Source organism: Ixodes scapularis, unplaced genomic scaffold (assembly GCF_016920785.2).
Source record: "Ixodes scapularis isolate PalLabHiFi unplaced genomic scaffold, ASM1692078v2 PGA_scaffold1__304_contigs__length_218370807, whole genome shotgun sequence".
NCBI lineage: Eukaryota > Metazoa > Arthropoda > Arachnida > Ixodida > Ixodidae > Ixodes > Ixodes scapularis.
The window spans coordinates 196,417,180-196,488,604 of NW_024609846.1; the positions used below are offsets into that span (position 1 = coordinate 196,417,180).

General features: G+C 45.9%; 3 protein-coding genes across 5 annotated transcripts; all 3 read right to left on the reverse strand.

Annotated features, from left to right (window-relative positions):
• Positions 1-1,404: 1,404 nt before the first annotated feature.
• LOC120843847 lies at positions 1,405-3,306 on the reverse strand (the record flags this gene model as incomplete). The annotated part of the gene is made up of 1 exon (XM_042290444.1): positions 1,405-3,306. A coding segment is annotated over exon 1 (1,902 nt), but the record flags the coding sequence as incomplete, so codon positions are not given.
• Positions 3,307-17,681: 14,375 nt separating this feature from the next.
• LOC115326788 (monocarboxylate transporter 2) lies at positions 17,682-40,932 on the reverse strand. Of its 3 annotated transcripts, none has more exons than XM_042291022.1 (7): positions 40,804-40,932; positions 35,817-35,894; positions 32,773-32,932; positions 28,940-29,194; positions 23,553-23,696; positions 19,787-20,731; positions 17,682-18,059 (listed from the first exon to the last, which is right to left on the reverse strand). In XM_042291022.1, the coding sequence occupies exons 4-7, from the start codon at positions 29,157-29,159 to the stop codon at positions 17,815-17,817; spliced, it is 1,554 nt and encodes a 517-aa protein (XP_042146956.1). In that variant the 5' UTR covers positions 29,160-29,194; positions 32,773-32,932; positions 35,817-35,894; positions 40,804-40,932; the 3' UTR covers positions 17,682-17,814. The 3 variants fall into 3 exon arrangements, with proteins under 3 accessions (XP_042146956.1, XP_042146957.1, XP_040078141.2); XM_042291023.1 differs by having other exon boundaries at positions 28,940-29,190; positions 40,804-40,893; XM_040222207.3 differs by lacking the exons at positions 32,773-32,932; positions 35,817-35,894 and having other exon boundaries at positions 40,804-40,908.
• Positions 40,933-60,885: 19,953 nt separating this feature from the next.
• Positions 60,886-62,179, reverse strand: LOC121835900. The gene is made up of 2 exons (XM_042290445.1): positions 61,362-62,179; positions 60,886-61,046 (listed from the first exon to the last, which is right to left on the reverse strand). Exons 1-2 carry the CDS (start codon positions 61,999-62,001, stop codon positions 60,886-60,888), a joined length of 801 nt encoding a protein of 266 aa, XP_042146379.1. The 5' UTR covers positions 62,002-62,179.
• Positions 62,180-71,425: the final 9,246 nt, after the last annotated feature.

Consider the following 71,425-nt stretch of genomic DNA (forward strand, 5'->3'; position numbering starts at 1 on the left):
CAGGCAACTTGTGGCAATGAACCCACAGGAGGGGCCCCGGCAGTCTTGAAGAAAAGTTGCTCTGGTGCGTCTGAAGGCGCAGGGAGCCCTCCAAGAGTTCTCGAAGTTCCGAAAGAAGTGGAAAGAAACTTCGGTGCTTGTTTAGATTAATTTTTTTCCCCTTGTTAATATTACTATTTGTTGTCATAGGCCAAGATGGTTCTTTTTGAGGTGTAGCATGTCAGCATAATTTGTTGTGACATTTTTCTTAAATGTTACAAAGTACACAAAGTAAATGCTCACTTTGATATTTTTTTGATGGCTGAGCTGCCCCAAATATATTTGCGGCATGAAATGTTTTTTGTATTGTGTATGTGTTCTAGTCATTTAAAAGAAAAATAAATGTAAATATTTTTGAAGCAGCAAACTGTTCAGTCTTCTTCGCAATGGGTCAGTTGCTATGGTTTGGAACCAAAAGGACCAAGCGTGAACATAGTTTCATAAGGATGTTTACAAATGTTTCTATGCCTTTATCCCCGTTCCTACATGTAAAATGTTCTCTAAACTTGACGTAGCATGTGAGCACTTTCTCATAGCATTCCTGGCTGTTCTATTGAGTATATATATCGCAGATTCATCGTTTTGTTTTCAGGATAGTGCTCGCATTAGACACGACAGTTCAAATTTTCCATACAACGAGAAAAGAGTCAAAGTACAGGCTAGCTGGTGGAAGTCAACCATTTCGTCGTTTACCCTGAGACTGGGGGGTTTTTCGAAGAGCAGAAGTAGCAGAAAAAACAGACAGGTCTCAAACTCAGCTATACGTTTATTTCAACAACTTCCTCTTATATAGTTCGTTTTCGTCGTCAACAACCAATCACATACGACTTCTCCTTTGCACCGTGACTTTTCAGGTTCCACTCTATCACAAAAGAAGCGGACACTCCCAACGTTTCCAAGTGAAAAGGTTCTAGCAGAAGATATGCCTCACAAAGCCCCAAGCACTCTTTTGTGTCCTCACAATAAACAGGACAACAGCCCACAACAACATCCCACTCAAAACTGGTCACCTCCAAAATTGTAGAAAACAGACAATACACACCAGTACACACCACAGACAATACACACCAAAGAAGCCTTTCAAGATGATAAAAAAAAAATAACACACTTAAAATTGTAAAAATTGCTTGCAGCGGTTCCCTATTTGCATGGAAGGTTGACTAATACAATGGAAGGTGCAACTAATGCAAAAAAAAAAAAAAAAAAAAAAAAAAAAAAAACCTAAAATTGTAAAAATTGTTTGCAGCGGTTCCCTATTTGCATGGAAGGTTGACTAATGCAATTTCCTAACGATCTAATCCTAATTGTTTCTCTTACCACCCTTTTAACATCGTTCCTTTCCTTAACAACTACATCCGTTCCAGACCAATCCGTTGTGCATTTTCTACACTCCTCCAGATGCTTAGCCAACTCCGAATTTGCTGCATTATTTTTAACATTCCTTTTGTGTTCTGTTAAACGATCGTTTAAACACCGAGAAGTTTGGCCTACATACTTAAAACCACACGCCAAAGGAACCTCATATACCACGCCTACGCTACACGGCACCGACTTTTCCCTATGCGCCTTCTGACATCCCCTCTGAGCCGTTTCAAAAGGTGTCAATCTATCTAACCTAAAATCCGTGCTGAATACGACATCCACGCCATATTTTTTTGCACATGCTCTAAGATTGTGGGACACCTCGTGAAAATACGGAACCACAGCGTACCTATTCCTGATTTCTTGCGTCTTCCCCTTTTTCTCCCTGCTCTGTATGGCAATCTGTCTTTTGATGTACTCTTCCCCATATCCTGCCATTACCAGTCTTTCCCACTGGTTTTTTAGTGCCTCCGGTCCGAAATGCATGCATGATCTCACCAAAGCATTACTAATCAAAGATCTGACTACCCCGGCTTTTACATTTTTCGAGTGACAGCTACTCTTTGATAGAACCGGTTTTGGGTTTTCCTTCCCATACTCCCAACAAAGACCTCGTTCCAAATGTAAACGCAGGTCGAGAAATTGCAGGACCTCGCCCCTTGGCCTCTCTAACGTGAATCTCAACTCTGGCGCCGCTGACCTTACTACTAGTTCTAAAACTTGGTCCAATCCTTCCTGAACAGAGCAAACTAAGATATCATCCACAAATCTTTTCACAAAACACTTTGGAGACAACTCTTCTACCTTGTCATACACTTGCTGGTCCACCGTGTTTAAGTAAATTTCCGCTAACAAAGGCGCTACAGACGAACCTATACATACTCCCTCTTTTTGCACAAAATTGCGACCTTCGTATTCTAATACCGTTGACTGTAAATAAAGGTCTAGCACCGAAAGAAAACTATCCACCGCTATTCCTGTTCCTGATTGAAACTTAATAAGGTTCCCTTCCAAGGCGATCCTCACTCTATTCATTAGTCTGCTTTTCTCTAAAGAGTAATATAGGTCCTTGATGTCCATGGAGAATACCGCGCACTTCCTTCCGTGAAACTTTTCCATTACCTCAATCAACTCACTAGAGTTCTTTAAGGCAATTGATTTCTCCAAATTAGCTAACTTCAAACCCCGCTGTAAGAAGCATGAGACCACCTTCTGCCACGTCCCATTCTCGTTAACAACGGTACGTAGGGGCATTTCAATCTTATGATCCTTCAAAAAGAACTTAAGGGTGAGCGTTGAACGCAACGGTTTCAAAACGCTTTTCGCTACCTCTTCCATGCTTTCCTCCTGAAAAACTTTGCAAATGCTCTTCCTCAGCTTCCCGATATTGCCCTTCCATTCATTAAACAATGATCCCAACGCTTCCTCCGACTTCTTCTGAAAGGCCTGTACAGGCAAAACTGCAAACCTTCCTGTTTTATCTGTCTGCAACAGTTTTAACGAACTCCTTTCTAACTCTTGTTTCACCGCTCTCACATCCTTGAAATCCCTCCTATCGATAGGATACGCGTTTCCCATTAATTTTTCCATGCGCCCTACAGCATCTTCGACAAACGCAAGTTTCTCCTCACTATCCACAACCCTGGCGATTGACTGTATGTCAGAAAACACGTCGAGTCTAGACGGCTTAACGTTTACACAGTACTTCGGACCTCTACCCAGGAACTCCTCCAATTTCTTTGACACCACTACATTTTCCGGGTTAATTATACAATGCTGTTGTTTACGATTTCCTGTCCCCTGTACACACTTATTTACCTCTGCCCCCCAAGAGTTCCACAACTTGAAACTGTCCAAAACATGCCTCCTTTTGACATACCACGCACGGTCGAAATGTGTCCTCATGACGGCGCTCCAAAGAAACGTGACCTCATGACGGCACTCCTCATGACGGCGCTCCAAAGAAAAGTGTAAACGTTAAGCCGTCTAGACTCGACGTGTTTTCTGACATACAGTCAACCGCCAGGGTTGTGGATAGTGAGGAGAAACTTGCGTTTGTCGAAGATGCTGTAGGGCGCATGGAAAAATTAATGGGAAACGCGTATCCTATCGATAGGAGGGATTTCAAGGATGTGAGAGCGGTGAAACAAGAGTTAGAAAGGAGTTCGTTAAAACTGTTGCAGACAGATAAAACAGGAAGGTTTGCAGTTTTGCCTGTACAGGCCTTTCAGAAGAAGTCGGAGGAAGCGTTGGGATCATTGTTTAATGAATGGAAGGGCAATATCGGGAAGCTGAGGAAGAGCATTTGCAAAGTTTTTCAGGAGGAAAGCATGGAAGAGGTAGCGAAAAGCGTTTTGAAACCGTTGCGTTCAACGCTCACCCTTAAGTTCTTTTTGAAGGATCATAAGATTGAAATGCCCCTACGTACCGTTGTTAACGAGAATGGGACGTGGCAGAAGGTGGTCTCATGCTTCTTACAGCGGGGTTTGAAGTTAGCTAATTTGGAGAAATCAATTGCCTTAAAGAACTCTAGTGAGTTGATTGAGGTAATGGAAAAGTTTCACGGAAGGAAGTGCGCGGTATTCTCCATGGACATCAAGGACCTATATTACTCTTTAGAGAAAAGCAGACTAATGAATAGAGTGAGGATCGCCTTGGAAGGGAACCTTATTAAGTTTCAATCAGGAACAGGAATAGCGGTGGATAGTTTTCTTTCGGTGCTAGACCTTTATTTACAGTCAACGGTATTAGAATACGAAGGTCGCAATTTTGTGCAAAAAGAGGGAGTATGTATAGGTTCGTCTGTAGCGCCTTTGTTAGCGGAAATTTACTTAAACACGGTGGACCAGCAAGTGTATGACAAGGTAGAAGAGTTGTCTCCAAAGTGTTTTGTGAAAAGATTTGTGGATGATATCTTAGTTTGCTCTGTTCAGGAAGGATTGGACCAAGTTTTAGAACTAGTAGTAAGGTCAGCGGCGCCAGAGTTGAGATTCACGTTAGAGAGGCCAAGGGGCGAGGTCCTGCAATTTCTCGACCTGCGTTTACATTTGGAACGAGGTCTTTGTTGGGAGTATGGGAAGGAAAACCCAAAACCGGTTCTATCAAAGAGTAGCTGTCACTCGAAAAATGTAAAAGCCGGGGTAGTCAGATCTTTGATTAGTAATGCTTTGGTGAGATCATGCATGCATTTCGGACCGGAGGCACTAAAAAACCAGTGGGAAAGACTGGTAATGGCAGGATATGGGGAAGAGTACATCAAAAGACAGATTGCCATACAGAGCAGGGAGAAAAAAGGGGAAGACGCAAGAAATCAGGAATAGGTACGCTGTGGTTCCGTATTTTCACGAGGTGTCCCACAATCTTAGAGCATGTGCAAAAAAATATGGCGTGGATGTCGTATTCAGCACGGATTTTAGGTTAGATAGATTGACACCTTTTGAAACGGCTCAGAGGGGATGTCAGAAGGCGCATAGGGAAAAGTCGGTGCCGTGTAGCGTAGGCGTGGTATATGAGGTTCCTTTGGCGTGTGGTTTTAAGTATGTAGGCCAAACTTCTCGGTGTTTAAACGATCGTTTAACAGAACACAAAAGGAATGTTAAAAATAATGCAGCAAATTCGGAGTTGGCTAAGCATCTGGAGGAGTGTAGAAACTGCACAACGGATTGGTCTGGAACGGATGTAGTTGTTAAGGAAAGGAACGATGTTAAAAGGGTGGTAAGAGAAACAATTAGGATTAGATCGTTAGGAAATTGCATTAGTCAACCTTCCATGCAAATAGGGAACCGCTGCAAACAATTTTTACAATTTTAGGTTTTTTTTTTTTTTTTTTTTTTTTTTTGCATTAGTTGCACCTTCCATTGTATTAGTCAACCTTCCATGCAAATAGGGAACCGCTGCAAGCAATTTTTACAATTTTAAGTGTGTTATTTTTTTTTATCATCTTGAAAGGCTTCTTTGGTGTGTATTGTCTGTGGTGTGTACTGGTGTGTATTGTCTGTTTTCTACAATTTTGGAGGTGACCAGTTTTGAGTGGGATGTTGTTGTGGGCTGTTGTCCTGTTTATTGTGAGGACACAAAAGAGTGCTTGGGGCTTTGTGAGGCATATCTTCTGCTAGAACCTTTTCACTTGGAAACGTTGGGAGTGTCCGCTTCTTTTGTGATAGAGTGGAACCTGAAAAGTCACGGTGCAAAGGAGAAGTCGTATGTGATTGGTTGTTGACGACGAAAACGAACTATATAAGAGGAAGTTGTTGAAATAAACGTATAGCTGAGTTTGAGACCTGTCTGTTTTTTCTGCTACTTCTGCTCTTCGAAAAACCCCCCAGTCTCAGGGTAAACGACGAAATGGTTTCCATACAAGTTTGGGGAACATTTCCGCATTGCAGGTAATTTTATGTTGCAAAGACTTGCATCAAGTTGCGCCTGCAAACTGTCAGGACATCCCTGTTTTGCATGTCACATATCAACTTTTCAAGGAGAAGCTTGGCATGGGACATACAAAGCCCGGATGTACTAGCGAATAGCCGTAGTAACATAAAATGGGACGAGTACTATCCCAAACAAGACTGAACTTTTTCCGTAAGTACAAGAAATGTAACCTGTGTCATTTTGGACGTATTGGAACATGTGATGTACTTCGTAAAAATGGTACATGTTCTAGCATGGCTTGCAACCGAACATGTGCTGCTGTGTGCCATGATGGTACATTTCTTGTAGCATACACTACTTGTACCGTGATGATGGCGTATGGAACTTATTGTGGCTGCCCATACAACAACAACATGTCCCGTACCAAAGAAGTATGGAACATGTTCTGTAGTCCGGTAATACAATACATGTTGTGGCAACAAGGTTAGCATGTATGTGTCCCATACTTTGACAGGAGTTTTTCTAACAGTGTAGGGCCTAGGGGAATTTATTTCAGCTCTAGACAACTGCATAATTACTGCAACTTTTAACGAGGAAGCTCCTGCGATCTTTAACATTTTGTGCTGATCGACGATTCTACATTCGATCGCTTTTCTTCCTTTTTTTTTGAGTGCGAAGTCCAAACTTATTTTCAGCTACGAGGACGACGTTTTATTGAGTGTGGGGTGAATAAATTGTTGCAGGCACCTGCTTCAAAGCTATTCGACTTGCTATAAGAACAACTGTTTTGGTGTATGCATAGATTAGCTGCACCTTCTCTTTCGTGGGATTTATTACAGCAATACTTTTTTTCATCAAGAGCGTATTGTATTAGTCGGTCAATTATTTACTTGGCCTAATTACCTGAATAAGATGATTCACATTTGTGTTCATCCCTTGCCTGGAGAGCAGTCTTGTTGAAAAATGTTGACCATTCCTTTCGGTCTCTTCAATAGACTTTTTTGAAAAGTGTGAGCTGCCTATACTTCGTATCACCGTAACTTGGAAAAGGGCAACCGCCACATCCCCCTCGAGCCAATCAGAGAGACGGAGAGAAGGTGTGTGACAAATCTGTGCAGACGAGCACTCTGAATAACATGTTGTCATGTGCCTCTCTCCAACGTGCAAATCGGCTCACCGAGACTGTAGCCTTTGCCGTTTGCCAAGTTGTGATGAAACAAATTACAGTGGCTACTATTCTAATTACATAAGGCCTTCATACTTTGGTCATTTGTTCGACAAGAATGTTATGTCCGCCATCACTGTGAACTCGGCTCACCGCCCATTGGACTCGAACGCTGCATTAGCATTCGACGTGAACTGGGGACCATTCGTGTGTTTTACGCCGAAAAAAAATGGTGAGGGTTGTGTTGCTTGATGGCGTTCTGCAAAGGGTCTATTGTGTCATAAGTTTAGGAAGTGTCCTGCTATATAACAATGCATCAACACATACTATTAAAATATATATATGCTCGGAGGTGTGTTTGTCTTTGCAATTAACAAATTGCAGCAGTGTGCTTTAATGTTATTATCATGTGTGTAGTTTTAAGTATCCTCTCTGCAATGCCTACGATGGCCCCTGGAGGGAATAAATTAGTAAATAACATTTTCACATCACTGGAGTTGGTTTTCGGATGTACCACGTGTTCAGGAGAGGTGGAACGAGTGCAGCCCCATGCAACAAGTCTGCCAGTCTGGTATGTCCCATTAATTAATATTGAAGGGTCAGAGATGCGAGTGTCCTCAAAAGGACCTGCGCGTGCAGTGAACACAATTCTTGGTTCATAGACTCTCAAGGCATAAAGGCAAGCGGAAATTTGTTTATCTGGTTAGGGTATCAAATATGTTTATTTCCACTTGATTACAAAATTATTGGTTCTTCGTAAATGGTTCCATAACGAGTTCTTTCTGCGACAGCCTCCTGTCAGGCGTTCAGTCGTAGTAACTGTGGACCTTGTTGTCGGATGACACTCCTGGCACCTCTGTGTTCAGTTCGGTCGAGTAGCAACTTTGACCGACTGATGCCGTCTTGTAATCATACGTCATCTGCGGCCACTGACATCTGATGCACTGAAGCTGCAGGGCTGGCTTCTAATCCGCAAATTTTCTTGGTAGTCTTCTGCATCAATGCAGCAAGCTCGAGCATGCATTCGTTACGTGGCTGTGCCTTTTGGTGTACCGTTGACTTGATAGCTGGCAACAATGTTTGTTTGCTATCCAAACCATTTTACTTCCATTTCGTAATGGCGATTTATTCTACATCCCGGGACCACTGCAACTTGTGTAAGTCTCGTGTGGCAAAGTAAAGTCCGGTGATGCTTGCAGTCCCCTTTTGAGAGGAACCAACCATTCTATTTCTCTAAGTCACTCAGCGGCATTCTCCCTCAAAGTTGGAAATTGTGTGCTTCGTGGCATGGACACATATAATTAGTGTCAGCAAATTATTAGGTAATGTCCTTGGACGACAACCGACACCAGATCAACTGTCCTTGCATTGCCGCTCACCTGCTTTGTCGTGCTTACCTCCCATCCAGATGAAGTGGATCATGAGCTTCGGGGTAATGTGGGCACCAGGGACAAAGACCGCCGAAGATAATCCTCAATCTTTTGCGGACGCTCCTCGGAACGTGGTCGAGGGTCGTTCGGCACGAACCCTTGTAGGCCAATTCATTTGTATGGGCACCTCCAGTAGACATGGTCGGCCTCATGCTGTGGTAGCAGAGTGGTTTTCGGTCGCCAATTCACAGCACCTCCGTTTTCCTCGGTGTACTTTGTTCAGCGCGGACCTACACTGGTTCTTCCAGATGTCGGGAATGCTTCGACGTTGGGGTGTCTCGTTGAATTGGCATTGAATAGTAACAGGTAGCCGGTGGTGGTCGTTGTGACTTTGTGGCATGAGTCGCCCTCGGTTCGCCAGATGCCGCTTCGCTCGTACAAGTCTCCAGTTGAAATGCCTGTCGAACTTTTTCCGAAACAATCTCGGCAATCAAAATAAAAGCCGGGTAACTGATGGCAGGAACTAGCTTCCTTATCTCCTCCCGGACACCGTTGTGGATGATGTCGCCGATGCCTGAGAGTCTGGCGTCGAAGCTGCAGCTGGATGACTTGAGTGTCCAGACGCTAGGAAGTTGTTAATAGTGACAGGCTCGGGCCTGCAGTGTACATTCAATGTTGGAAGCCTCGGTGATGTGAACCCTTCGACTGTTGTCGTGGGGTTGCGGACAAGGCTGCCGAAGGTGCTCTCCCTCACATGAGGGGCATGGGATTCTTAGCTTCTCGCCTTCTGTAGCGCCAGGCTTGGCGTGGGTGCTCTATCAGGCGCAAAACATCCTACACGAAGGCAGCGACGTACATGTTGGGGCCATGTCCTGGACACAATCAGGTTTCGGCTCTCTCTCGTCAATGTTGGCTAATGAACGTGCACTTTAGCTCGATCTTGCAAACTTCCCATGACGTTGAGAAGGATTCGTGGTTCTCAAACCAGTGCCTGACAGTTTCTTCCACGAGAACTATAGGTTCTGCAGGAGCCGGTTGTCTGTCCACTCATTGTGGCGGGCAACACGGTCATATTGTTCAATCCAGCCCTCAACATCTTCATATACCATGCGTGAAAAAGCGTCGGAGTGCGGGGCGCGACGGGCGTACAAACAATGGTGGGAGTGGACGCGGTTCGCTGCTACGGGTTTGTCATTGTTGGCTTAGTGAGCTTCGGTTTTTCTGGCAAAAGTCCGAATTCCAGTGGTTTCTGCTGGTAGCAGCGACCGACTCGGATTTCAGGTTCCTCGTGGTGTATTTTCGAGGTTCGTCCTTGTGGTACTTGCTCGTCTTGCGGTCTTTCTGCTGGGCTCGGGATAGGACTTAGTTTACGGCTCGCCGGGGGTTTAAAGGAATACTTCAACGAAATTTGAAATATTCCCGTCGTGTTTCAAAAATAGGTTGAATATATCCACAACACCCGTAAATGACAATCGCACGTTGGTATTTTGAGCCTGGTGGCTCTATTTTTTGGCTCTGGCAAGGGCTCGGAGAAGGCCCAGCGGAGACCACGTGACATTTAACGCAATCGTGACGTAGGTCGTCTCAGGACGAGCAAAGCTACGGAGAGGCTGACGTCGAGAGGATGGCCTAGTCGTTCCAGCCACCGAAGCGGCTGCTTTGGTACGAATTTTGAGTGACGGGTTAATCTTCTGTAATCTTGTAGGGGGACAATAGCGACTTCTGCAACACACAAAAGGCATTCTCGGGAAGAGGGGAGTTCTTCCTGCCCCTCTTCTCTCGTCGTGGCCGGAGGCGAGACAACCTCCGTCACTAGCTCTCAAGGTTCCTAGACAGGCATTACGAGCGAGGCGTTAGCGACATCCACCAGGTGCTCTTTGCTAATCGTCTAATTCGTTTTAAAATTCCTTTTCGTGACTTTTTAACAAGATATTGGTATGTTCGATGTGATGCTGCTCCTTTGAACATATATAGACCAAAAAATGAGCGCCGAAATTTCGTGGTAGTATTCCTTTAAGACGCGGGATAGTCTGCCACCCGTGTCCCGTTATCGGGCAACTGAGCTGAGGAGCCGCCAGGGTAGACACAGAGTGAAGGGCTATGGGTAAAGTACTCAGCACCTACACCAGAACATACGATGACAGCTGAGCATTGCCTGGAACTTTCCAGAATAGTAAATATTGATAGAAGATAGGACTGGAGCAAGCATCCATGACAATATAACAAAACTGAATGAAGAGAGACTACCCTGACCACTAAAGAAGCTGCATTGCTTTAGTTGCATTCTGTCCGAATAAAGTCTCTCCCTCGGGGTTTAGCGACTGCCGTGGGCGAACTGAACTGAAATGGATGTGAAACCACTTTTATGGTAATGAGCCGCTGCAGACTGTCGTCACAAAGCGGCGTGAACGAGTGGACTGGGTAGGTAACACGCGCAATGAAATGTCCATACGTCTTGCAATTCACGTAACGAGTGTTGATGAAACTTTTGTGTCGACGAAGCGTGCGACAGACCAGCTGAATCAATACCAACTGCAACACCTGTGCTCCGTGAAAGTGCACGTCTACGCCGAAACAATGGACCTCTTGGCGAATATGTGCTGCCACCTAGACACGCGACTGGGTTCGAGGCTAAGTGGCGAAAAAACAACGCACGCGCAAGGCCTCTCACACCCAAAACGTCAGCTACATCCTGTTCACCCATTGAGGTACCGTGACCTAGATACGGCTCCCCCAAACTCGCCTTTGTCCCCATCGTGTGTAGTCTTCCGCCCCGAAGTCGACAGAACGAAACCATCTTCCCTCTCTGCTCGGCCAGAAGGAAGAGAGAGGGTAGTGGAACCATTTACTCTCGAACCAATGTTTCTACATAAGGTCCATTGGGGAGCAGCACAGCACCACCTAAAGCATGGCAAAGGAACTACCAGCTTGAAGGCAGCTCTTCGGTGCGCCGCACACCTGTCTTCGTGAAAGTGCACGCCTACGCCGGAACAATTTGAGAAGCAGCACAGCATCATTTAGCACGGCACGGGAACTACCAGCTTCAAGGCAGCTCTCCGGTGCGCCGCATGACCAAAGTGAGCCTTCGGTCATTTGAACGAAGCAGCACCACGATTGCACACTGCCAAGCACGACTCATGCAATTTCCGTCGCTAAACTGTGTATCCAAATATATTGCACACGCTTCATTGCAGACCTCGAAGATTCCGATGCTCAACGAGAGCACAGAAACGTCACCCTAAATTTTATCCCAGCGGTATCCGAATCAATCCGAGATCCGAGCAACGTAGGGCAGATTGTCTCTTGAGTGGCAATATCCCCGTCGGTCACCAGCGAAATGCACAACATTCCTACGTATTTTCACGTTATATCTACGTCAGACACCACACTAAATTCTGAAGTCGCTTTTGACCAGCCTCATATGACTGCTCCCGCGTCTGAAATCAACTCGCCGAGACAAACGACAACCAACAAAGAATCCGACAAGCTCCGGCCCAGCTGGGGCCAGCCGCTGCATGGGCGCTGCCATCCTTCCTGTGACGTCACGTATTTGGTTTGGTCATGTGACGAGTGGTCAAATTTGCGTACAACGGCAGCCGCCTTATGGGGGTCACTTTCGAGTGCAGACCGGAAAACCGGTTTATCGCTCTAAGCCCCCCTACCTCGTTGTAGAACCCACTGATCTCTATTGTAGTAGGCTGGATCGCGGATCGGGAGACGTGCCGCCACCGGCGGCCATCGCTTGATACCAGGCAATACACGCAAGTCTATGGGAGAAACGCAAAAAAAAGTAAGAACATTGAAGCATGCACGCTGTGCTCAGAGGCGAGTATTTTATGGTGTGCTGCGATCCTTATGTCGGGTGTTTGGAGATCGAATCGGTATTCGACAAACGTTCGAACACCGGTAACAAAAATTCAAACGTATCGGAGCACCTACACCTGAGCTGGCAAGCTTGCTCTCGTAGTGGAGTAAACAAAGGAACTTGCCGTCTATGAGACCGTCCTCGGGGAAGCCCAGAAGTTGATAAATGACAAAGTTTCATCTCGACAGAGGCTTTCCGCGAGTGAGCGAATTCCGCCTAGCAAAGCCTTCGAGCTTGTCGTCTGCTAAACCCAACACAACGAAACCGCCACTAACTCCGCAATAACCCTAGGTAACTCTCGCCTCATTGAGCTGCACTACAGCGGAGTCACTCTCGACCATAAAATATTTATTTATATAAGAACTGCGAGGGGGCTGTCAGTTTTAATCTGTGTACGCAAGCTATTTGACGGGCTTATCGAAAAGCAACCGTAAAGTTTCAGTGCCGGCAACAGCTTAGAAACGGGGGAAACGGCACGTTTTCTCGTTTTTCCCATAGAGTCCCATGCATTGGCTGGTGTCAATCAATGGCCGCCGGTGGAGACACTCGCCCCCAGCTGCCGAGGCTGCGGTCCGCTATCCAGCCTAATACGATAGAGATCAGAACCACTCAGTTGGGAAACTGCAATAGAGACTACTCTGAAAAAGTGGCACCGATCCGTACTCGAGAACCGAGCTAATGATGATTACACCACTGTCATTTCTTCCACAGCGGCCACTCGGGGAAATGCGCGCGACTTCTAAGTTCTATTCCGACTTTAATCGGCCATTTTGGCGCCGAAACAGATACGGTGGACGGGGTTTCAGGGGCGCCACCCCCATCTCCCAAGCGTACACGCTGCGGATTACTGCCGAGGTTAAATGCGCCTAGGTCGGGACGCGCTACCTGATATCACCGCTGAGGCATGGTTGTATAAAACAATATTAATTGTGCTGCAAAACCTTGCAAGCTAAAGATTTTAGAAAACATCACGCGCCCTTCATTTTATACTAAACTGCATTAAAAACTACAAGAAAAAATATTTTTCATTGTTTTTACGCAAAAACATGCTTTCTAAAAGCTCAAGGTGACCACAGTAAAAACAAATGATCCAGAGCGGCGCTGTTGTCGCATTTAGCTTGGTCTCGGTGGACGCCAGCGGCTCAGGTTTCAACAGTGAGTTTCCCAACTGCGGGTTCTAGTAGCGTTGGTTCCACTCATTCTTTGACGTGACTGACGTCACGGGCTTATGAACTATCTTTTTTTTCAAAATGGCGTGAGCTGTTTTCAATGTCGTTCTTGCCGAGGGTCAAAACCTCTCGAAAACACCCGGATTAACATTAGCAAAGCTGTGCTGGTATCCGCTTTTGTGCGTCGTACTTTCTGTGGAACGATGTGAGAATTCAGCGATCGTCTCGCTGTCCAACTTAGTCGCCGTCAACGTGCTAAGTTGCATCGCTTGGACGATCGCGTAAGCCTCGTTCAACGAGACCGACGAAAGCGGGGCCGGTGGCCTATCTTTATTTTAGTGTTCGCCATTGAGGCAAGTCGCGTTGCAAAATTGTGACGATGTGAACGTTTTTTCCTGGTAGTTATTTGTTTGGCAATGAGAGAATTGTACAGTCGTGTTCTGTGTGCTCTGTGTCTTCACTTGAAAAATCGACTCGAGATCAGCTCAAGCTTCCTCTACGCAGATGCCTTCCCTTCGCTCGTTCAACTTTCGCCCTTGTGAAAAAAAAAAATGCTGCAAAATCGTCGCGGTGTGCACGTTTTTTCGTGGTGGCGTGACAATGCTGTGGTCACACCGCTCTGCCGATGCGATACGCTGCGTGAAACGCTCGAGTGATGTCTTCTCCGTGCTACCTGACGGAACTCGGCCTGCTTCCCTACTCGCTTCAATAAATGAAGGATGCCCACTGGTATGGCGCCTTCACAGCCATACTTATTTATCCATGAAACTGGCGCCCTCGGCGAGTCTGGTCGTCGTGATCAGTAATAAGGTAGGCAGTAATTGCCTCGTCCTACCAATGTCACACTTGATTGTGCCGTCATTTGCGACGATATGAGGTGGAAAATCTACCAGCATCTCGCATCGTCCGAGATAACAGAGGTACCTTAGCCGCCTTGCGACGATGTCGTCCCGTTCAAAGAGCAGCTAGCTCGCGCCCGAAACCGACGTTGCCGATGTCGCCCTAATCTCGAAACGCACCACGCTCTTGGATAATATTAAACATATTTCTGAACGTGATAGGCATATTTCAAGTTTTGATTCAGTATCCGTTTACAGGCGCCTGCAGCGCCACGTATGCGCGATGGCAGTGTGGGCAAGAAATGCGGTTGCCGCAATCGTGGATACGGCATTCCAATAAAAACATTATCGCAAACTGCCCTGGAATATTGTTACTACGTGAAACGTTTTTAGTTTAGCTCTATAACCTGCAGGTGTTTCTCCTCGACTTGTGCCTCCAGGTATTTCCACACCTCTACACTTCACTGAATAAATTAATGTGTAGGTGACTTGACGTTAATTTTTCCCGCTAAAACTAGCGGGGAAACTGAGCTTGCGTATAGGTCACGTGACGTAAATGTTTACGCTAAATTAAGTGGGGAACTTGAATTTGTGCATAGGTTGAGCGACATGGTGCCATGTAACGCCATTTTTCCGCTAAGCGGTGACATTCGCTGTTACGCTTTTTGAGGCTGCACTTCACCTAAAAGCCCAGCCTACAAACGTCTCACGTTAAGAAATAACAATTGGGGAATTGGGGTAACAGCGTCGGTTTGAGTATAACCGTGGCTTCTTCTTGTTGAGATTGTTGATTCTACGTCCTATGAGTGTCTGATTGCTTCAGTGGTGTCGGGCTCTCAGCAAACTGGACAAATTTCGCTTGACAGCGAAACGTCGTGCGAATATGACGTACAGCGCCCCATACAAAAAATTTATATCAGGCCAGATCTGAAGATTTCAGATATGGCCATATCAGAAATTGGCCTCATATAACCTGATATGGTATAGCTGCCAGATATAGCCTCATAATGCCGGATATAGCCTGATACCCTGCCAGGTATGGAAATCCCCGATCTGGCTAAGTAAGGGAATTCCAGACCTGGCCAGGCATATCTAATGGACACAAGCCTGAAATAAGCACCTTATATCTTTTTATTGCCTACAATTCTCCCAAGTGCCCCGGCCCGCACTCGAGGAGTTATGAAAACGGTGATTCTTCAGCTCCCTAGTGATCGCTAGTTTTGAGCGATTCCATGGTTACACTGTTTCGAGTGTAATTCGTAGTTACCCTGAAGAAGCGTCCCATAGGGCTCAAAGACCTGTCACATCACTTTTAAATTTTCTCGTCAATTGCAGCGTTTATGATGCTTCGCATTCTGTCAAACCTTCAACCAGGCGGAGCCGCCAAAATCTCTTACCATGTTATCATTCTCGTGATTGTTGTTTTAACAGGAATTACTTAAAAGCCGAGAAATCACAACAACCAAAACCGCGATTTAGCTCGGATTCAGCGGAGCTGTTTATGACATTTTTCGCGTTCTAAATTAATATCAGCGTCTTTGAAGCTGTAAGAGAGTGATAATATTGTAAGAGATATGTCTGCAGCTCATCCAGGTTGAACGTTGGACGGAATGCAGAGTGCTGACATTGGCGGGACATGTTAAAAGTGGTATGACAGGTACTTGGGTTCTATACGACACTTGTTCAGGGTGACTCCAAGCTACACTCGAATCTGTGTAACCATAGAATTGGTCGAAATTTTCGATCACTAGGCAGCTGAAGAAACTCCGTCTGCATGATTCCTTGAGTACGGGCCGAGGCGCTTGGGGAATTTAGCACATTGTCTATTCGGGAGTAATGTTAACATTTTGAAATACCTAAGCTACATTGAAATCCTCGTGAAAACTAGCACAAATAATCTCAAAACTTAAGCTTGTCAAAGCTGAAGTTTGGGATTATTTGTGCTAGTTGAGTGAGTGAGTCATTCACAGTTTGCTAACACAGACATTTTTTAACTTTTTTATACTTTTTAATATATTGAAAGCCGGCCTCCAGATAAAGCTGTATATACGCCAGATAAAGCTGTATATACACCAGATAAGGCCGTATAAATGGCAGATAAGTCTGTATATACACCAGATAAGTCTGTATATACGCCTGATCAGGCTGTATATGCGCCAGATAAGTCCGTATATACACCAGATAAGGCGGTATATAAGGCGTATATAATCAAATAATGTTTGATATGGCCAGATATGGCCCTGATATAAGATTTCCGTACGGTGCAATCCACCCACGTGAAGGCCCATAGAATGAGGGCTAAAGCCTGATCCAAATGGCGTCGTTCCGCTCAAAATTTTCATTCGCGACGTCGCTCTTACCACAAATAAAGCTTGGGCAAAACCGGCCGTGGTGCTTGGCGTCGCAAACTGAAAATCGCAAGCAAAATCGTACCATGTGAATCGGGAATACAACAACTCGGATATTGCTACCGGTTACAATATTCAACACCACGTGCTATGGTTTATACACCGAGGTAATTTACGTCAGACACTGTTCAAGTTAACCAATCTTTAGGGACCAACAATTAGTTTGTTTTGCATCGGCCGTATTGACTCTACGTAGACAGTCGGCATGGTCTTCAAGCCGTCGACGTTTCAACGTGGAAACGCCCGGAACGTGGCCTTAAGGATCCAGACACTTTGACGTTGCTCCCGCGTTTAGGTTGGAACAGCAGCACAATTCAAACTCACGACAAGTCCCCGCTCTAGCAAAGTGCTTCCCGCAGAGGCGATCGTGGTCCAACAATTTAGGGGCTCGTTTGCGTTCTCAGCCGGATAGGTAGGAAACAAGGGAAAACTGACCTTGACACCTTTTCCACCTCCGTCGGTGCAGTCCCAGCCCCAGTCTACACAAGAGTGAATGCCCAGTGCCACCCTTGTGGCCGTTTTTTTATTTATATACTTAGTTTACAGGTTGGAAGTGCACCCGAAGTGCCACAGCCGTGGTGTGACGTTAGACAGTTGAGTTAGTTTCTAGGCTCTGAAACGAGTAATTTTGATGTCTCAAAGGTGGTGCTGTGGAAGAGCACCCCCTTCTACAAGCCCAAATATTACGCTGTTAGATATAAGTATTTGGTACTGGGCAGAGATGGCACTGACCGCTAAAGAAACCCAGAACGTGGATTTCTTAAGCTTTTGTTTAACCGCTTCGTGATTCGTTCGTCGGCGTTCCTATCGTCATTGCTGCAATCTCATTGAATGCGAAAATAGGATACTCCGGGTTCACCCACGTTCTTCGCTTCTTGAACAGTCATAGATCAGCATGATTAGAAGAAAAATGCACTATTACTTGGAGTACAGATGTTTATGATTTAATTTTGGACGGATTTCTTCAGAACGTCTCATAGGCAGTAGTCAATGAAGACAACGCCCCTGTTTATCTACATTACTCAGAATTGACGGACTCTGCTTTTAATTTAACAATTTAATTGTTGAACACGCAGAAATAGAAACACAAGAAACATGGCTGTACATTCATTTTAATAGTAAAAATTCTATTACTTAAACTCAGAAACGACGACACGAGAAACAAACACATACGATAAAAACCACTTGCACAATGTGGGATTACAAACCAGCAAGAAGTCCTTTTTTTTTTACATAGTGCAGTTTTCTTTATTCGCGTGCGACGGGTTTCCAGCTTCGCACGTTCCAGACACCGGGTTTACGTTTATCGAGCATATTTGCTGATTTTTCTTCCTGTGGCAAAGACTAACAGATTTTCTCCGTTTTCGTCGCTCAACGACCATTCTTAGCGACCAAATAGCAAGAAGCAGGACGTTGGCCACCGCGATGACGTGTAAAAGTCCGTTGTAGTCTTGAAGCTTGTCTCTGAAGTGACCTGAACAAAAATAGAGCGCGGAATTATGTCAGGGTTTTGGAACCCGAGAATTGAATGCCTTCGTTTCAAAACATGCATATCAAACTGCTGACCTGACGCGAATTTTCCCTGGCTTAAGGAAACGTATTCAATTTTCCCAGCGACTAAGTTGCCACCTCGCGGCATTCCGGCGAGTTGCTTCAAAATCCATCCCTCGCAGCAGGCTCTTAAGAAAAACAGCTTCCCGCATGCCTCTGTTATGGATGTCGACTGCAGCGAAAATCCAAACAGCGAATCGCCTCTCGCAGCTTCAGAAACGCCGAGGGTGTAGTGTCCCAGGCATTCTTCCGTAGCCAATGAGAATGAAGCGCATGACAATAACGTTAAAGGAACGAATCGCGAAGCAAGAAGTGTGCGTATTGTAAGCCGAACCTACGTTGTTCAAGTTGTCGGTAACTCTAGAAGATGCTTTCTTCGTATACTTTATTTCAAACTAAGTCAGAGCGCATCCAGCATATACGAGCCGGTTGGACCAATCAAGTTGCAATTGGAACGTTATGTAGCAATGTCCGCTAATCTTTGCGACATAACGTTCTAGGACCTGCTAATCTTTGCCATAGCCTCCTATGTACTGACAAAGACAGGCAGATCGCCACGAGAAGCGGCCGCCGAAAAAGAAAAGTTCGAACGGCGGACAACGGATGAGAGGAGAGCCACGTGACTGGCACCCCGCTGGGGCGAGACGCCGAAACACACTTCTCCCGAGAGAAAGAGTGTGTTTCGGGCCCTCACCACTGCAAAAGCTGTGCGCTGACGTCCAGGTTCCTCGAAAAATGGCTCTTTGATGCTCTGTGCTTACAGATCCTCGCGCTCCAAATCTGTGACCAGGCACTCTGCTCGCGACTCCGGCGAACTATAGAGGGCGCGCTGCCCTCTATAGGGAAAGACGAAAGGAGGTCGTTTTCGTCGTTCAGCACGCGGACCACCACAAATTCCCTGCAGTGCGGCGTAAAGTCAGTGTTACATTTGAAAGTAAAGCGATTTTTCGGCAGTAGAAACCTTCTAGTAAGTGCGTAGGAATGACACGGCGGAATCATAAAAATAATTACTGGAAACGCTAATGTTTGTTTCCATGCTTCCTACGAGAACCAAGCAGCGATAGCAGACGACAGAGTCGAAACGGCCTCCTCTCCTGAGCTCCTCGGAGATGCCGCTACGTGGCGTCGATTTCGCTGGAGTCGCGAATAGCTCCGTCGTCGAACTGCCTGGCTTTGAGAGTATAGAAGAGGCTATGTCTCTGCAAACTGGGAGCCAATGAAATTCGCTCTTCTAGTTTGCGTGAACCTGTATAAAATATAAGAAGCAATTCATGTTGGATTAGCGTTTTGCGATTTTAGAACGCAAAAATGCACGACAAGAAAAACAGGGTAATTATCGGCCTTGTTAATTGCTTGTTCGCCTCTCTCTTCTTCTGATGTCAAAGTGGCATAAAGGAAGGTATCGCGCCTTTTCCAGGATTTACAGAGCCTAGTTGGCCCGAGCATACATCGGAACTGCCCCAAAATTATCCGCGCCACGCGGTGCCATCTGGAGTCACCGAAAGGCCTTTTGAGAGTCTCAGAAAAGGTCCTGAGTTGTTGTTGACTGCACACGATAGCACGTATTTTCGGCTGTGTAGTTCATCTTAATGGCGAGGAAAAAGTATGACCTCATACAACGTTCGAAAAATTAAATCTTTAAAAACTCACCAGTCAAAATTGGCAGCCCAAGGATCACGACGCCAACGCAGAAGGACATCCCACCGACCATGATGGGAAGGGCACTCATACCGAAGTCTTTTACACATACGGGAGTCTCAAGAAAAATTGTGGAACCGTGGCCGACGCCCACGAGCACGGAAGACAGCAGCAGCATGGGCAGACTAGTGGACCACACGAGTAGCTCGAAGGCCAGCGCCTGCACCAAGTGCCCGAGGGCCATGACGGCTTCCAGGGAGAGGTGCCCGGAGTCAATCACCAAGCCGCTGACAGTCCTGAACACGGTGTCGCCGGCTGACAATGCGTAGAGAAGGTAGACGGCCTCACTGGGCGTGATGTTCTTGTCCCTTGACAGATCGACAGAAAGCAGCACGAACGTGGTCTGACTAAACACGACTGTGGCAAAAGAAAGGGCGTCGCACCAAAACAACACACTTAGAAACTTTTTCATCGTTTCCTTTAACTCGTCTGCTTGGACGGTGCCTTCTGTGGGCGTTTGTGAATTATTAACTTTTGTGCTCCAGTCGAGAACGTCTTTCGTAGCGTCGATTCGGGAGGCAGCTGATATTGTGCCGGGAAAGCTTGCCTCAGAGCATACAGTTTCGTCCTTTCTCTTGCTTTGAAGTTTTTCAGACAGAATAGAGCGATTTGATTTCTTCTCTTTCTTTTTCACACCCTGGTTGAAATTTCGATTCATCCAAGCCGGGCTCTTGACAATAATTGCACCAGGCAAGGTGTTGAACATGAGTGCGCCCAGTAGAAGGAAGGCCCCCCTTATGCCATAAGTGATGCGGAAGAATTCGATCGCAGGTGGGATGGCAAATGTGCTCAGACTGCTGACGCTAAATAGCACGCTGAAGGCCGTGTTTCGCCATTTTTCGAAGTGTTGCGCCATAACCACGTTCACTCCGACGAGCATGCCGGAAAGGGTAAACCCTGAAATTAAAAACAGAAGCGGAATAAACATTTTGAAGAAATTATAAAACGCATGCGAGTTTGTGAAAAACCACCTAGATGGTCGTTACAAGTGCGAGCTTAAAATAATAAAATAGAAACTGCGAAGTCGCGTGCTTATAATGGTGTAATTGTATTTGAATGTTGGACACCCTGGCACCGGGATCAGTTTGTATTTGTGGCAGACTTTGTATGAACATGTTAAAACTTAATATTTTCACTTGCATCGATGATCAAATAACGAAGATAGGCCTAATTGCAAGAATTCATTAGTAAAAAGAAAAGATACCATACTTCAAATACATTTATACACATTTAGTACCCGTAATAGTTCGTATCTGTGCCCGCATTCGAAATGCATTTTAATACAAAATCCGTATTTGGAATGCACTAAAATATGGCAAGATTTGCCTTAAGTGCATTACGGTGTGTATTTAAAGTGTGATTCAATTTTTATTTACAGAAATGTTTGAAATGTTTTTCGTATGCACTAACAACATTACAAAATATCAGTCTTTTTATTTTTATATTTTCAATGTCTTTCAAGCACATTTTAAGCAAGTATATTTTATATTTACAAAATTTATTTGAAAGGCAGCTCGGATATCCCAACTTAGTATTAATGCATTTAAGTGGATATGAGGTGTACGTGGAGTATACTTTTACTATTCGTATTTTCAGCGTATTTTTAATATATATAGATATTAGTATGGGAACAACTGAAAAGTGCGTTTTTAGTAAATAGCACGATGAAGGCCGTGGTTTAGGACATATTTCAAACGTATCAGCTTTCGCTAAGGCATGTTACGCGATATAGGCCAGACATGCTTTCACAGCGCATAGACTCTCTGTATATTTTTAAAGAAAGCTTTGTGGAACTTGTACATACCGTACAAGTTCTACAAAGTAAGTACATACCGTACATACCGTACAAGTTCCACAAGGTATTTGTCCTTTCAGCTAGATACGTGGGCGCTCCGTCACAAGGCGAAGGCTATATGGGATCACGTAGCAAGCGAGGTCGCTTGTTCACAGCTTTGAAAATTATATTCGAATCAATTCACCAAAGAATGGCATCTTTGTTCTAGAAGATCACCTGATGGACATTGGCTGGACTTAGCGTATCGTTCTTCTCGCGAAAGTTCCTAACCCTTGGAAGAGTTGAGGGTTAATAACCTTCGTCTCTTTCCAAACCAGCTCGGGAACTATGTCACGAATGCATTCATAAATCAGGTGTGTTGAAGTTGAACATATTTTGACGTAAATACCTTATACAGTCCAAGTAAAATTCACAGGGTCTCTTATATTATCCCTAAAATGACGTGAAGGCGAAAGCCCAAGCGTCGATGCATTACAGAGAGATACCCCTCTTAATGTGCTGAGTCATCCTTTATAATGTGCTGAATCATCCTTCTCAATGCACTCAGTCATCATCTTAATTCGCTTAGGCATCAACTTAATTCGCTTAATCATCAACTTAATTCGCTTAGTCGCGAACTTCGTTCGCTTTAATTCCTCGTAATTCACTTTAATGTCCCTTTATTAGCTTTGTCGTCCTTCTCAATTAGCTTTGATTACTCTTACTTCTCTTTAATTTCTCTTACTTCTCTTTAATTTCTCTTAATTCACTGCAATTCCTTTTTGATTCACTTTGATTCCTCTTAATTCGCTTTGTCATCCTTCTTAATTTCATTGCCTTGCCTTCAATTCACCTGTTCACGTAAACGTTTTGGTACCTTTGCTGTTGCCGACGTGTTTTCGCTCAAGGACTTTGAAGGTCGACTGAACGATAAGACATAGGGCTTTCGCCTTAATAAAGAAAATAATCTAAGTTTCAGGCAACGCTTAATGTTAAACTGACACCAACATTAGCGACTGCAAAGATGTAGTTGTCGCCAACCACATGACTCTACCGCTTCGACAAAAAAAAAGGTTTTGTACGCATACAAACAGGAACAGCTTACTTTTGGCTGGACCGGACATATTAGTACTTTACTTCCCTCAACGAAACATACCCTCAAGCTTTCTAACGCAGCTTGGGCGAAGAATAGTTCAGGCGAAACAGCTTTTTGTCGGGTTCATGTTTAGCGCGAAAAAGCAATACTTTTCAGGAATGTTTGCCTCGATATATTATTACCGGTTTAGATCATTGTGTTTGGTTGCAAACGAGTGCGTTCTGCAGTCTTAGGCTCGCTTACGACGAGAGAATAACCTGGAGCCATCTATCGGGTAGGACTTGGAACACTTGCTTTTTCCTCCTATTTTCTTTTTGTTTTATTATTCTTTCACTATGGGTTTTAAAACCTTTTAACAATGTAATGAACTACCATTTTTCATACATAGCATGTACACTTGATCTTGCACGTACTTCAAAACCTTCACTCTAGTTAAATGCAGTTCCTAGGCCGTCCCATAGATGGCTCCAACATGTCAGTGTGTTCCCCCGTCATAGGGCTGCACAAGGCTGCACAACACAATCGGGTGTAACCGAACGCAAGTGTGTGAACCGGAGTTTACTCTCAAGCAGTTCCTATGATTAAATAATTGAGATGTACAAATATATCAAGCCTAGCATAAGACGAGTTTCTCTAGCGTGAAACAAGCCCTAATACTGCATCATTGGCTTCCGTTTCAGATCATCTATTCGAGGACCAAATTGCGATTCATTTTTAATATCGACGCCTTTTTTGCTTTCATATACAAAACCATGGTCTTAAAATATTGAAAATATTTAGCCGATCTACAAGTATTACAAATAGTCGTCATGCTACTCTCACGTGTGCTTGCTCGGCCCAAAAATTACCGTGCAACACGCCGAAAAAAATGTTGATGAAGAGTACGCCCTCGGCGAAGAAGCACAAGGCAGTTGCTGGCCCAGTCAGCGAAGTGCAGACTAGAAGTACCGTCCTACAGGAGAAGCGCCGGCATAGAAGACCCATCACTGGCCCTGAAAATTGGAAATTTGAATTTCGTCAAGTAGTTGAACTTTTAAAATCGCCGCATTTTCCTGGCGCACGAGTCGCTTCTTTTTTTATATAGATTTCTTTCGGGGCGTTTTATAAGACGAAGCAACGTATATGCATCCTTTGTGCCAAAATTTATCTGTGGAATATATAATTTTTTTTTAAATGTTAACCATATTGTATTGTAAATAAAAAATAAAGTATTAAGCTTTTGCCGACGCTTTTGTTTGTATTGCGATATCTGTTCACATGCATATCGTTAGGGCAGAACACCGCTGGATACGAGGCGTTAGGACTGCGGAAGGGTATTTCGAATATTTCTAAAGGAGATCGTCAACGTCACAAGAAGATTTGCATCAGTTTAGGAGCTCGCGCTTTGCGGCGGAGCCAGAAAAAAAATCTGGGTCAAACCCTAGAGACCCTTTTCACACGGGTGTCGCCATATTGAATTGTCGTCACTTCCAGTATGGGCGAAAACATTGTTTTGCCGTCGCCACGCCCATAAAATACGTTTTAAATATAAGCATAACCGTTACATATTCTCTTTTACCTCCCTCTATTTTTTTCTTTACTATTTGCTGGTTGAAACGATTTATTATTTTTTCGTCATCCATACCAGAAACGTCTATTAGGGAGCTGTGGACGAGAGTACAAGGAAAAGCTCTATAGTCGACGCTAGCGCTTCGAGCATAGCTGGCTGAGCATTACGAGCGACGCTGGCACCACCTGACTCCGTTAGCCGTGTGTTCAAACCTTTGAATATCCCGGTTCTGTATGTTGCCACTGACATTAGTGAGTTTAAGTATTGCGCATGCGAGCGAAGACAAGCGCTGTGCGTTCGCGTCCGTTGCGTATTCCACACTGCGCCTACGCGGAGCCCAAAGTGCGCGCTTGGATTGGCGTATGGCGACTTCGCGCATACGCAGCGTGGAAAACACAACGCTAACGCAAACGCACAGCGCTTGCGTTTGCTCGTATACGCAACACTAAAACTCATTACTGTCACGCAGAGGCGACCGTGGCGGCTAAAGGCCCGTTCACACTCTTGCAACCGAGTAAGAACGAGAGAGACCAGACCGGTTTTAAGCCTCTTGCGACGTCTCAGGACCGGATGCGCTGCAGTGGAGCTGGTCCCAAGACATAGTAAGAGGCTTATAAACCGGTCTGGTCTCTCTCGGTCTTACTCGGTCGCAAGAGTGTGAACAGGCCTTTTTACGCGCGATATTTTGCAAGTGCGGCAAGCTGCGCGATAAGGCGCTCAGACCACTCCGTGCTGATATACTGATAGCACCGCCGCTACGGAGCGCTGGGCGGTTGCATGTCCACCGATCGAAAATCTACAGCTTCAGTGACACTGCTTTAGCTGAAAGCAGTCGTAATCCCAAATTCAAAAATATTGAGCGGAGTTGCCCTTTAAGAAAACAGCGCGAAAAAAAAGCGGAGGACTAGAAAAAGGAGCGTGCAAACACACGCTACTGAAAATTTTACTTCTGCACAAAACATAAAGTAACCAAGAGAGGGGAAACATTGAAATAATACAATCAACCCCCCCCCCCCCCCCCCAAAAAAAAAAAAAAAAAAAAGCACTCCCAGCATGCCGATACGTGCCAGAAAAATCTTTCCGCACCTCTTGATAAAATCTACGTCGTCACTCGCTGAGGCCACCGACGGGGCAGTAACACACACGCTCGTTTTATAATTGGCATTAAAAATAACTCATCAATTTCTCTCGCTGTCTCATTAAAAATTCAAATCTCTTCACACAATGGCGAATACGCACATCTGTCACAGTGAGCCGCCCTTTCTACTTAAGACAATTTCAACCACAAATTCTTCCCAGAAAAGGCTTGGCTGCGGCAAATGAAGGTGGAATTTTTAAGAACACAAAAAGAGAAGGACACGGTGTTGGTCGATGGATTCAAATACTGCCTTCAGAGAAAAACCAAAAGTGCATAGCTGCATGGCAATGGGCAAAATACTGGGCTCTTAACTCTTCTGAGGGGGACGATTCATTTAAAGAAACACAAGGTTTCTCCAAACGCAAGCATGAATGTTCAGGAGTTCTTGGAGCCGAGCCAGTGTTTTTGTGTTTTTTTTTTTTTTTTTTGGTATTTAAGTAGCGTAGGACTTCGCTCCTACAAAGCACTGTATGCAAATAAACATCTACAGCTGTGCTTTATTGACAAGCATTAGGCAGACACAGAATCACGGGGGAAGCGGGGGGGGGGGGGGGGGGGGGACAGTGATTTTGAACAAATAAAAAAAAAAGACTAGAGATGATCAGCGGATCGACAACACAGGGATAGCGGCGAAATTGGGAATATTGATGCTCGGGGGAAACGAGACAAGGATTTTGTCTACAGGGGTTTTCACACTCGGGTAGGAAAGGCGGGTGGTATTCGAGACGGAAGACCTGCCACGGAGAAATCGTGCTACAACCTCTAATAACACCGATTAAACAATTCAACGTTTTGCTTGTTTTATGTACTTATATGCCTATATCAAACACCTTTCAACGTTTTGGTTAAATAAAAGTCTGATGTCTCTATAAATTTCAACCCCATAAACCATTTCTAAAACTCCCAAGCTCGATGGAGCATACTAGGCGTGTACTTAAACAAACGGCAGGTTTTCGACTTGCTTCTAAAAAAAAAAAATAGCGGTAAGTTATAAAAAAAGATACGCATTGACAAATGCGCATGGAAGAGCTCTACGAAGTAGATTTTAGCATTGAAAAAACTACTACAGACACCAGCACTTCCAGTCGAAAAAATAACCAGCGTTGTAGCTTGACCGTTTCAGAATGACTGTCGCCGTGTCTATTTCTACGTACATTGGAGAGATTTCTTCTTTCTAAACGATTGCAATTGTTCCAGCAGCAAGATGCATTTTTTTCCTCGAATTTTATTTGACATCGGTTTTTCGTTTCTTTTCTTGCGATGAAATTGACCTATTTCATGTCTGTCGCTGAACCCTACCATTACCTACAGGAGGCTGCTCTCCTAAAGCACTTCCATTGATAATAAAGGCAAGGGTACCGCGGCACGAACAGCTTTGCACTTGTTTATGAAGATCACTTGAGTGTCGACCACCGGGTCGGTCTACGAAGTATATGACGAGGCGTTGCGGCGGTATCAGCGGCGATGTCATCGAAAGTGAGCTCAGCTTTGAGCACACGCGCTCACTCTCTCTAATATCACCGCAGTTCCCGGCGATACAGTTCTGACCGGGCAGCCGGTCGACTCTCGTAGAATTAGTATGCAACTGAAAAGATGTACGTATGTCTTCAAAGCACCTTTAAGTTGTGGTAGTGTCACTACGTTCCGAAGGTTTGAAGGCTAAGAGTGCGCTGCCGTTGGTTTGCCGGAGACACGTACAGGCTACTGAAAAACGTTACTGAACACAGTTACTCGTTACTCGCCCAAAACGTAACTATAAGTGCGTTATTCGTTACTGGCATGCAAAGGGAATGTGTTACTTGAGTTTAAAAGCAACAATTTAATTTCTGATTACTCTGAATGTATTGCTTCTTTTTAAGCATGGATGCAAGAAGGAACGTTAATTCTATTCCCTTTGTAACAGGCCGTGGCTTGCGCCACCTTGGCTAAGTCTAAAAAGACAAACATAAGATTCTTCCCGCACTTCTAAGCCAATGATCTCCCCCTAACTCTCACCAGGCACTGTTGAATATCACCAGGATGACCTTTGGGGAATCGGGCAAAGAAACTAAACCAATATCCCCCCCCCCCGCCTCTTCCTCCAGGCGGGGGAGTCGCCAATTTTCCTCTGGTCAAACCTTGTCGGCGTTACCAAAGCACCGGACCCTCTGGCAGACGAGGCTGAGACTTTGGGCGGGAACCACGCGGGAGGGAGTCCAATTTTCCTCTGTCCCGCCAGTCCCCAGCTGTGATAGCTAGCTGTTTTTGAGTCCTGTACATTTTCAGAGCCGAGTTTTCCTGCATTCTTACCTCCCACGTTTTTCTTTCTGCCTCTTCCACTCCCTTTTCGACTGAAGTACTCTGCCCAGCCCTATCACTAGCATGTTTGTATTTAAGTCTAAGCTTTCGGGTTCGATTTGTCAATTTTGTGCTCAAACTTTTCATGTATACCTTTCGCACCCACCGCGTATCATCCTTTTCGGTGAACCTTTGTTCAAATTTTAACTTACTAACTGCCTCTCTGCTCTCAAAATACGACAAGCCCATGTCCCCCTGTACTCCCTCATTTGGTGTCTTTCCATGTGGTCGCAATGCCAATCTGCCTACGCTTCTTTGTCGAATTTTTAATCCTGATTGAACCTCTGATTTCATGCATAGTGCCCCATTGCCAAAGTACAGTCCTGATACCATCATTCCCTTCCATATATCTCTGACCACTTGATATCTATTATAGTTCCATTGTGGCTTCAGCTTCATAATAGATTAATTTATCTTCCCGTTTCTAATTATATTCTTCTCATGTTCCTCTAGGTATTTACTTCCCTCATTGAGCCAGGCTCCCAGATATTTTTAATTTTCCTACATGGTCGATTATAATTTTTTGTATCCTCAGGGGTTCCCTCTGTTCGTCGTTTAAACACAATTACTCCAGTTTTTTATAGCTGCCTTCCAATGTTGTGAGTCACTACTAATACTCGTTCTTAAAGCGTTCATAAAACAGAGTATAGCTTTCCACATTTACGTTTTGTTTACTTCGCGCTTCTAAACTTTCACTGTAATGGCATGTGCTGGGTGACAGGGGGGGGGGAGGGGGGGGGCAGCTTTTGCACGAATACAATGGTAGCGCATCCCATCACGATTTGATGACAATGATCCGGTGAATGAGAAAGAGGGATTAACCTCATGGGATGAGTCCCCTCTCGAATCGATGTGTTTTTCGGTGGCGTTCATGCAACCACTCTCAGCGGTTGCATTCGGCGACGCCGAACATTCGACCGTACTGCCGAAATTTCGACGTCGCTTATACAAGAGGCCAGCACGGGGCACGTATTAGACAAGAGCCCTGCATCAGTGTTCGGCTAGTATTCGTGTTCTTGCTGATTGGAAACGAGCCCCAGCCGAACGCTGACGTCTCTATCCTGTTTAATCCGTGTCCCGCGCAGTGCTCTTGTAAGTGACGTGAAAACTTCAGCCCTAAACAATTTCAAGTTACGATGTGTTAATTTATGCAAACTCACGCAAATGATTCAGAAAAAGCATGCAGAAGTATTTTCAAGCGGGAGTTTCACCTCCCAGATGTAGAAAGCAGCTGTGCAGCGTCACGGGCCACGAAGCTTGCTTCCTGGTGACACCGAAGGTGCCCATGATACCGAAGAAGAGCACTCCGGTGACGCGGACGCTGAACGTTGCGAAGAACAGCATCCAGGTGCATGACGCGGCCGTGATCCAGCTCCAGCGAGAGTCCAACCCGTGGAGGGGATCGACCTTATGTGACTCCAGGTCCTTCATAGCATGGCCAAGATCAGGCCTTCACCTTCGTCTATCTGCAGGGTGGGAGTGAAGCGCAGAAAACAAAGTGTCAACTTATGGCTGACAGGAAGGTGAGCAAAAACATCACACACATATATACGATACCATTTATTCCAGAAAACGTTGCACTGTCGTAGGGTCATGGCTAGAGTTAACGAATCTCTGCCACCCCTTCGACTACTGGTGCATAACAATATATGTGACTAAATTTAAGTACAGTGCGAAACAAAAGAAGCAACGTCAAAACCGGGAAAAGTTCACGCTACAGCCAAGTTAATTTGGGTGACGGTTTTCAGAGCAGATTGTTACAAATCGAGAAAAAAGTAGCTCAAACACGAACATTTGCACCTGTTCAATTTTTTTTTTTTGTAGGTTTGTCTCAGCAATTATTAATTACCGCCGTCGTTGATTTTCCGCTCACAAAAAAGCACTATCATTTCTCCAAACAAGAAAAAAATTGTGGTTTTAACATTTAATTTCATTTCCCTACTTCCTGATGCAAAACAACATTAAATGAATTGGTGATCGCTTCTGGAGGCTTTCTTATTCTGTAGAATAATGCGTTTGCGTAAAAAAAGCGCCTAACATTAAAGAAACAAATATTAATAATAAAATGAAGCCATGGTCCGCGTTACATTTTTGCCACTTTAGCGTAGGCAGTCATGTGCCACCTAGCTTACCTATACATTCTTATGCGGTTATGTGATTGTTCGCATGTGCTCAAGGACTCACAAAATACATAATATTCACCTTTAATCATTTGTTCGTAGCACTTACATTTTATTAATATCGTATATTTATCATAGCAGGATTCCTTCAAGTTTTTTTGTTTTTTTAATTTTGTCGAATTATTAAGCTTTGTATTGGTAGTGTCCTCTGACCTACATCCAAAAAACCGTCCTGGAGGTTCCGAATAAATACGCCTGCCTACGGATACCCAGGTGGCGTGCTCGAATCCTGGCGGAGGTGTCAGGAATCTGGCGCAGGACTACAGCGGAACAGGAGCCGTGCAACCAAAATCGCTTTTGCGCATAAGAAATGTCGATATGATCTACATTGATTCTTCGCGCTCCATTGGTGCGTGCCAGATGCGCTTCGTTAGTTTGTTGCGTCACCTTCGCAAATTTAACTTTTGGCCCAGCACCTCAATTGTGTCTTACAGGAAACTACACCTACAGAACCAAAATTGGTGAGGCGATGCAAGGGCAGGTTCTGCAAGAATTCCGCGCCGTGGAGCTGACTCTCTCGACAGTCACGACTGCGGAGTCCAAAACAAACATTAATAAATGCATTTGTTTATTGTTTACTGTAAGTAATTCAAACACATCAACCTCCTCGAAATTTAAAAATTGAAAACTGCTTAATTGCAACGAAACATATCATTACGTACTTGTTCAGGCATATAGCACAGTTCTGTGCAGCTGAATTTGGCCTTTGTCATGGAATTTAGGTTCTTCAAAAGTTAAAGAACCCAATGTATAGCCCAGCTTGACTTTTGGTGGCCTGCGTCTGGGTCTCTTAATTGGCCCTAACTCACCAAATAAGTGCCAAGGTTAGGCCTCACTGATTGGCATATTGCTTAGCTATCATCTGGCACTTGTGTGCCTAAATTCAGAAACAAGTGCCAGAGAGAGATAGGCTTCACTTCCGGTTGTTCTGCTTTATGTTGCAACTTGGGGCCAAAATTGCCAAGCAAGTGTAAGAATCAGGCTTCAGTGCTGGTTGCTTGGTTGATACGCGGCATTTTAACTGGAGCCAGACACTGTCTCAAATGTGTGGCGAACCAAAGAAAGCCACAGACAAGACAAAAGGAAAGCAATTTCGCAAGTGGATATAAAAAGGAAGAACGAAAAAGAATGTCTTTCTGCCTTTCTGCACAGTGCCTTTCTCCAGAGTGTCTTTCAATGTTTTTATTTCTTTACTTCGCTGCCTCACTCCTCCTCTTTCCCTTTCTTTAAAATACTATATTTTAGTTGTGAGTCAGCGCTTTTTTGTCCCCTCTTTCTTCTTACCCGCCCTTTTGGAAACTGTTTTTTACTATGCGCAACGATCACCAGCTCGCCCCACGTGTCACCTTGTTTCGTAGCAAAAATGAAATGGGGCAATTACAAAATTAAATGAAACGTAAGATTACCTCGGAAGTCTCTCGCTGGTTCATTTAAAAAATCGCGTTGTTCTAAGTATACACACAGAGCCATAGTCGTGGAATTCATAGCATGCAGCGCCTCACCTGCATTACTCGTGAGTTTATAGCGTGTATTGAGCACTGATTATCTCTTGGATCAGGAGCGCCGTACGCTCACGCAGACTTGTACACGTTACTAAAAAAATGTAAGGAATTACATTTGCAATTACTTGTGGATAAATGTAACTAATTACAGTTACAATTACACTTCCATAAAAGTAAGTGGTCGTTACTTCGAAAAGTAATCCGTTACTTTTGCTGCGTTACTTTCAACCTTAGTGTGCTGGGGTAAGAAACAAGACAAGATTTATGGAAGCGTTTATTGTATTCGCCACTCATATTTTTGTGACCTCGAACATCTCAAGGCTCTCCATATTCTCATCGGAACCCTAGCCTCATTTCTATGTGAAGATGACGCCCTCCGAGCTGAAAACATTCCAACTCACCGTTTTCCAAATTGGTGCTTCCAGTGTAACGCGCGACTGAGGGGCTAAAAAAAAAACACCGCGTTTGCAATGCCTCCCCTCCCCGCTCGACACCCCAAAAGTCAGCTAGATCCTGCTGGCCCATTGAGACGCTACGACCTAGCTATGGCTCTCCTAAACTTCGCTTGTGTACCCAGCGTAAATTATCTCGGTCCCTGAAGTTGATACAAAGTCTCTCTCGGCCTGAAGGAAGCAAAGAAAGAGTGACTCGGACAAAAACAAGAGACGCGCACAAATCCGCTACAGCAGCACGCGTGCACTTTGAAAATCTTTTGTCTTTTCTTTTTTTTTTTTTTTTTTTGAAGGAAACGTTGCAAACTTGGGAGTTTTCTTAAAATTGTTTGAAGGGAGAGTTCAGTTCTCTGGTTCTTCGATCGCCCGCAAGAGGGCGAGCGGTGGGCTGGAGTTGCGAATATTGACATGCTGACGCAAACTGAAAGCAACCAACTTCGCAATTCGTGAAGATTTCTCGTCTGCGAAGAAACTAGCACACAACAAATTTCAGTTTGTGAAACTTGAGTTTGTCACACCATACAATCGGCTGCAAGTTTGGTCATTCTGTCAAGCACGTTGAAATGCGGTAGCTATAGGGAGGTTGGTGCCTAGGGCAGGCTGATCCTTAGTCGTCCAGAGCCTGGGGTGGGTGGTGCTCTTAGTTATGGTGGCACCTAGGGCAGTGTTTTGTATGAAAACCGAATACGCCACACTATTTTCTATTTGTCACGCTGAGTACATTTTTTCTTTACCACCATCCGGACACAAAGCCTTTGCACTGAATTTTGTGGGCCATTACGAGAGGGGAAGATCTATTCTCTATTCCTTCCACTCCTCGTGCGGCGCGCTGTTTCTACACCACCCGTTTCTGCTCCTGCCTCTTTTGCCCTTTCCTCCCCTCTCCGCTACACGCGCATTTTCATATCACCTGCTTCTGCTCCTCCCGTTTCTGTGTGCTGCATCTGTTGCTCAGGGGATTCTTCTTCCGGCGGCGATAGCAGACGGACGTCGAGTCATGCGCTCCGCAGGGGCGGTTACATCGGCCGTTTCTAGCCGTGGTACTCCTGCTGCAGATTACGCGTAGGAAACTGTAAAAGATTATCAGGTCATGCTGCCATCACTGCCCGCTAGATACATCGCGACGAACGCGGTGTTTTTACACTGCGATGTGAAGAGACGCCCCTATCGCATACAGGACTTCAGAAGCGAGCTGGAAAAGCTGGACATCATGAAAGACTTGTCATCATCAGGAGCGTACGAGATAAACCATTTGTGGATGTTTAGACTGCATTCCTTAGCTGCGAAGCAAAAGCTGGTGAACGCGAAAGAACTGCTGGTGAAAGGAGGGCGGTGACTCGTGCTAGACCCGGTGAGCAATGAAGTCAAGCTAAAACTTCACTTGGTGCCATAAGATGTACCAAACTTCAGAGTGAAAAAGGTGTTGGAAAAGTTCGGGAAGGTGTCCAGTACAACCAGGTAGCGCTTCAGAGAACAAGGTTTTCAAAATGTCGAGTCAAACACGCGTCTTGTGCAAGTGACCCTTAGTGAGGGTATGACGGTAGACAAAATTCCCCACGAAGTGCGACTGGAGGGATGCAGAGTCCGGGTCCTGTTGCCAGGGAGAGCACCTCTTTGCCTGCGCTACAGACGAACCGGGCACATCCGGCGAGAGTGTCGCGTTCCCCGATGCGCCGACTGCAACCGCTTCGGACATGCGACGGGGGAATGCGTGACCACGTATACTTCCATCGCTCGGGACCGCAAGGAGCAGGATGAGTCGGAGATGTTCGTGGACGCAACCGAGGCAAAGGATGCTGTACAGACCGCTGCACCGGAGACGCCAGACGACGCGCCAAAAAGGACGGACACTGGAACGGGAACAACGACGGAGCAGAGGCGTCTCACGACGGAACCTCCGAGCTCACAAAGCAACGGAATGAGAACGACGACATCCGTGAATACCTTCACGCAGAAAGAACAGCGCCGAAGGAAACCTCCATCCGTACAGTGGCAGCAGTTCTATCCAAGCACCGGGCTACATGAGCCTATGAACGAGACTAACCCGACAGGGAAAAGTCAGCTAGACCGACCTCCCGTCCCCGACGCGCCTGGCGAAGATGGGCAAAGTTCAACGTCGTGGGCAACTCAAGGACCTAAGAAAGCTCGCGTTGTGTTCAACCCTCGAAAGCCTACAGACGATCGCAGTAAGAAAATCTTACAGTGAGTGTCGTGAAGCGAATTGTTCATGAGAAAGTGGAACGTTTGTCGAGCCTTGTAGGGGGAAACGCTTGCCTATTAGTTTAAAACAAACGTGTAAGAGTATGTTTGTCCCTCTTGAGCCTCTCCGCTTTGCGACCTTAAATGTGCGTAGACTTAACTCGAAAAAGAGGCAGTACCAACTGCAGCGTCTAGTACCGGAGCAAGAGCTAGATATTCTGGCATTGCAGGAAACAAAAATGGAAAATGGCGATTCCATGCACGCACTGAAACCTTTCCTTCCCTGCTACGAGGTTTGCGTAAGTCACTCTGTTGGAGCGTCCGCTGGGTGTTTCTTATTTCTTAAAAAGTCCAAACAGCTCACTGTTTCGAGCGTTATCACAGATGACTAAGGCAGACTCATTATCTGTGATTTCAAGTGTCTAAACCAAGGAGTACGTGTAATATGTCGCGAAAGAGTCCTACATTTTTAGTTTTTGGAAGAGTATCTCCAGTACGAAAAGGCTAATGTGTTTTGGGGGATTTTAATTTTGTATTTTGCAACTAGGACAGGGTATGTGCCAAGAAAAATTTCGATCAAAATGCTACAGTTTTGAAGGAATTGATAAATGAATATAAATTAGAAGACGTAGCCCATCTCAAGAATTCGGGGAAAGAACTTTGTTTTACCTATTTCCAGCAGTCGCTCCACGTGCGTTTGGATAGGATTTATGTTTTGGCAGAGATAAGAATTGTCCAGTGGCGTACCAACTTGTTTTTGAGTGGGAGGCAAACCAGACTCCCCCTCCCCCCAGGGCCGGGGGGCGGTGCCCTTGGTATCTCTTGGGCGCCGCTGGCTTGTGTTTGGCCTGCCCAGTGGTGGCTGTTTCAGGGGGAGGGGGGGGGGGGGGCAAAACATGTCTTGCCCCCCACCTTAAAAAGGGGGAAGGGAAGGCGGCAAGCCCCCCCCCCCTTGCCCCCGGTTGGTACGCCCATGATCGGCGCTCTTGGTTTAAAGCTTTGCAATGCCACAGGATGTGCAAAACAGTCCTATCTTTCCCACATTTGTCACAAAGTTTAACATCCTCACCACAGAGCAGGTGCAAATGAGTCAAACTGGCCAATTCTTAAGCGCCAAAGGAGAGCCTCAACCTGACGGACTTTATGGAAGGAACTCTCCCATACTCCCAGTTGGGGCTTGATATTGTGAAGCTTGTTCTCTTTTTCCAAATCCCAGTCCAACTGCCATGATTTCATAATCGATTTCTGTATGATTGGTTTTAGGTCTTGGTGTGGAAGGCCAAGAGGCGTTTTTTGGGCATTCTTCTCCAGAGGCAGCAAGCAAGTCTGCCTTCTCATTGCCGGAAATACCCACGTGGCTTGGGACCCAGCAGAATTTGATCTGGTGTCCTAGATGAGTTGCTCGGGTTAACCGTACCCGAAGACATTGCACGAGAAGGTTCTTGCTGTCTGCTAAGGACGAAACGGCTAGAAGAACGCCCTGGGAGTCGACAAACAGAGTTGCGTTCATGATATTGTTCCCTAATAAGTACTCACCAGCCATTAAAATGCCGTACAATTCAGCAGTAAAAATATTTGCAAGAGTGTGGAGTTGTCGAACTTTCCTGGAGGCAATGGAATAAACCGCACACCCCATAAAAGTTGATGTTTTCGATCCATTAGTGTGAAAATGTGAGTAGTCCTTGTATTTCTGTTCTAAATAGGCAAACCCCTGCTGAAGAACGAGTGGAGAAATGGCTCTCTTTATGTACTTACACAGTGACCAGTCACAAGAAATTGGCAGAAGGTCCAAAGGGTGCAACTCTCTCACTGCTCCTCAGCAAAGCAGTCCCACTAAAGAAGAGATGGAGCGATGTTGCCATGGTCTGAATTCTGAAACTCAGGGGCCCAACAATGCTCGGCTTGCAGTGGCGTACCAACTTGTTCTTGAGTGGGGGGCAGGGGAGGGGGGGAGGGCAAACCAGACCCTCCCCCTCGCCCAGGGGGAGGGTCTGTGCCCTTGGTATCTCTTGAGCGCCGCCGGCCACTGTTCGTTCTGCCTGCGGTGGCGGCTGTTTCAGGGGGGCAAAACACATGCCTTGCCCCCCCCCCACTCTGAGAACTGGGGGGGGGGGGGGGGGGCAAGCGCCCTCCTTGCCCCCCCCCCCCCCCGGTTGGTACGCCCATGGCAATGTGGTCTTAGACCAGGGGTGGCCAGGCTGACTCGGCCTAAAACCCGCAAACACACCCTTCGAAACTTTCAAGGGCCGCGGGGGGGGGGGGGGGGGGTCAAACTTTAGTTTAGAACAATAAACGAACATCGAACTACTTTCAATCTATCCGAGTCGAAAACAGTCCAACTGTACGTAAGATAGCAGTAGCACAAGACTGCCAAACCGCAACCTGTCTTTCGATTTGAAACACGTTCCATTTCTCCTTTTGGGGAAGTGGTCGTTTAACCGGAAGGGAGGCGGGGGAGTGTGTGTGTGTGGGGGGGGGGGGGGGGGAGGGTTAGGGGAGGGGGCTGCGAGCCGCACTTTAACACGCGAAGAGCCGCATGCGGCTCGCGAGCCGCAGCTTGGCCACCCCTGTCTTAGACTATCACGTCAAACCGCTCTTTATTAGCGACCACTCTCTTGTCACGGTTACGTTGGGGTAAGGAAGGAAGAGGGCACTGAATTTCAGATGGTAACTTTGGAAATTAAATGTCAATTTGTTGAATGACGAGACTTTATGCAAAGGAGCAAAAAAAAAAGCCTTTGAAGTGGTGCTCGCAGATAGTACCATGAGTCGCATGGAAATGTGGGAATACTTTAAGCGAGAAGCTAAATCACTGGCTATAGAAAGGTCGTCTGTTTTAAAGTTCCACTGCAAAAATGAAGAAAGAATTAATGATGAGCAAATATTTGACTAACCTGATACAGGACGAACAAAAATATTCCGGTTTGAATTACTCGGCGATTAAAGAAGCGCAAGCAAGGCTTGACGGCTTTCACTAAGGACGCTATCGCGGTGCGATAATCCGAGCAAGAGCACGCAAATTTCTTTTGGGGGAACAGCCTACTGGCCGCGCCTTGGTTGATGAAAGGAAGTACGCTGTAGATAAAGAAATCACCACCATTGAGCATCACGGTGTTATCAGCAATGACAAAAACATAATTGAATTCGCTTTCGTCAATATTACGAGCAACGTTTTGAAGGCCACGATATGCCGACGAGTATGCCAGATATTAGGGCGATCCTACTGGAAGCACACGAGTCATCAAACGAGGAAAAAGAGTGGCTCGAGGAACCTATCACGTTGAGTGAAGTAGAAAGCGCGATTGACAGTTTAGCGTCACACAAGACACCTGGCCCGGATGGCCTTGGAGGACAGTTTTACCTTAAATTTAAGAACGAACTGTTTCCATTTGTCTTTAGGGTAGCACATTAAGCGTATGACTTTCAAACTTTGCCTCCATCGTTCCTTCGGTCACACACAGTGCTGATTCCTAAATCCGATTATATAAGTGTGAGACAGCGTGTAACTGGTTATAGACTGTAGCACTTACTAAAGTTGACTATAAAATGTTTGCGAAAATTCTAGCTAGACGACTCCAGCATGTGATTCGCAGGCTAGTCGGAACACACCAGACCTGTGGAATTCGCAGGTCTATCCAGACAAACATTCACGTGGCGCGGACTATTTCGCAAAGCTCATCAGCTGAAGGAAGTCAAATTACAGTGCTGTAAATTGATTTAGCAAAGGCATTCGACAAGGTGTGTCATGACGTTCTTTGGGGGGTTTTAAACCGGGCTAATGTGAGAAAGAATATACTCGAAGGCGTTTAAAAGGCGTTACACTGTGTACGAACTAGTTTACAAAAATGCATAAATTGTTTGATGTTTAATATGAAAAAGGGCACGGGGGAACCAATGAGTCGCGATAATCTCTTTCGTCCAGTGTCAAAATGAGGACTCGTCCCACCTATTGGTCCGACAAATTGTTTCACGTTTTCTTTTCTTGAGAAACCAACATCATTTTGCAGGTAGTGTTTCAAACAAGAATAACTCCTCATTTGCCTTCCGTTCTGATCTCTTCTACCATACGCCCCGCCCCCCCCCCCCCCCCCCCCGCCCCCCGGCTAGCAAGGTCGGTTTTGTGAAGGAGATGGTGTATGCTTTAGAATTTTTAATGGCGCGTTACTCTCGGGAGTATTCGTTTACTGTCACCAGAAAAAAAGTTTACCAAAGATCTAATTGATAGTCTTTTCCCCGCACTTTTGTACAGAACTTAGTTCATTACAATGGCTGGGGATGATGTCCTGGTTCACGTCAAGATGTGTATCCTCCCAATCGCGAAATCCTTCTTTTTCCGGCTGCATAGTGCCACATTTCCTGCTAAAGTATGGTTGGCTGAGAGGCGCGTGTTTTTACCTTGGGGTACTAACTGTCTATTGTGGAAGCAGCCTGAAACAGTTTAGCATGTATTCATAGACTGCTGGGACGCAATCATGTTCTGAGACGTCCTAAAGCGCATGATAAAGAAAGGCATAGATATAACATCACATTATATTCGGTTCCTTCCTGTTAACAAACAAGAGAGTGTTCCGCTCGATATGATCATGGTGTCAGGTTTGTTTGCTCCGTGGAAATCTCGTATGGATATCCGCCATGCAGTAGAGAAACCAAAATCTGCTCCACAGTATTTCGCTGAACTTGTAACTCGGGTGAAGAGTGTTTTTGAGTGTACGGAGCAACGCCTGACTGGGCAAGCCTGTTGCACGTGCTGTTGTGTATGAAGAAATTTTAACTCTACAGGCGCCCAAAAGATCTGGGTACTCTGTTTTTACACACTGAGTTAAAAAAAAGACCGGTTGCTCAGTCAGAAGAGCACTCGGCTTCCACGCCGGTGACCGGGGTTCGATCCCTGGCACTGGTTGCCTTTTTAGAGTGCAGCTCTTAGGCGCCCGTTTCCGGCTTGAGCGGCGTCGGCGTCGGCGTAAACGTAAGGTCACGTGACCCCCCCCCAGGTCACGTGACCACCCTAGGTCACGTGACCCCCAGGTCACGTGACCCCCCGCCGTTGGAGGTAGAGGAAGAGGGGGAGGAGAGAGGAGGAGGTGAAGGAGAAAGAAGGGGTGGAGAAGGAGGATAAGGGGAGGAGGAGTAGCAGGCAGAATCACGAGGGAGGAGGAGGGAGGAGGGGTATACCCTCCCCTCAGTACCCTTCCCTCCACCTCCTCAAGAGCTGCGCTCCAATTTGGCGTTACAGGGAGTTGTAAACGGATTTCATTTTTTGCAAGATTGTTTAGCAGTGGCGGAATGACCGACCTTCACATTTCGTGCTTCCGTGGCTCCTGAGGTCCAATGGCACTATAAAGCTACCGCTTAAAATCTGTTCTTTTGAACTGCGGCTCAACAAGCTCCACGTAGGCAAGTGATGCTATGTCTACGATACCACCTCAGATTCTGCCGTTTAAACTCGCAGCTAGCTAAGTCATTTCTCAAGAAAAAATGCTGCCCTTGCAATAAAAAATAACTCTAATAGGCTGCTTCAAAGTTTTGTTCTCCTCACTACTGTTCGAAGCGTCATGCCCAAAACGCATCGACCTTCGTGGCCTCATTGATGAATCTGCAGCTGATATTGCCATCCTTCCAGAAACGCGGTTAACTGATAATGTGCATGACAATGAAACATTTCCCCATCACATGAACTAAAATAAGTATCGTTGTGATGGACACTCGCAAAGGAGGGGCGGCGTTTTAGTTGCTATAGACGTTTTTCATTTCGTTTCGTTCGCAGTCCCGTTGGTTCCATATCTAATATGTGAAACTAAAAAAAGACTAATACATTTTAACCTGGAACAGGCCAGAAAACAGTGTTGAAAGAAAACAAACATTTCTTACTATCATGCATTTTTCGTGATCAGCTTCCAGCGGCGTGGAGAGACCAAAACGATGCTTTAACGCACACCAGAAGTGACGACATTCAAGATGGCTATGCCCTGTCAAAGATATGTATAAGAAACCTATTATCGTTGTACATTAGTCGTAAAAGTTGCATTAAATCAATAAGGGTTTGCATGAGATTTCTTATTTCCGGAGTAATCATTTACATTTTCCACACTGTAACCGGCAAAATCCTACTCAAGAAAAAAAAAATTGAAAGTTGTACAGATTACCAAATGGTCGACCCGTTTTAAATTCGAGCGATTTGCCAAATGGTCGAACCCTTCAGGCCATATGAGGTTATAGAATGCAGGTGCCCATTTGATATTATACCCGTTTAAACGGGCTCCCGTTCGATACGGGTACCCGTTCGACACCGACACCTGTTCATTTGCGGAACTCGTTTGATACGGTACCATTGCGAGGAAAATCCTTCGTTAGCCCCACGTGGGTTCCGTCTGAAACGGGTCGACCCAGAAAAATCAAATACCGAGCTTTTGACACGTCCTTCCTTAGACAAATTTATTAGAGTATGTGACGTTCTACCTCTGATGAATAGGAAGGTCACAACATATTCAGTAGGATTCGCCGTCGAAGAGAGCAAGCACCTAGCATTCCGTCGCTCATCAAATTTATGTTCAAATATAAGCAACTTGTGGACACCGTGAAGTGCACACGGAAACCCGCTAAAATGAAAATGCAATAAACAAAAGCAACCGGAAAACTTCAAGTTAGCGTTCATGGAGCAAAATTGGACATTTGACGTGTGGCCGAGGCGCGCTGTTCTTGATGAGATTGGAAGAATCTCAATACGCAGCAGACGAACACTCACAGTCCCGATGGTGCTGTCTTGCAGCTTGAGCTCGTTGACGTAGGTTATCTCGAAACCGCGGCCGACAAACACACAGTCCCGCTGCTGCCTTGTAGCTTGCACTCTGTACTCGTGGGTTATCTCCCCTCCCTGTGTGTGTTCAGATAAGGACGGTTATGGGGGTCATGCCTATTTCTTTCTTTTTTTTTTCAATCAAGTTTTATATAAGGCAGGAAAGGACGCCCGTGCATACAAAACAAAACATACTTTCGCAAAATCTTTTTCTTTTTTTTTGTAAAAAAATATAAAAAAGAAACATTGCGTCTTAGAGGAGGCGGAACAAGGACTTTCGCAACTGCGCGTAGACGCAAATTTGAGAGTCACAGGAATAAATAATACATCTTTCTACAGCGTTTCAAGGCACTCCAAGCGGTCTATTGGAATTACTCACATTTATTTTTAATCCTTTATTTCAAGTGAAATAAAATGGCGAACTTGTCTCTCTTGCGCAACTCTTTCATATTGAAGCATCTTTCGGCGATGCTTTACCAAAACAATAATTCTCGATTTTCTCCAAACTTCCCGCGGTAAACCCTTGAAAGCCGGTAATTCAGAGTCAATACAAACATGTAGCGTTATATTGTTTTAAATTAGAAAAGAAACGTTCAGCCTTTCCACTTTGGTAAAGAAGGAAGACCAGCGAAACTGTACGCTCGTGACGTGTCTCTTCGTCCTCGTCTGTTTTTCGCGCCTGTTTCCTATTATGAATTCCCACCAACTCGCCCAACTATCCATTCTTCTCTGATAGCTGGAAAGGTTGCCGCCATCTATGACCGACAGCGCCAACCAGACTGATTGTTTTGTTGCCGCCGTCGATCATAGGTGGCGGTAGCTGTTCAGAGTTTTGTGTACTTTTGCGTCTGCATTCGTTTGGTACCGGACACTAAACTGGGGATACTATACTTCGTTTCAGCTTCGGTCCGAGCGCGGCCGATGTTATGAGTGGAAGGGCCAATCAAACAGCGCAAAAAGCGCAGCGTCATGGCGTGCTCTCGGCGCTTGATAAGACTGGCCGGCGGAGGAGCACGCACAGAGAGACGGCGAATACCGGCTGGTCCTATCAACTGCAGAGAGCACGCCGTGACGTTGTGCCTCTTTCGCTGTTTGATTGGCCCTTCGGCTCATAACATCGGCCGCACTCGGACCGAAGCTGAAACGAAGTATAGCCCTTAACGACGCCATGTAAACAACAAAAAAGCAAACTTTTAGCCAGGTTTATGTTGCCGTCAAATACTGTTTTAGGGCGTGTGTCTAAACAGTCGCATTATCGCCCAGACCCCCATAAAGTATTATATAATAAAACCTGTAAGTTTTTTTTTATGTGGTTGATATTGTTTATGAAAACTGAACTTTGCGGGCCGTTTGATCCTTAGTGTTGTATTCAATTATTTCGCTGCAATGCGCTACCTTTCCAGGGTAGTTAGTACTTTAGTGTGGGTAGTCTGCTAAAAAATTGTTTGATTAATTTCCCTGAGCATCCCTATACACCCATTTCCAATTACAGTATACAGTAGCGGGCGTTACGAGCCATCTCAGTCAACTCACCTTAACAAGTGAAAATGTGCCACCGCACCCCTCTCGGAGGTATCGTGATCCTCACACTTGCACAGAGCCGTATATGGGAAGGGTTTGGACAGTCTATGATCTCGCCGCCCTCTCGAGTGAGCCAATCCGCCCGCGGCTCACAACGAGAGGCGTGAGCGCATGCGCGTGAACTCCCGGCTTCTCTCAGCCGAGCGGGAAGGGCCGTCAGTTTTATTCCATCCCCCCGCGGAATTCATAGCGGAATGCATGGGATCGATATCCAAATTTCGGTTCTCTCTTCTTATGTGACAGGCTCCGGCAAGGAAATGATAAAGTGTTATTCCTCGTTGGTTCAAAAAGCGAACGAATGAAGTTTCTCAACGTTTGATCTCAAACTTTTATTTAGGCGAAAAAAAAATAAGCCCGTAGCTGACGACGAGTAGCCTCAACAGTGTTCGGCGCCGACAGCGTTGTGTTAAAATGGCGGTCGTCTCCCCTCTTTGCTCCTTCTTTCTCACTAGCTTCTTCGGCGCTCTCCTCCTTTTCCTTCACTTTTCTTCTCTACAGCGCCTTCGTCGCCACACCCACTGGCCAAACTCTCCTAATATATGGCTCTGGACTTGTATGGCTTGTAGGTAGCTCCCTCTGTGATCCATCTCAAGGTAAAACAGCGCATAGGAACAAGCGACTTTACAGAATCTTACACCCCGACCAATGGCGAGCTTGGCGAAAGCAAAACAATAACAATTGTGTATAAAAAAATTAAAAAAGGGTGAAGTGGACAGCTCGGTAGAGTCATGAACCAGCGTTGCGCAGCCGTGTCAAGGACGCCTCCGGTGTTTGTAACGCCACTGCGCATTAGGTAATGTTTACACCACGCAGGAAGGCTCTATGCAGACTGCGAAAAATGGGTTCCGCGTAGGGGCTATATCTCCTTGCTCATTCATATCTGCAGCATGAGAATAGAAACCCGTATAAAGCAATATAACTAACGAAAATTTACAGAAAGGTTTTTTAATTATAATCAAAAATATTTTGTTTTTCTTTATTGATCCCAAGTTTGCATGCCAATATCTGAAGTTTGTCAGATAATCGGTCAAGGTTACATGTTTGAAAGTTTCTTTTTTGTAGCGTGAGCTACACTGGCCGACGTTGAGCAGTTTCGCGTGGCTCTCAAAGAGCCGTGCTGCGCATGCGCGAGGAGCAGTGACGTCACACGGCGCACAGCTGGCGCGCCGGAGCCGCCGCCGCTGCGCGCGCCTCGCCGGTCTGCGCATTTCAGAGGAGTGACGTCATAGCCGCGGCAGACGCACTGGCGCCGCCGCGTGCCCAGCTGTGCGCCTCCGTTGAGCAGTAGCCAAGTCTGACGCTGCACCGAAGCCGCTTGATAGCGCCTCTCATTTTGTGCGCCTAAGCTCACGCTACGTATATCCTGGCATAGCCGAGCTAAGCCTCAGCAATTTTTTCTATAAAACACGAGTAAGGTATAATAAATAACTGATATTATTTAGAAAAAAATGACCTGTACCCAGGCATGATTCGTCAAAATTAATCAAGTTCAAAATGTGCAAGTAGGCTAGATGGTACATGATTACTACGTATAACACCAAAAAACAAGGACAGAGTAAGGGTGGATATATGTTCATGTTTTATTTTTAATAAAATGCAGTTTTAAAGTAGCTCTTCGTGTGTGCACTCCTGCTCTTCCTCCTTGCTTTTTTGGCGCTGATACCTAATCATGAACTCGTGATAATCAGATGTTTTAACATTGAGCATCCACACTTTTGCGTGTGCAAAGAAATAGCATCATCGGCATACGGCCAACTCCAAACGCGGTTTGGGCTTAGCACATGCGTACTGTGGCCCCATTCTCTTTCCTTCGACTAAGCTTTTGGACACTATAATCTAAAATTTTGTAATGTTATTACTTAAAGGGGCCGTGAAACGAATTTTGGGCTGGGATGAATGATTTTAAATTGGGACTTTAATAATCGCATATCGTTTAGTTGGCCAAAAGAAAGAGAGTAGAAAGTCAAAAGCCAGCTTTTCGGTACGAACATTTGAAAATATAGCGGACCTATTTTGTAGCTTCTTTCCTTCGAAAGCTCTCAGCCTTTTCACTATTGCCGAATTCCACTGGTCGTTTTGGAGCGCGCCGGGATCGACTTTTCTGGAGCGAGCCTATTTCACTAGGCGATCGGGATCGAGACCGACGTGTTTCACTGGTCGTTTTGGATTAGCTCCCGCTCCAGATCACGATCTGGATCCGAGAAAAGTCGCTCCCACGATTTCGGTGGATTCTGCCGCAAGCCAGCCGGGCCAGCCCTCGGCGCACACACGTGACTTCCTTTCTCGTCGGTCATCTCGCCTGATTTCGCCCATCTCGCCTCAGAAGAAGAAGCACGTCGCGGGCTGGGCTCCTAGATTGTCTCGACATCAGAAGAATTCGTAATGGCCGCTCGCTTACCCCTTGACTCGACAGCCGGTTCGTTTTCCAGGAAGGAGAAGAGAAGGTATTTGCCACGCTACGGGCATTCCGGCAATCTTTGCTAGTAGCGCCTGAGCCATTCCTGCCGCTCGTGCGTCGAACACGTGTTAGCGTCGCAATTACAAAAACGTCTTCGAAATGACCGCGGCGGCCGCGGAAAGGGGATTCCCGGGCAGTTGAATGACGGGAAGGCATCCGCCAATCCCGGAGCAGTGGTCATGATCCACTGGGGATCCGTAGGCGGCGCGACCCCGTTCGGATCGTGTGCTCCAGTCCGGATCTGGTCAACTGATCCCGGCGCGCTCCAAAACGCCCAGTGGAATTCGCCATATGATACATCCGCGGTTCCCAAAGCGCGTCAGCGGTGCCAACCTGACGTCAGCCGAGCCCAGCTCACGCACTGCACACGAGAACTGCGTCAGTCGGACGTATGCGCTCGTCAACAATAAATCCGTGGACGAATATTTGGATTCGCGTTCGTGGCCATTGAGTGCCCTGACGGAACTAATCGTCACTGGGGAATGACAAGTTCTATGGTGTGCCTAGAAAGCACGGTGGAAGCTAGGAGTCATCGCACCGGTGCCGAAGAATGTCACGACGACGTGATTTCACAATTCGCATTGAGTTTAGGATTAAAGCTAAGGAGGAAGAAGTAATAAAATAGTTTCATGATCCATTTAAGGCTGCGGTCCCACGGCAGCCATCTTGAACAAGGCGTTAGTTCAACCAATAGATGGCGACACGCACCCGTGGGGTGGCCGAAACATTGGTTAACAGTGGGATGGCTCGAGCATCATTATGTTCCCCTCGTGGCCTTGCTCGCGTCGCTGCCAGCTCTGCTCAGCTAGCTCAAGTAGCGTGGCCCAGCAAACGGATGTATGCGAGAATGTCACGCTGGGTATAAATTGTTATCTGATATAGGGAGATGCGGTTCGGCGGTTGTAACGGGCTTTCGCAATAAATCTTACCAAGAAGGAATCAAATGTTGATTGACGTGTCAATATTCTATCAATGAAAATTTCTTCTGCAGGAATGCACGCTCGGTAGACTCAATCTTCCAAGACACCAGTGGAAGCGAACGTCAAGTAAACTGCTTCGCGATTTACGGTACTTACCTCGCCATTTTAAGAGAGAGTTTTAGTAGATCGTTCCGATACCTCCGATAGCCCCGATAACGATACTATGCATGCGCAAGGGAGGCGGTGGCGGAGTATCGGGATATCGTTATCGGAGTCATGGGAACGATCTACTAAAACTCTCTATTGACGACTAAAATAACGTCACGAAATATTGTGTTTCACGGGGTCGGGAAGATGTTGTAAAGGTTGTTACATTATTATAGTTCCCAGAAACTTTCTGGAAGGACTCGAAGTCTTCCTTGAGTCTAACGCCATCATGAACAGTAACTGAAAACGATCCACTATTCAGTCGGTGGGTGGCGAAACGTATCCGCACATGCGGAGTCATGGTCGATGCGTACTCTAAGTGGCTGGAAGTTTACACGATGCCTGCCACGACGTCCAAACACGTCATTGACGTTCTACGGTCTCTTTTACCTACTTTTGCCCTACCAAAAATACTTTTCTCTGATAACGCGCCAAATCTTGCTTCAAATAAAATAAACAAGCTTTTGAAGAAAAAAAAAAACACAACGGCATCAGGCATCACATTAGTGCACCATACCATCCTGCAACTAACGGGCAAGCAGGACAGATGGTATGCGAAACGAAAAAAATCCCTTTTGAAGCTTACGGAAGAAGCAGTTCAGTGAAGAATCGCCAAGGTTCTTGTTCCAGCATTCCAGCAGCACTCGACGGTCTCATATTACACGGTAAAAATACCCGCCGAAGCAATATTCGGCAAACGAAGAGCCACACCCCTCGACCTTATGATACTATGGCCTACGAACGAAGATCGAGAGATTCCCAGATCGGGTGTAATGGCAGTTTATTCGGTCGGACAACTCGCCTACGTGAGGAATTTCAGCGGAAGTCGGGCCTTCCATGTAAAACTTGAGTAGAAAAGGCTCTATGTTGGTTGACCAGAAGGTGTCATCCCCCTGAATACGTTCGATATCAATGGCCTTGAGTGTAAATACAACAAAATCACAAAACTCTCTTTGTGTATTGGTAACTGCCCTTGTATTTGGTAGTAGAAGCTATGGTGGTGACTTGCACCTTTCACAACAGGCTCCTTCTTCTTATTTTTCGCCTCATACTCCTTTGCAGTTTAAGTATGCTGCAAGAATCCTTTGGAACGGGGACACTTTACGTCAACGAGGACATTTGTTCCAAGTAGTTAATCAGGGAATGCTGCTAGAAATCCGTCCCTCCTATTAACGAATAAGCCGCACTTCTGCACAGTGCAGTTTTCCTGTTCCACGTACAGTTGTAAAGCAGCATCCTCATTGATTCTACCATATTCTGTTGCGGGCGAAGAAAGTCTTTGGGTACACGATACTAGAAACAAGTCTGGCGGCACTGTACGCTGTGGTTCGACACCCACTAATGTCGTTGTCCTTATAGAGCCACATCTTTTAATCATTACCTCGTCACCTCATATTGCTCTTCACCAACAGTAAGTACAATAGGCTACCGCCATATTACAATCCAAGAATTGAAAAATTGAGTCGTTCAGTCCTTCAACAAATTTATTATTTATTTAATGTTATTACGTTACAGCACCTCGAGACGATCGACGACCGTCGTCCATCTTCAAATACTTATGCCTGTATATAAATTAGACGCACAAGCGGGGTGTGGGGGGGGGGGGGGGGGTCGCTAACCGAGTGCATGGTCCAGCACACACCAGATCAGAGCACTTGGAGCGAAAGCTCGCGCTGCAGAACCCACCCCGCCCCTGCCCGTTTCGATCTGGAAGAGCATCGTACCAGCGTGCGGTCGTGTACGTGGTGCACGTTAAAGACCCCATGTTTGCGGTTGTACCGCACTGGCTAAATTGCTCATCTACAGCTGAGACACCAGACGACCACTAAGGCAGCCTAACTTCCGGCTGTATAAACACACACACAACACATTGCAATTAGACGCATAATAACAAAGAACACAGCGTGCCGCCTCTTTTCTTTGGATGCCTTTTTTAAACCATGCAGCGAAAGCTCGCGCGTTCTCTCTTTTTAGAGGGTTAGAACGGACGCACATAAAACCCGCGTTTCTCCTACACGGCCGCTTCCTCCTCTCATTATGTGTAGTTGGTTAAACTAAATAAGCTATAATAATGGTGTATTATTCATATTCACTTTCAGTTTCAGTCAGGGAAAAGGAGTTTCGCGGGAACTAGAGCAAACAAATTAGCTGCGCTGAGAGTATCGCCACTCTCTTCCCCGACAGTGTATTGAACGCCGCCATTTTGGTGCTTGTGCAGAGCAGGCGCAACTGCCGATCGTCATGATTCAAAAGTGCGACATCCTCAGCATTAGATTCGGTGTTAGGAAGCTCATGTAATGTTCCTTTGCTTTATCTCAAACTGTTTAAGGTGAAGGACGGAAAAGCGTTTCTTGTGATTTCAGATAAAGCTTCAAATAACTGGCAACCATAATTTTAAGCCACAATATGGCCAAGTGTCGCTACTCTGAAGTGTAGCTTATTTAATGACACTATTCATGCTCTTGTTCAAGAGGCTCGTAATACATAAAGGGGCCATGACATAAGCCCCCTGGATTCCACAATCCGCTACCTTTTGACACCTGCCTCTTCCTCATGGTTCCCGCTTGTGCCAGTAAATTAGCTGCGGTTCAGAGTAACGACACTTGGCCATAGTGTGGCTTAAGATCGTGGTTGCCAGTTATCTAAAGCTTTATCTAAAATCACAGGAAACGCTTTTCCGTCCCCCACAAATGTTTAAACAACCCGCGACAGAGCATTGCAATATTGCATCAGCTTCCTAACACCACATCTAATGCTGAGGAAGTCGTACTTTTGGATCATAACGATCGGCAGTTGCGTTTGCTCTGAACAAGACCCAAAATAACGGCGCCCAAAACAATTTTGGGGAACGGAGTGCCGATACTTTAAAGCTCATTTAGTGACTCTAGGCATGAACTGAACTCGGGCGTATTATTTTCCTCTTCGTCTTTATTGTTCATTGATTTCAATCATATCGAATAATGAACACATCATATCATGCTGCGCTTGTGTAATTATTTGTCCTAGATTTAACCTGACCCAGTACTTAAACCATTCATTTATCGATAGTAAATCTTCCAATATATTTTTTTTTTAAATGTGAAGGTAAAAAGACACGGAGATTGATGATGATACAGACGCCAACGCCGCCCTCGGAAATTGTTTGAACAATAGAAATCAGCAGTTTCTCTGCCATCCGCCAGGTAGCGCAACAAAACACCCAAACAGTTTTAATTGTTTTTAAAATTAGCTAAGCTCTACACCTATTAAAAAACCAAAGCAAGATCATTGTGAAAATTTAATACATCGCAATGTATATCTATTCCAAACAATAAATGTTACTAGATGCCAATAAATCTGTTTGATCTCCGAGAAAGATATGCGTCAAAACAGGTAAGTTTGAAGGGCTCCTGGGGCGTTATGACTTTGAAAATGAAAAAAAGCCATCGTCCACCTCTTGGGCAACCATTGCAGCTCTAAATGTCATAAAAGATTTTATCATAGTTTAATTATTTCCTCAGCGGCATTTGAAGTACCATGACTCGAAGCACAAAAAGGTGCCACGTTTGATATACAATATCTAAACAAAACAATTTTACACAATTTTTTTTCTGGATATTAACAATAATAAGCACTACATTAGTAGCTAATTTTATTGTCCTAGCGCTTGTCATTAAATACACATTTGTGCTGATAAATGTCAATATTAGGGCAATATATGGAGGGATGAAAAAAACAAAGTAGTGCAAATACCAAAAAAGTGTATCGTTAAATTCTGCTCCAACATCATCTTAACAAAACTGCTATATTGGAACCCTTTAATCTTTAATAGATCGTTCATAAAACATGAACTAGTGAAGCAAGTGATGGTCCGCGCCATCATATTCGCAACGCTACAAATGCGCATGAACAGTAAAACCAACACACACATAATATCAAATGAAAGAATACTGCATTGCCTTTCGAATGACATCAATCCCACAAAACTGTAATTAAAAGAAGATGAGTAATGACCTGCCAAAAAGTACCGAAACTGCCACATTCAGTGGGACCGTGGCCCAGACCGGCGGTGCACGTAAATTTGAACCTAGCTCTTTATAATCCACGACTTTTTCTGTCTCGAGATTTTTTTTTCTGTGCAAGAATAGTTTTGTATTTGTTTATACTGTAAAATGGGCGATGACATAAGTATACAAAGTGAATTAAAACTGTCCACAATTCACCCACTGTGGAATCCTATTTGAAATTAACCATCACGGTGTTGGGTGATCTCAACCTTTCGGTGCGTACTGTAAACACCACCCGATGTGCAGTGGCGTTACAAACACCAGAGGCATCTCTTGAGCCGCGGTGCGATGCTGGTTCAATGACGCTTCCTGTTCAGTTTAGTTGAGTTCACAAAGCGTTTATTGGCCTTAGGTAAGGAAAGTAGGGGCTCTGACCGATAGCTTACGGGCTTGGATGAAGGCCGGGGAAGGGTGTTTTGGGATTTATAGATAGATAGGCGGTCAGCCCCGCCTTGTGGATAAAATCCAAAAGAGAGGTCACGTCAGCTCGACATTTGTCGGGAGGACCCTCAGAATGAGTCCATTCCTCTAGGGTGGTGACATCTGGTGGTACGTGCTTCCGTCTGATCTCTTCCAACTCTTTGCAAGCCCAATGGAGGTCGTACTGGTCGACCGGAGTGACGGGGTCGTTACAGAAATTGCAGTGGGATGCCGTGGGTCGCGTGAAACAACGTGCCATGTGTGCACGTTCTGTTTGTTATGATCCTCCGGAGCAGCACCGTGTTTCCCCTGCCCTTCCCGCTCGGGAGCGGATCTACACAGGGAGTCAAGGCCGCCCTCAAGGTCTGTCTCGAGGTTTGTTTGGCTACTTTCTTCGGCTCCTTCGGATCGTAGTCTGGTTCATCGCCATCTTCACCAAGCTCCGGCGCGAGTGAGCACCTGTGACCTTGTAAGTGATTTTGCACACCCTTCGCCTCGCGGGGATATCTAGCTGCGCGCGAGCCTTAGAGTGAGCTTGTTCATTGCCCTGTGTGTCCGCGTGGGCGGGTCCAGAACACTTTGATGGTTGTGCCGTCAACAAGTAGTTGAGAGGCCATCCGCCGGATCGCCTTAACCCTCTTGTTCGGAGATTGACGGTTGCGGCATTCCGTGACGGCTTCCGCAGAGCCCGTAAAAATGCGGAGGTGCTTGGGTCGGACCCCCTCCTCTATGATGACGCATAGCGCAAGTTGGATGGCTCCAAGTTCTCCACCCTTAAAGGGGCCCTGCAATCATAATTAAGCCTCGGCATTTTTTGCGGTTTCCACATCTCTTGGGGTTCGGGCAAGCCAGCGGGCACGGAGGGAGTAACTAAGTATCAGTGCGTCCTATTTTAACCGGACGACGCGGAAACAGCTCCTCCACCTACGGGGGCGGGAGCTTTCGGCAGCTACAGTGCCGAAAGCGCGCGATATGTGAAGTCTTTGGTCCTGGCCTTTCCACTGGTCAGAGCCGCTAAAAGCTTCTTTTTAGCCGAAATACAAAATATAAGTGGCACGAACCGTTTCAATTATTCGTGAAAGTAGTTTTTGTTCAGAATTTTAGATCAGAAAAGAAACAAATGCAGTTTATAAAGTCCGGAAACCAGAAATGACCCGTCGACATACCCGCCACCAAGCGGTAAAAAAGGCGGCGAATACTAGATAGGAACAGTAGGATCAGGCTCCGACGAGTGGCGAGCGTAGAAAGGTCCCAGATGTACACGGCGGCGGCTGCGGTCGTTCACAGACTCGAGGATCCGACGGGTTCCGAGCGTTGCAAAACCTTCGGCGCAGGTTTGGCTTGCTGTTTGGCCGTTTTGCGGTATAGCAGCGCAAAGTGGCTGCCGTTCTGAACTGATTTTTACCCGGTGTTTGTTGTCGTTTGTGGCCAATGAAGTGTCATGCCGAATTAGTGTTTAAACGCGCAGCAAATGCAATGCGAGCTCCCCTGGCTGCCAGCTTCATACAGCCTATCCAGAGCATGCTTTAGTGGCGCCCTCTCGAGCCGTCGACACAGAGTGCGGCAGTCGTGAGCGCTCGCTGAGCTCACTACCCTTCCTCTAGTTCACGGCCACTGAAGCGGCCAAGGACGTCATGAAGGAGGTTATTTTTTGCTTGTTTTTGTAATTTTAATATGCCTATAACTTTTAAAATAAAGCGAAATTCGAGAGAAAAAAAAAAAGTTTCATTAAGTTACTACGTTTAGTGCACTCAGATTTGGTGCAAATTACAAACCAGTAAAAAAGTCATTGCAGGGCCCCTTTAATGCACATCAAGTCCTATGCTAAGATGGCACCATGTTATGGCACATCTCAAAGTTAAAGCAGCAATTCCGGCGCAAGCCGAACATTGTGATCACATTTTCTGTCTGGTGTTTCGCATGCAGAGGCCTTTCTGGTGAGCATAAAGGTCTTAACCACTGTCTTTAATGCTCTGCAAGGAGATACAAGGTGCAAGAAAGCGCCGAGAGTTCTGGGCCGTACCACTATAGAACCGAGAGAACAATACTGCACACGCCCTGGTGAGCAAGATCGTTTCCAACCGCTTTCAAGACACTACAGCTGCTTCTATCATGGTTGGACCACAAGGACGACAGGTTTCAGTGCAAGCAGGAGCAGCACTGAGGTAGGAACTACTTTTTCTGCAGTACCAGCACTCGGAGCTCGCGACGCCGTTCCTGCTTACAACTTGCTTTAGGGACTCCCTCCGATGCGTAAGGCCACAGCGGGGGCCACCCGCGCAGCAAAGGACGCCAGCGAGATTGCGCGTGCGGCCAACTCACCGTCGACAGAAGCAGGGGAAGCGCAGTTCACGAGATGGCAATAAGGGGCGGTGCCTGCAGGCGCTGCGGTGCTGCCCACTCCCCCACACAGTGCCAGTTCACCCAAGCACAATGCTTCACGTGCGGGAGAACCGGACACGTTGCACGTGTCTGCCGAGGCGGGAGGACTAGCAGCAGCCTGGTTCAAGCCCGGGTTCCATCCAAGGCCGCGGCCAGGGTGGCCGTCGCAAGAGAACTCGGCGGGGACGGGCGGCACCAGGCCCGGGTCCCTCCTCAGCCAGGCTCCACGTCGTGGCCGAGGAGACGCAGATTTTCGACTTGTGGCATACGAATAAACTTCCGTTGTGCGTGCCACCTTACTCGGTGTCTGTCGAAGTCTGCGGGCACCCCGTCACCGTGGAGCTGCACACAGGGGCCAGCGTGTCGGTCATGGCCGGAAAGCTGTTCAAGCGGACCTTCCCTGGCTTGTCTGTCGAGGCGTCGGGCATCATGCTGCGCAGATACTCCGGGCAGCTTTCCTAGGTCCAGGGTCGGGCCCAGGTCAGCGTTCGCCTTGGTGACAGGGAGGCAATCCTTCCCCTTAATCTAACCAAGGGGTCGTCGCCGACGCTCCCGAAGGAAAAATCCATCAATGTAACCATGTTTGACAGTCAATGTTTTCTAGTGGACCGCTGACTCTGCCTGACTGTACGTCAAGCATGTCTGATTGGCGAACAAGTTACTCTGACTGACAGTCAAACTCTAGTCAGACTCCACTTGTCGGCTTTCTGATGGTTTCCAGGTGGCAGTCGGCCGCCGCGAAATGCCATCAAGATGTCTTGGTGGCGATTCTGATTGTACATCGATTGTCTCTGACTGTGCGTCAAAAAGCTTTGACGTGCAGACAGACGTACGGTCAAAGGACGTAAAGTTCGTTCGGATACCACTATTTCGTCAAATCTATGAATACAAAAAATAATCTATGCACAAGAAAACGATTTCGGGACGTGAGCCCATAAAACCGCTGATGTTAGAGATATGACACGCAGCCGACCGACAACCTTCATCAGAAGCCCACCGAAACGCCGCTGAACACGCCACTTCGCTTCGCCCATAGAGGCTTCGCCGCTTCGCCGAGCTTTCATGAACGATCGCTCTCGACTCGTTTTTTTTGCCCGCTTGCTCCAACCTGTCGATCCTGCCCGGGCTCTACAATTTCTTATGTTTTAGTAGAATTTTTACTCGACAAGACCCAGCCTGTTGTGAGTTCCGACGATGTAAGGCACTTTAGCGGTGCAGTTGAAGACGACAAGGTGTACCAGGTCTACTGGGCCGGAGACGCGGGAACAAAAGGATCGTTCTACGACGCGAAAGTACTCTACATGGCAGGTGAGTAGAACTGAAGTACGGCGAGTGATGTACGAGTGCTTAACTGAAGGCTTAACTGCATTTGCAGCCGAAGCATCTCGTATAAAACAAATGTTCAAATCGAGTTTCCAAAGCGATGGCATAGCATAGGGACTAAGGTGTCCGATTTGTACGCAAGTGGTCGCGGGTTCGATCCGCGGTGGTACTATTTTTTTTTTTTTTTGTCGCACATTTTGTTTTATCGAGGCATTTGGCTATATTTATGAGTGCGCATAGCTTTACTCTTATATAAATGTTGCCCTTGGTGATGAAGTTCCCTTGGCAGTGGCAGTCAGACGTCATCTGATGGACCATCAGATGACGTCTGATGGTCCATCACGTTCCACCAAGGCTGCTGACTGGCAGTCAGTGTCCCAAATTACGTATCTTGATGGAATTTTCAATAGGGCTGCTAGGCCGGAACTTTATTCACGCGCTGATGTGCGACTTCCGGAGTAACAGGAAGCTACACTGCACGTGTTGAAAGACGCCCCGAGCCTCCTGACCAACTTCCAGTCCCTGTTCCAGCCGGGGGTAGACACCTTCGCCGGCACGACGGTCGGAATCCACGTACCCGAGGGAGCCCGGCCTCGTTTCTTCAAGCCGCGTCCGCTGCCGTTCGCCGTGAAGGACAAGGTCACCAAGGAGCTGCAATGGCTTCAGCGAGAGGGTATCCTGGTGCCCGTTAAGACTTCAGAGTGGGCCGCACCAATTGTTTTAGTCCTCAAGCGACACAGCAGTGTCAAGATCTGCGGGGACTTCAAGGTCACCATCAAACCCGTCGCTACCGTCGAGAAGTACGCGCTGCCTCGGATAGAACATCTCTGGTCGGCCTTGTCCGGGGGACAGAAGTTCTCCAAGCTCGACCTTCGAGATGCCTACCAGCAGCTGGTGCTCCAGGATGTCGCCAGGAAGTATGTCAAAATATCGACTACCACAGGACTCTCCCAGCACACGTGCCTACCGTTTCTTCGTGGCCTCAGCCCCAGTCATCTTTTAGTGGGAGATGGACAACCTCATCAGGGGCATGAGGCACGCGGCATTGTAGTTGAACGACATACTGGTTACCGGTACCGACGACGGGGACCACCTGCAGAACCTGCACAAAGTCCTGACATGATTGCAGGACGCCGGTTTCAAGCTGAGGCTGGACAAGTGCGTGTTCCTGACCCCCAGCGTGGAATACCTGGGACACGTCATCACCCAGGCCGGCCTGGCACCGGCCCCCCGCAAGAATGAGACCGCGCTCAAGGCGCCGAAGCCCAAAAACAAGGAGCCTCAGAGCTACCTCGGCCTCATCAACTTTTACAGCAGGCTCCTGCCAAACCTTTCGACGCATCTAGAGCCGCTGCATTGTCTGCTTCGTGATGGTCAGCAGCGGGCCTGGAAGAAGGAGCAGGGCTTGGCCTTCCAGCACAGCAGGGAGTTAGTCGTTAAGGCTCCAGTGCTGGTACACTTCGATCCGGCCAAGCCTGTAGTCCTCACCGTAGATGCGTTACCGTACGGGGTAGGACCGTAGGAGCCGTCCTGTTGCACCGGGGTCACGATGGTCAGGAACGTCCAGTGGCGTTTGCTTCTCGTCGGCTTCATGCGACCGAGCAACACTGCAGCCAGCTGGACAAGGAAGGCCTGGCGCACATGTTCGTGATCGAGCGCTTCCACCAGTACCTGTGAAGCCGGAAATTCGAGACAGTCATAGACCACAAGCCACTGCTGGGCTGCTCGAGCCTGACAAGGCAGGTCCAGTGCAAGCCTCATCTCGTGTGGTACGCTGAGCCTTGACGCTGGCGGCCTACAACTACAAGCTGGTCTATCGCCCTGGGAAGGACCTGGAACCTGCCGACGCCCTCAGCCGCCTGGCCCTGCCGGAGGTGTCTGCTGCCGTTCCAGAGCCAGCTGAAGTTTTTCTACTGGAGCGGGCCTACTCGGGGGTACTCACCAGGGCTGCGGTGGCGCAGGCGACCGGCCGAGACCCGGTCCTGTCTCAGGTGGTCAAAGCGGTGTCCCGAAAGAGGAGCTGCGTCACCAGACCTACAGCCCAAGGCAGCCGAGCTGAGCTTGGGGCAGGGCTGCCTGCTGTGGGGTCTCAGGGTGGTGATTCCACGAAGTCTCCGGGCCAAGGTCCTGCAGTTCCTACATGCGGGGCACCCTGGCGTGGAAAAGACCAAGATGGTGGCACGGTCGCACGTTCGGTGGCCTGGCCTGAACCAGGACATCGCTCACCTGGTGCAAGGCTGCCAGGTCTGCCAGGAGCACCAGCGAGCCTCGCGTCACGTGGAGATCACCCCCTGGCCGTTCCCACAGGGATTTCGCAGGACATTTCAAGGGCCACTACACTCTAAGAAAAAATCAAGGAGAAAAGTAGCAACGGCGCGTCTTCCTCCTTCTACTGACGCGTCCCCAAGTGAACACGAGAAAAGGGGAGGAACGAAACGTTTTTCTCCTTCTCCAGGCAGACGGGAGAAAGCTTTCGCCCTCACGACTCATCTTCTTTCGGTTTCGTTTTCGAGCAGGTCGCGCACGATGTTTAATAAATAGCTGTTGATTGAGCTTCAGCGGCAGCGAAGGCCGCCTGTAATTCCGTCTTCTAGTCTAAACGTGCAGAACATTTCGATTGCATTGAAGTTTTTATCACTAATTTTATCAAACGAGCAAAACGAAGCTGCTAGAAACAGCGAAGTTCCGGAGCAGTGCCAGCAGCGCCACGTACATTGGGTAGGATGGCGCGGCACGGAACTACAGGAATTACAGTAGCGAAACCACGCGGAACTCGGAACTGTGTTGACGTTTTCGACGTTAGGGAAACCGCAGGAACTGCGTTCAAGACAGGCAGGTTTTGCTGCCGGCTGCCTGGGTGCTTTCCGTGCTGAGTTCGGTTCTGTTTTCCGATGCCGCGTGCAACCGGCGTTCAACGTGGTTCTGTATTTGTGCGTGTCAGCAACATAGCTGCAACATCGTGATGGCAGTGTTGTGGGTTGTGAACAGAAGATTGGAATTATCGCCGATGTGACCGTGTGTTCGCGTATCAGTGGTGTAACAACAAGATGAGATGGTTAACTGTCGGGCATTGATGCCGCTGGGCGGGGCGGGGTGTCGCAGGTTGACATTGCGCTTTACATTAAAAAGTTTAATACCACTTGAGGGATTACGTGCAACCGATCAACGTGCGGATAGTCATGTTGGAGCGCTGGTCTGAACAGTATAAGCTCCTATCGTGCAGCGGCCAATGAGACTGTCGGTTGTCTCGTCCCCAAGAGCGATTGCGCTCTGGGGCAAGGACATCAGTACGAAATCGTGACGGAAGGTACGTATATTTACAGTGTGGAATTTTAGCATTAAAAAACAATAGTAGGTAAAATAAAAAAAAAGCTACCCTTTATTTTGCTGTTTAAATATACTACGGTTCCTGGAGAAACTGCCCTCCAAGTGGCGCGCTGGGATGAGCGCTAGAAGTTTTCGGGCTCGCCACGGCGTAGCTCCGTACACTTAACACCTGCCACAAGTCGCGGCTTTGACTGCATTCAAGTTGATCGAAAAGCGATTTCTCAGCCCGTGAAGCATCACTCCCAGCTGAGTGAATATCCGCTCTACGGAGATTATTTCAAGACGGCCATTGCAGCTTTGCGCGAACAGTACAAATATAAAAACAAACACTACAATAGAAATACAGGCTACGACGTGCCGTGCGGGGAAACAAACTCATCGCTTGGAACCGCATTGGAGCGGCTTGATTTATTGGCTTTCAAATAATTACGGCATGATCGACCGTTTGCTTTTTAATAAAATATTCATCCCCTGAGCCATTTAAAATACTCTCAGAGTTATGACATTGCTGGAAAAAAAATCGACATGCTGGGAATATTTTTTATTGCTTATTTAGTCACCGAAACATTCTGTCCGTTCAAAACGTCCAGTATAAAAGACGGAAACTCGGAGCACGGGTGTAGCGTTCGGGTTAGTGTGGTCTTCCGTTGTATTGATATTTGTGTGTGCCGTGTATGTACTCAATGTATGTTCACGTGATGCTTCTAATAAGCGCAATGTGTGTATAGTAGAGGATCCCCAAGCGCAATAGTTGCCTGAGGTAATCAAATTATTTTTTGTAGAACATGAATTGGGCGGTACCTAGCGCCACCTAGCCTAGCTACTTGCAATTACTCTGCTTGACCCCGCCATCTGGTGGCTAGCGATTTAAACTTCTTTCACGCTACGCGATAAGTAGCGGCTCCGAGTTTGTTTCATTTCATTTTATTTCATTTATTTAACCCTTAAATGCCCACAGGGGGTTTTACATAAGGGGGGGGGGGGGGGCATATTTAAACACTCAAAACAACACAAACAGGAAAAAAGGCTAGGATGTTTGGGAACGCGTACAAACACGACGCTAGGTGGTGTCGAGAGAGGAAATGGCAGATCTGAAGTCATTGCATTTTGTGATGCTCACAATAGCTTCCGGGAGGTTGTTCCAATCAGTAATAGCCAATTGCAAGGGAGAAAATTTGAATAGGTTAGTCCTAGGCGTAGTCAGTTGAATTTTGAATGGATGGTCAGTGCGGGGGGAGATGTGGACGGCAGGTGGGCAGTATTCATCTTTTTTTATAGGAAAATTATAATATATTTTGTGCAGGTGGGTAAGACGCGATACTTTTCTCCTGTGTTTTAAAAGAGGGAGGTTTAATTTTGCTTTCATTGCGTTAACACTTGTAGGCTGATAATTGCGGAGAATGAAACGTGAAGCCCGGTTCTGAACAGCTTCCAATTTTTCTTCTAGATACAACTGATGGGGGTTCCAGACAATGGATGCATACTCAAGTTGAGGACGGATGAGAGAATTATATGCCATGAGTTTTGTTTCTTGCGTGGCCTTATAGAGATGGCGCTTGAAAAAACCCAAGCTTCTGTTTGCTTTCGCAGATATGTAGTTAATATGAGGCTCCCATGATAAGTTATGGTTAAAGTTGATGCCAAGATACTTGTAGGATGTTACGGCTTCAATTGGTATGGTAGAAAGTGAATAATCAATCTGAGTAATGTTTTTTTTTTTTTTGGTAGTGAAGTTAAGAAATTTTGTTTTGTCAACATTGATCTCCATTTGCCACTCTCGACACCACGCTTGGATTTGTGACAAGTCAATTTGCAAAAGGGTACAGTCGGTTACATTCATTATTTTTCTATAAATCACGCAGTCGTCCGCATATAATCTGATAGTGGAATTGAGAAGATCCGGCAGGTCATTTATGTAAATTAGGAACAACAATGGACCCAGCACGGTCCCCTGCGGTACTCCCGATTTAACAAGTTGTTGTGACGAACAATTGTTGTCTATAACAACGTTATGTGTTCTGTTTGAAAGGAAGTTTTCAATCCAGTTTGTTACGGTCGTTTCTACTTTAAGTGCTTTTAATTTTTTCATAAGACGGCAATGTGGGACTTTATCGAACGCTTTTCTAAAATCAATGAAGATTGCATGAGTTTAATGTTTTTTATGTAGGTTATTTGGATGTCCGTTAAAAATTCAAAAAGTTGAGATTCACAGGAGTACGACCGCCGGAAACCGTGCTGGTTTGAGAAGAGCATATTATTTACACATAAATAATTTATTACATTAGAATAAACGACATGTTCTATCAATTTACTAACAACAGAGGTTAGAGATATGGGTCTGAAATTGGTAGGGACATCTTTTGCGCCATCTTTAAAAATTGGGACAACCATTGCAGATATCCAGTCAGCCGGAACAACACCAGAGTCAAGGGATTTTCGAAATATGCGGGATAAAAGTACACTTGATATGTCACTTGTAATCTTGAGCAGCTTTGTAGTTATAAGGTCAGGACCGGGAGCCGAGTTAGATGGTAACTTTGATATTAATTTTGAAATTCCGTCATTTGTTACAATGATCTAATCCATCTGGGTGGTTATAAGATAATCTGGGCAGTAAGAGCGTAATCGAAAAACTTGATCGGTGAAGATTTCACTAAAGAAAGTACAAAACAGCTCGCAAGTCTCGGCTGTCGATAAATGTTTCCCAGAGGCGTCACTCAAGCTGACCGAGTCCTTTACCTGCTTTGGATTTACAGCGGCCCAAAACTTTTTGGGGTTTGTTTTCAGTATATCACAAAGATCAAAGTTAAAAAAACTTATCTTTCGCATTTTTTATTTCATATTTGCAAGTTAAATAACACTCCTTGTATTTGAACCATGAAATAGCAGTCTGAGACGCATTTGCGGCGCGAAAAAGTCTATTCTTTTTATTTGGCAACCTGTTCAAACGTGTTGAAAACCACAGGTTCGAAAACGACGTGTGAATGGTTAGTTTCGGAATAAATTTGTCACACAACTCAAGCAATTTACACTTAAACAAAATCCAGTTTTCATTTAAAGACCTAGAGTCAAATTCCTCTAAAAACCAAGCTGAAAATAGCGAAAAGTGCTGGTTAATAGCGTCGAGGTTTGCCCTTGAGTAACTGGAAATTGTTTTTGCCCGAAGAGGTTGCTCACATGATGGAATGAAAAGTTCAACATTAATAAATCTGTGATCACTTAATGGTTCCATATACACAGTATTTGCAACTAGATCGGGTTTTGATATAAAAAAAAAGGTCAAGCATGGCTTCACCGCGACTGGGTTTATTAACAATTTGAGAAAGTGCAAAAGAGTATATAACGTCAACAAAATCCCGAGATTGTTTTAAAAGGTTTTGCCACGATAAAAATTGTATTTTATAAGACAGAAGGGACCACTTAATTTCAGGGTAGTTGAAATCATCAGAAATAACAAGTACATCATTTGGGTATAAAAGAACAAGAGACTCCAGAAAATCATGAAGTAGCGGAGCAAAATCCAGAACACTTTGAAACATTGAAACATTTCTTTATTTCCATCAACGATGGGGGAAAACCAAAGGAAAAAAGCTGCTATTTGCAGCTTGACCAGCCCTTTGGTACCCCTACAAGGCAAGCAACACTAACACAGAAAAAAAACAAAAAAACAATAGAAGGTATGTATTAAGTATTATACAATGCAAGAGATATCATTTCTGCCCACTGACATAACATCAATTCCTAATGATGCGATATGATTTAGTAGCTCGGGAAGTGCATGTTTAATTCTTTGACGTCCAAAGTTAGTTCGTGATTGTGGTATATGCCATGGATGTATCTGACGTGTTTGACGAATGCAATCGTGCAAATGAAGGTCCGCAATAGCGAGAAAAGTATCATATTTACCTTTCATGGCAGACTGGAATGTTAATATTAATCGTTGTGGATACATTTTTGAAACGTCAAGTATGGAGTACTTCTCAAACAGTGGCAAGGATGGAGAGGTTGAAGAGACATTAGCTATGGCTCGTAGAGCTTTTTTTTGCAATATTCGAAGCAAGTTTAAGTTCGTTGTGCCGGTAGACCCCCACACTAGGTGCGCGTAGCATAAGATGGGATAGAATAGTGATTTAAAAAGTTGAATTTTGACACTTGTGGGTAAAATGTTTCTATATTTATTTAACACACCCACTATTCTAGAAAGTTTAGTGCGAACGTGTCTAATATGGTCGTTCCAAGACATGTTATAAGAAAAAAATACACCAAGAGTTTTTACATTTTCAACATATTGAATAATATCAGTGCCATATTTCAGAAGAGAGGATGAGGTTGCTTGAGTTCTGGAATGTAGTTGGAATATTATAGCCTTGCTCTTGCTAGCATTTATATGAAGGGAATTGTTTATGCACCAGGTTTTTAATTTTGAAAGGACATTATTTGTTTTGCTGATAAGACGTTCACTATTTGAATCAGAAATGATCATACTTGTATCATCTGCATAAATAATAAAATCTACATCAGAGTCAATAGCAACTATATCGTTTATATAAAAAAGAAATAAAAGGGGACCTAGAATGCTTCCTTGGGGAACACCGCAATTAATGTTAAGCAAAGAGGACCTATGCTCGTTTATGGAAACATATTGGCAACGGTTCTCAAAATATGACCTTAACAATGAAAATGAAACTCCCCGAAAGCCATACGAAAATAGCTTGTCTAAACGTATACCATGGTTGATGCAATCAAACGCTTTACTAAAGTCAAGGAAAACGCCAATCGTTGTTAACTTTTTTTCTAAAGTATCTAAAATAATTTCTTTTTGGTGCAAAAGGGCAGACTCGGTAGACCTAAATTTTCTAAACCCAAACTGAGATTCTATTAATACATTATGATGATCTGAGAAATTTGTGATCCTTGAGTGCATAAGCTTTTCTAAGGCTTTTGAAAAAATAGGAAGAATGGATATTGGACGATAGTTCCCCATACTATTTCTATCTCCTGCCTTAAACAGTACTGTTACTTTTGCTGTTTTCATGCCTGTGGGAAACACACCCGACGAAAGAGCAAGGTTATAAATATGTGTTAAACAAGGCACAATGAGGTCGACAACAAATTTCACGGGTTTAATGTTTATACTATCAGCATCGCAACTGTGATTGTTGCGTAAATTATTTATCGTCGAAAAAACTTCATATTCATCGGTAGGATAAAAAAATATAGTATCACAAACTCTAGGTATATTTTGTGCTGCATCACTGCAGTAGGTACTAGACCCAACGTTCACAAAATAACGATTAAAAGCATCTGATAGTTCAGAACCGCACTTTTCCATCCCATCAATAACTAATTTTTCTATTCTATCATTGTTAGTATTTTTGCCCAAGAGAGCATTAAGTCTTTTCCAAAGCAAGTCAGGATGCTTCATACATTCAAAATCAAAAAGTTGGTTATAATAGTTCCGCTTTGCACGCCTCAAATCTGCGTTCAGGTGGTTTCTCAGTAACTTAAATTCTGCTAGTTTGACCAAGTCTCGCGATTTTAAAAATGCTTTATATAAGCGATCTTTGGCACGCATTGATTTTAAGTGATCTTTAGTAACCCAGGGTTTCCGGGCACGTCTATCGGTTCTAACCAATCTTAATGGAAATGAGGACGTATAAATACTTTTAAAAACCTCAATAAATTTGTCGTAAGCTTTATTTATATCCTTTATGCCTATTTATACTGCTCCAGTTCGCGCTCTCAACGTTTCTTCTAAACGCCTGCAACGTTTTATCGTTAATGCTTCTAATGTATCTGGTGGGTTGAAGTTTATTGACCTTCGTTTTAGCTGTAGCGTTATGTTTATGAATCAGCATGAATATGGGCAAATGATCACTCAAATCTAAACACATTACTCCAGCAGTAATATTTGAGCTATCGTGATTGGTAATAAACATGTCAAGCAAGGAGGAACATGACGCTGTTATACGCGTGGGAAGAGATATGACATTCTGAAGATTATGTGCAGACAGTAATAAAGATAACTCCGACTGATTACGTGATAGATCAAGAAAATCAATATTTAGGTCGCCTCCAAGGATGAAATTGCATTTAACTTCAGTCATAGAGCTAAACAACTTTTCTAGAAATTCAAAGAACTGGGACACATTTCCATTTGGTGGGCGGTAAACAACACAATACACTTCAAGGTTTTTACGTATGCATAGTACTTCGTAATGATCTGTAATGGCTGAGTATTCGGATACAATCTCAAAACCTGTGTTTGATATCAAGATGGATACACCACCACCACGGTTTTGTTTGCGGTTCAGATAAAAGTGTTCATATCCCGGTAAAAGAAAAACATCGCTGTCATCGCTGTACCAGGTTTCAGTGAGCATGATGATATCGAACATTGGTTCAAACGTGTTAAAAAGTAAAAAGAGGTCATCGGTTTTAGATCGCGCTGACCTAACGTTTAGGTAAAAAAATTTGAGACATTTCTTATCAGTTTTTCCAAACAACGCATTCACTTCGTGAGGGTGGTAAAAGCAATTTTGCACCGCCATCGAGAATTATGAAGTTATACAAAAATACAGCAGTCATCGAAATATTCTACGCTAATTCCTAATTTTTTCACCATCACCCAGGCAAGTAATTTTAAGTACATCTGACGTCGTATCTTTACGCGCAAATATTTTGCCACCAGAGCACCACACAAACTTCCACCCAACCCTTCTTTTCTGCGCGATAGCCGTTCCCAGCAGTTTTTTGTTCAAGCCTGTCAAGTGTTCGTTTACATAAACCGGTGACTCGGCTCCGCCAAACTCGAGGGATGCAGTAGTGATCCGTTTTTTTTTTTGGCCTTTTCCAAAATTGTGTTCCTTTTTGAGCGCTGGACGAAGCGAACAATTATGTTCTTTTGATCTGGCATAAAAGTGGCGACGCGGTGGCAGATGTCAATGTCCGCATCCGCCACTGGTTCATTAAGAAGGGCGCCGATTCTCTTGATAACATCAGTCACATCGCCCTCGCTTGGTACCCCCTTGATTTCGAGATTGTTCGATCTTTGGTACTGCTCTAATTCTTCTACTCTGGCGCCTAGCCTGCAGTTTTCAGCATCGAGTTCCTGGTTCCGTTTCGTAAGGTCTAGTATTTCTTTACGCAGTTCTTTCATGTCGTCCCTTATGACCTTCACTCCATCGCACGTGTCACTACAGAACTTCACGCCTTCTTTCAAACTGCGCAAGTCTGCACGCAGCTCGCGGCGAAGATCCTCCAGCGCCTTAGCTAGTTCTTTGGTTTCGTTGCCCATGACGGGCCGAGCAAAAAATCGGTAGAGCGCAACGGAAAACACACAGAGGAAAACAAGAAATAAGTTAGTCCGTAAAAAAAATGCAAACAAAAACGATTTACAGGCAGCAGCAACAGCGTTTTGGCGTAATTTTGATTGATTAACAAAAAGGAATGAGTGCAAACCTGTAATATATGAAGGTACGAAGAATAAGCGATGGGCCGATGTGGTGCCGCGCTGCTGCCAAGTGCCGCTGACTTGAGATGGCCCGCTCTTCTAAATGCTGGTCCCTGGCGACGAACAGAGGCAGGACCAGTCACCAGCCGGAAAGGTGATGACGTATCTGAAGCAGGGGCACGTGCGGTTGAATAGCTGAGTCGTCGAAGAGCAGGGCCCGACGGCGATGAAACTGTAATATATGAAGGTACGAAGAATAAGCGATGGGCCGATGTGGTGCCGCGCTGCTGCCAAGTGCCGCTGACTTGAGATGGCCCGCTCTTCTAAATGCTGGTCCCTGGCGACGAACAGAGGCAGGACCAGTCACCAGCCGGAAAGGTGATGACGTATCTGAAGCAGGGGCACGTGCGGTTGAATAGCTGAGTCGTCGAAGAGCAGGGCCCGACGGCGATGAAACTGTAATATATGAAGGTACGAAGAATAAGCGATGGGCCGATGTGGTGCCGCGCTGCTGCCAAGTCTTGGGGGCTTATAACAAGCAACTACAATAATAAACATGGTAGGTATTTTTATTCTAACCCAAACGGCTTGAAAGGTTGGAACAGTATCAGAACAATCAATACGGTATGTCTTTTTGACTGCTACAAGCACTCCTCCTCCCTTTCGGCCTGCTCTGTCATTACGAAAAATAAAATGTGAGGGGTGTATGGTTAGTTCCGAGTTTGAGATATCATCTGTGAGCCAAGTTTCTGTCGTCGAGGTTTGCCCTTGAGTAACTGGAAATCGTTTTTGCCCGAAGAGGTTGCTCACATGATGGAATGAAAAGTTCAACATTAATAAATCTGTGATCACTTAATGGTTCCATATACACAGTATTTGCAACTAGATCGGGTTTTGATATAAAAAAAAAGGTCAAGCATGGCTTCACCGCGACTGGGTTTATTATTAACAATTTGAGAAAGTGCAAAAGAGTATATAACGTCAACAAAATCCCGAGATTGTTTTAAAAGGTTTTGCCACGATAAAAATTGTATTTTATAAGACAGAAGGGACCACTTAATTTCAGGGTAGTTGAAATCATCAGAAATAACAAGTACATCATTTGGGTATAAAAGAACAAGAGACTCCAGAAAATCATGAAGTAGCGGAGCAAAACCCAGAACACTTGGGGGCTTATAACAAGCAACTACAATAATAAACATGGTAGGTATTTTTATTCTAACCCAAACGGCTTGAAAGGTTGGAACAGTATCAGAACAATCAATACGGTATGTCTTTTTGACTGCTACAAGCACTCCTCCTCCCTTTCGGCCTGCTCTGTCATTACGAAAAATAAAATGTGAGGGGTGTATGGTTAGTTCCGAGTTTGAGATATCATCTGTGAGCCAAGTTTCTGTTAAAATGATAACGTCGGCTGAGCATGACTGGACTGCCGAAAGAAGGTCGTCTTGCTTTGTATAAACACTTCTACTGTTGGCAACGAAAAAATTTAGACTTTAAACGGGGCGAGAGCAGCTTTCGGGGGAGGAGGAACGCGGTTGATGACCGTGCGATTGCTATGCAGGGAGTGCTTCCACTGATTTATATTGTTTATCGTAAATGTGCTTTATGTTCCCCATTATCAATTTGTCATGCCGAAGCTTAAAATCGTGTCCTTTAGAATTTGCAAACGTGACAAGTTCTCTTCTTGCATTACGGACATCGATTAAATAATCATCGCTTAACCGGAAACTAGTTCCCTTTAGTTTCAACGCCTTTGACAAGATCAGCTCTTTTTCTTTGTACGAGTTGAATTTTACAATGAGAGGCCTCGGAGACGCTCGGTTTTCACGAAAAGAGCCAAGCCTGTGAGCACGCTCGATAGCAGGAGGGAGAATGGTGACGCCAAGCATTTCATTGCAGAAGGCAATCACGCTTTCCTCAGATTTTGCCCACGTTTCACCGCGAACGTCAGGAAGGTTGAAGAACAAAAGATTCTTACGTCTAGACTGGTTTTCTAGGTTTTCACACTTCTGCATTACACGTTCAAGGTCTGCAGTGGCTCTTGCATTCATTGTGGACATTGAAGCGACTTCATCTTTTATCACTTTTAAGGCAGAGACATCTCGGTCAATAGCGTTCATTTGTGCCCTCAAGTCCCCAAGAACGTTGTCAGTTTTTTTTGTTTTTTTTTTGTTTCTCTTGTAATGATTTTATCTCATTTAAAATTGCTGCTTGACCTGCAGAAAGGCTGTTTAACGAGGCGAGAATCTGAGAAAGCGGGGAGGTATCCTCAGAAACAAGGGTATCCGGGCCAGGATTAGTTTCAATATCCCCGGACAGTAGAAGCGAGTTAGCTACAAAATCAGCGATAGATGACATTTTCGCAGCACACTGGGATAAATTACGCCAGATAAGAATCAAACGCTTGTACACGTCGGGAGGGCACGACACCGGAACGACACAGACGTTATCTCGGTAAGACGTCGAAAAAACACCAACCTGAGAAATAACAGGGTATAAGTGACGCATCCTAGTTTCGGTGCCGTGCCCGAGTAGCTCCGATGAGTGCAGCCGGTTTTGTAGTCTTGCCACGCTTACTTCGTCAGGTGATACCGGCAAGTGTTGCCAGTTGAACTTTAGAGAGTCCGCCACAGTTGACGAAGACGGTGCCAATCCACAGCACTGCCAAGTAAACGGTGAAAAGCGGTGGTGTACCGCGGTGGGTCCGGTTAGGACATCGTGCGCGGTAAAAATCGGCGAGGCCAGCAGCACGGTGAGGATGGCACTGGCAGCAGCGACCTGAGAAGTAACAGGATATAAGTGACGCATCCTAGTTTCGGTGCCGTGCCCGAGTAGCTCCGATGAGTGCAGCCGGTTTTGTAGTCTTGCCACGCCCACTTCGTCAGGTGATACCGGCAAGTGTTGCCAGTTGAACTTTAGAGAGTCCGTCACAGTTGACGAAGACGGTGCCAATCCACAGCACTGCCAAGTAGACGGCGAAAAGCGGTGGTGTACCGCGGCGGGTCCGGTTAGGACATCGTGCGCGGTAAAAATCGGCGAGGCCAGCAGCACGGTCAGGATGGCACTGGCAGCAGCGACTTGATTCGGTGCCGTGCCCTTCGCGTCCTAGTTTCGGTGCCGTTCTTTCGAGAGCGGCTTTTGGTTTCGCGGATTGAGTTTGCCCTTCTCCGTGATGTGCGGTTGACGAAGGAATTGTGACTCGAGGAACACCAAAGGTAAGACGCAAAGTGCGCGAAGTAACTGGGTATCGGTTGTCTCCATTTAACATCGCAGTGCTGTCGACGAGAAGACTGAGTAACTGCTTTCGAAACGCAAGTTTCTGTACCTGTGGGGGGAATCTGGCTTCGGAAATAAACAGAGTTCGCGGAAAGCTCGTGTTACGCTTTTATTTGCTGCTTCTCACGTCCCGTACAAGAGACGTAGCGTCCTCGTTAAGCCTTATTGAGCTCGATTTGCTCAATTCAGGGCCGCCATAATGAGATGCAGGCGACGGAGGAGCTAGTTGCTCCCCCGCTTCAGGGACGGAAGTTTCTCCCTTTCTAAAGGAACATTGGTTACAAGACCGTTCCTTCCCTAAGGGAGGACTTTCCATACCCTTTTTTCTAAGAGTGTACTTCCTGGTGGTAGTGGGCGCCTTCTCAAAGTGGGTGGAGGCACTGCCAGCCACCCCCCCCCCCCCCCCCCCCCCCAATCAGCAAGCGCGACCATTGCGTCGCTGCGGCAGGTCTTCGCAGCGCAGGGATTGCCGGACATTATTGTGTCCGACAATGGTCCCTCTTTCGGTAGCGACGAGTACCTGGACTTGCTGCAGAAGAATGGAATCCGCCGGATGCTGGTTCCGCCGTACCACCCCGCTTCCAATGGTGCAGCCGAGCGGGTGGTTCAGACAATCAAGAACAAGCTCAAGAAGATCCAGCCCGGAAATTTCCGGACGCAGGTGGCCCGGGTACTGTTCCAGTGCCGGACCACACTCTATGAGGTCACTGGTCGTACCCCCTGCGAGCTTCTGCTGGGCCGGATGGTCAAGACACCCTTGGACGTCTTGCATCCGGACCTCCGGTCCACGGCGCTCGTGAAGCCGTTGAAGCAGAAGCTGGCTGCTGACCGAGGGTGCCGTCCCGGGCATTCGCCGGAGCCGGGAGCGTCGGTCTTCGCCAGGAACTTCCGTCCTGGCCCACTCTAGTCCACCAGTCATGTGGTCGCTCCAGCGAGCGCCTCGTCGCTACTTGTACGCATGCCCGACGGGACCACCTGGCACTGGCACGCCGACCGTGTTAGGCCTCGCTTCGGGACTGGACTTGTACCCTCGGCCGTCGCTTCGGAGGATCAGCCCGCAGGGGGACCAACGACAGCACCAGTCTCGGCCAGTGGAGCGCCACCCACCATGGAGGGCGAAAAGCGTTGCCAGTCCTGTGACACCAGTTGGACCTGTGCCACTCTTAAATCCGGTCCCTGCGGCTCCACCGGGTGGAGCGAGACCGGTTCAGGCAGCGCCCGGCGTTGCCACACCCGGCCCGTCGGCACCAGTGACCAGGCGGAGTACGCAGCAGCGAAGGCCACCTGACCGTTACTCGCCGGGGGTAACCTTCATCGTCGACCGGCTAGGACTTGGTACGACCAGACACGGAATCGTTGTCGGCCATGTGCATTTTCTTTTATATATTTTGTTTTTTTAGAAAAAAAAACTGCGGGGGGGGGGGGGGGAGGTATGTTACAAGCACGCAGCGCTCCCTCCAGTCCACCCGTCGATGACCGCGCCAGGCTCGGCGGGCAACATTGTCACCGCGACAATAAACCAGGGACTCAAACCGAAAGATATAACGTTTCGGTTACGGTTACGGTTACCGTTTCCTGTTGATACCGGTTTCGTTTCGGTTTTTTACGGTTTTAATATTTACGGTTTCGGTTAGCGATTACACGCTCCTCAAAACCGTTTTTTTTTTTCGGTTTCTCCAATAGTCTGTTTTATTAAAATGCTAGACACGTGTTTTACAATAAACGGTTTCAAGTAATCCCAGTATTCCAACAACGGGGTATTCACAGTACCAAAAATTCAAAAACGACTTCTGGTACTTCGAATTGGTCAAAAGTTGCACGTGTTTCTAGCTCCAACACTTGTTCGTTAAATCTATTCGCATTATATAATTTGGTACCCAAGCATACATTTCCCGCTCCTTGAGACGTCGTTCTGTCTGTTTTCTGTCCCTTCTACGTTTTGAAGTTTCTTCTCTACCCCAGTGTCAGGTTAATTCAACATGGTTACAGTTACTGGTTCGACGAACCTTCAAACAGGTTGGACTTCGTGGACAGTGCGGTTAGATTTTGATACAAGCATGTCTAGGTTTGGAAAAAATTTTTTACGGAATAAGTTGTTTTCGTTTAGAAGCAGTTACAATCAACAAAACATGATTCTGAAATCTTAAAAAGTTAATAACAAAATGTATTCTTGCTATATTACCCAAACAACCAAACAGTGCTGTCCTTACTAAAACTAGAATGTTTGACTATCATTTCGCCATCACCACGCAATCTAAAGCCAACTGAGCCAGCTCGCCGCACAGTTGAACTCTAGTCGAACTTCCTTGAACTTTCTAATATCTGTCTCTTTGCCGATGATAGTGTAGATAACCGTGAAAGTCAAGGTATTTCTTCTTCGTTTGCAGTTCAATCTGTTATTAACTCTGCCTCTTGTTGGTGCGAGTCATGGCTAATGAAACTAAACACTATAAATGTAAACACATGAGTGTCCCGCACACCTAACGAGTCCTTGTTATTACCTTGATGGCACCTTTTTGAAACAAGTGTCATCTTACAAATATGCAAGACCCCTTAATGCCTTCGGGTCCTGAGAGTATAATAAATGAAATGAAATATGGGTGTTCACTTAATTTCTAACCTGTCATGGAAACCCAACATTCAGCATATCACTTGTCGCGCTAACTGCATGTTGGGCTACATAAAACGTAACTTCTCATTGGCACCCGTTTCACTTATATATAAAAAAAACATTAATTAGATCCAAGCTGGAATATACAGCCTCTCTCTGGGATCCGGGTCATGATACCCTCGTCATGGCACTGAAGTCTATACAAAATCTCTCGGCTCGTTTCATATCATCGCACTACTAGTGTCATATCGATGGAAATTAGTTTATCTTTACCATCTCTTTCTCAGCGCCGTAAAATTTCACGTTTATGTTTATATCACAAAATGTATTTCCATGATAACTTTCCCCTTGTACATTTCGGCCCGTGTTGATCATCAGCGTAAAGTTGCAGTCTCAAACTCACTAGTAACTACATTTCCTCCTCGCACAACACAAAAGTGGAACCACCTCCACGGTTTTATTGCCACCATCACTGACCCTAATTTATTTTGAAAAGCTACCACTAACCATTTTGTCCAATGATTCACGACCTGTTTGATTGCTTGTTATAATATTAATATCGAT

What these genes read in the sequence shown, in the direction of transcription:
- LOC115326788 (XM_042291022.1), bottom strand. Translation starts at nt 29,159, where the DNA reads ATGAAGGACCTGGAGTCACATAAGGTCGATCCCCTCCACGGGTTGGAC. An exon ending in CTGCTTTCTACATCTGGGAG is followed by an intron (nt 23,697 to 28,939) that starts GTGAAACTCCCG and finishes TCCAATTTTCAG; the next exon opens with GGCCAGTGATGGGTCTTCTA. An exon ending in TGGGCTGCCAATTTTGACTG is followed by an intron (nt 18,060 to 19,786) that starts GTGAGTTTTTAA and finishes ATTTTTGTTCAG; the next exon opens with GTCACTTCAGAGACAAGCTT.
- LOC121835900 (XM_042290445.1), bottom strand. Translation starts at nt 62,001, where the DNA reads ATGATCATTTCTGATTCAAATAGTGAACGTCTTATCAGCAAAACAAAT. An exon ending in CGATTGCATTCGTCAAACAC is followed by an intron (nt 61,047 to 61,361) that starts GTCAGATACATC and finishes AATGTTTCAAAG; the next exon opens with TGTTCTGGATTTTGCTCCGC.